General features: G+C 36.8%; 2 protein-coding genes, 1 long non-coding RNA gene, 2 other non-coding genes and 1 pseudogene across 6 annotated transcripts; 3 read left to right on the forward strand and 3 right to left on the reverse strand.

The window, feature by feature from the left end:
* The first annotated feature begins 3,000 nt into the window (after window positions 1–3,000).
* LOC108202235 (hypothetical protein) lies at window positions 3,001–11,675 on the forward strand. The gene is made up of 7 exons (XM_064092447.1): window positions 3,001–3,103; window positions 8,174–8,383; window positions 9,876–9,955; window positions 10,073–10,162; window positions 10,350–10,498; window positions 10,572–10,703; window positions 11,379–11,675. Exons 2-7 carry the CDS (start codon window positions 8,176–8,178, stop codon window positions 11,566–11,568), a joined length of 849 nt encoding a protein of 282 aa, XP_063948517.1. The 5' UTR covers window positions 3,001–3,103; window positions 8,174–8,175; the 3' UTR covers window positions 11,569–11,675.
* A 325-nt stretch (window positions 11,676–12,000) lies between these two features.
* Window positions 12,001–41,176, reverse strand: LOC135152353 (uncharacterized). Its single transcript, XR_010291425.1, has 2 exons — window positions 41,128–41,176; window positions 12,001–12,369 (listed from the first exon to the last, which is right to left on the reverse strand). It is a non-coding gene; the product is annotated as an uncharacterized LOC135152353 (long non-coding RNA).
* LOC135149957 (small nucleolar RNA R71) lies at window positions 21,933–22,039 on the forward strand. Its single transcript, XR_010288316.1, has one exon. It is a non-coding gene; the product is annotated as a small nucleolar RNA R71 (small nucleolar RNA).
* LOC135152350 (tRNA-specific adenosine deaminase TAD3-like) lies at window positions 23,423–30,821 on the reverse strand (annotated as a pseudogene).
* Window positions 41,177–55,677: 14,501 nt separating the features above from the next.
* LOC135149958 (small nucleolar RNA R71) lies at window positions 55,678–55,784 on the forward strand. Its single transcript, XR_010288317.1, has one exon. It is a non-coding gene; the product is annotated as a small nucleolar RNA R71 (small nucleolar RNA).
* A 1,383-nt stretch (window positions 55,785–57,167) lies between these two features.
* Window positions 57,168–70,112, reverse strand: LOC108202160 (tRNA-specific adenosine deaminase TAD3). Of its 2 annotated transcripts, XM_064092440.1 has the most exons (12): window positions 69,961–70,111; window positions 68,450–68,857; window positions 64,470–64,569; window positions 64,138–64,189; window positions 63,632–63,702; window positions 63,170–63,291; window positions 62,423–62,505; window positions 61,084–61,183; window positions 60,129–60,578; window positions 58,934–59,046; window positions 58,164–58,388; window positions 57,168–57,842 (listed from the first exon to the last, which is right to left on the reverse strand). In XM_064092440.1, exons 3-12 carry the CDS (start codon window positions 64,564–64,566, stop codon window positions 57,818–57,820), a joined length of 1,338 nt encoding a protein of 445 aa, XP_063948510.1. In that variant the 5' UTR covers window positions 64,567–64,569; window positions 68,450–68,857; window positions 69,961–70,111; the 3' UTR covers window positions 57,168–57,817. The 2 variants fall into 2 exon arrangements, with proteins under 2 accessions (XP_063948510.1, XP_063948512.1); XM_064092442.1 differs by lacking the exon at window positions 68,450–68,857 and having other exon boundaries at window positions 69,961–70,112.
* Between the last annotated feature and the right edge of the window lie 1,977 nt (window positions 70,113–72,089).

A 72,089-nucleotide genomic window follows, 5' to 3' on the forward strand; every position in this document is an offset into this window, starting at 1 on the left:
TATAAACCGCACCTTATTCTTACTTTTTGCTAAATATTGACCGACATGATACATTCCCACGTTGAGCACCGTAATTTGCTTCTAAAGCAGCCTCGATTATTGACCACGATCTAATGCTTACCTTTCTTGCTGGGTCTTCTTCCCTAATCCCTCCCGATACCTTTTTAATCATTCATTGCATCACAAATCCATAACTTCAAACGAACTTCAATGCCTGTTTACATAGGGCAACATAAATTTATAGCGTTCAATAAATTCTAGTATTTCACAAGTATTATATATACTTAACTACTCCCTCCGTTTTAATTTATAAGTCCATTTTGAAATAAACACGCATATTAAGAAAATAATTGGTTAAAAAGAATCTTATCTCATGTATCATTAATTTGTACATTGATAAGGGATAAAAGAGTTGAGTTTCAAAAAAATCACAATAAATATATGAATTTAGTGCATTGAGAAATTAGAATAATGTTGAGTTTCAAAAAAATCATAATTAATATAGAGATAAATTTGTGTTGAAAGAAGAGAGGGACAAATATTTTGAGACAAATTTTTTTTCCAAATGGACCTATAAATTGAGACGGAGGGAGTAGTATTTAATGTATAGTTCCTCCGTCCCATTTTATTATCACATTTCTATTTTTCTCAGACAAATTGACCAAAAATTATAAGTCACCTTTATATTATTTTTAAAACTGAAAATAACATATTAGAGTTGATTAAAAACTATTTTTGGTAACATATTTTTTTATTTTATCAATTGATAAAATATTAATAAATTTAAGTTAAACTTTGGTCAATTTGACTAGTCAAAAATCAAATGCAACAACTAAAAAGATACGGATGGAGTATTATTATAAAAATTAATACTTTCTTCGTCCCTTTTTAGTTGTCACTTTGACCTTTTGCACGTAATTTTGGTTGATTAAAAAACATATTTCCACTTATTATTTTTCAATTTTTTTATGAATTAAAGTTTATAGTTTATATTTTTATTCATATATAGAAAATGTTAAAATGAGCAGAAGTATGTTTTTTAATCGGCTTAAATTAAATGCAAAAGTCAAATTGACAACTAAAAAGAGACTGACGGAGTAGTAAACAAAAAATAAAAATAAAGTTTTACAAGTTAAAACCAATATTATAAATAAATAAATAACTTAAGTAATTTAACAAAGAGGAAAAAAGAAGACAAGAGGGAAGCCAATCACAGCTTGCGCTGAAGAACAGTGTCACAGTCTACCCTAAGTCATCCTCACTGACTGCCCACAATCACAACTCCCTCTATTCAATACGGTGCTTTACAATCTCACTTAACTTTCCAAATTTCGAGGTATGAATTGTTATTCTGTAATCTTTTTGTATCTTTTGTGATTTTGTGTAAAGAGATTGTTAATTGGGGGTTCCGGGTTCCTTTGAAATTTGAATTGTGGTAGTCTAATTTGGAACATCATCCTGATTAGAAGTAAAATTGTCAAAACGAAATCAAATAAAGAAGAAGTAATCCTCAAAAATTAGAAGTTTAAGTATACATGTCAGAATGGAGCAACAAAAGGAGCCGTAAAAGATTTACAAGTTTCGTACCGAAACAATCTCAGACCGTTTTAAAGTGAAGGTTTAGAATTACACAACAGAGTAGCATTGAGTTGATTACTAATGTAGCCATTAATAATTATTGATGTCTTCCTATACGCAGTCTGTCACCAGGGAATAGTATGCCTAATTGCCTACCAAAAAAATATGTAGTTCTGGCCCTTCCGGCAAAGTATAATGCCAGAAGGAAACACAGAGCTACTACTTTGTATAGCTCTTTGGATCCTAGGAATTCATTTTTAAGTTTCAATAACTCAATATTGTTTTTTTTTTCATATTAGGAGTATTCTATAATTAAATATTTGAGCCCCCCAAAGATTTTAGTCGTGATTCCGCCTTTGTACACAGGGACTAGATTTGTGATGATGCCATTACATAACACGTAAAATTCGTCACATTTACATTATATAATTGAAAAAAATAATAAAAATTATATCATTAGAAAGTATATTTAGTCTATTTTAATATGCAATTTTCAGATTTTAAAAATAATGAATAGATACTTTGTACTAATCTTTAGTCAAAAATTGGTCAATTTGACTTCTTGAAAATTAAAATGGACATGTAAAAGGGGATGGAGGGAGTACACTTGATTGTTAATGTCAAGACATATAGACAGCTAGTCCAATCCATTCAGTCAAATTTTTAGGGTTTTGCTGCAGCTTATGAAATTCAAGCTGCACAAAATATAAAAATATTAGGGTCAGTGTTAATGGCAAGTTACATAATAGATTAATAGGTAGAAACTATGATGCGATGCAACATCACTGCTGTACTGAAATTTGAAATTGAAGGAGGAAAAGAGATCATTTATACCCAAAAGGTACCTTACTCAAAATCGTGAATCCACGATACTAACCTGCAAAGAAAAGGAATCAAATTAGATCCACTATGATAGCATAAACAGAGTAAAACAATTGAATAGTATGTAATAAAACCCATTGAAGAACACCAACCCGATGGTAGCACCTCCTGAGACCCTCTTTAAAATTTGAATTGAAGAAGAAGAAGCGCTGTATATGGAAAACAGTTAATGCACGGTAGAATCGTGGGTGGTTTGCTGTCAAATTCAAACTAACTCCGGGTATAACCCATTTAAGCCTGGGTTATACACGAAACAACGTATAATCATATGAAACTGGGTGCGGGTAAGATCCGGATTCAATGGATCTACCTGGTTTATAAGGAAAAAGACAGCTTTGTCCTTAAATTGTGGGCTGCTGTTAAAAAGAAAAAGGGTATATCTTGTCTTTTGTCAAATCCTTTGTATTCAGGAATTAGGATTATATAGATATAGATATAGATTAACTAAATACAGGAAACGTTTTTAAAGCTCCACTTTAACCGTACGGGTTAACGTGTAACCTAGTTCTATATGAATTCTTATTACTGTGTAACTATTATAATTCTTTTCAACAAAACGAGGCCCAAGAAAACATCAACAGCAGGAGTGGGAGCTTAAATAACCCACCCCCAATTGCTTGTATATATCTGTACGCTAAGAAAGGTATGTTTCGAGGATTAGGTCTTTTCACTTTTCTCATTTTATCAGCTCAGATTTGCCTTGTTTTCTTCATTTTTGGCCTTTTAATTCATTGATTTTACTTCAGTTGCTGCTTAAGTTCCCCTATTTTTCCTAGATTTGGAGCCCAAAGACCCCTAATTTTGTTTTTTTTATATGAATATGTATTGTATGTTGTATCTACCGGTTCTTTGTCATGTATTTACTTGTGGGGAGGAGTCTGTATCGATTTCGATTTATATGAATTGGGTTTGCTTTGAATCGACTGTTTTATTGGAATTCTAGTAAAATTTGTATTTTATTGTTATTATTGTAAATTTGATAATTCAATGTGTGGTCTGTGCTTTTCACCCTCTTGATAATTGAATTACTGAATGGATGGGAAAGATGGTCTAATTACGATCTGTAGTATATTTAGTAGTTGTACTCGTTCTACAGATTTGTGTAATTGTGTTGGATATGGCTTCCCTACAGTCCAGCTCGTTCTCTTCAACTTCTGTCCTAACTTCAGAAGTTGCTGAAGTCGTCTATCATATGCACTTTCGCACCATCGTTGAGTGCACATTTCTTTTGATGATTCCAATATAAATACCCCTTGTGTATATGCTCTTGGCATCATAAGTTTTGTTTATATTTCAATATTTTGTATACTTGTATAGACTACTTTCAAAATCTTGTGCTTCTATGTAGGAAACTACATAAGCAAATTCATTTGCACTTTGTTGGTTGTTTCTCTCATAGTCTCATTCATAAATCATACTCCCTTCGTCCGAACCATTTCTTTACACTTTCCTTTTTGGGGTGTCCCATTCAATTCTTTACATTTCAAAACTTACCAAAAATAGTCAATGGGTCCCACCACTTATCCATTTTTTTTCCCTTTTCACACTACTTTTACTCCACTATCTTCTTTTTATACATTAAAAATCAATGGGTCCCACCACTTCACCCACTTTTCTTTCTCTTTTCCACTACTTTATACATATTTCTTCCTAATACAAGTCCTTCCTAATAACAATAACAATACATAAGAAAAACAACAATACAGATCTTCCTTGATCAGCGGTTAACTAGTCTTCATTCTGTGAAGCTACCCTCTCGATAACAGCGGTTAGCCGTTCCACGGCATTATCGATCGCATCCTTGGTTTTTTCGTTGATCTCATCCTTCATCGCAACCAGCTCCTTTTGAAAGCAGTATTCCACTTGCAATTTCAGCTCCTTGGTTTCTTCCTGCAATTTTTTAACATATTTTTTCAGCCTACCCAGATCTTGGTATAGCACTAGATTGTGTACTATTAAGAACATGCATAAAACTGATACAAGTCCCGGCGATTTTTTAGCTACTTCTTCTAGGCGTGAACAGTTTGCATCTGATAACTGAGAAGAAGAAGAAGAAGAAGACATTATCAAGGAAGACGAAATTGATTCTGTGTTACCTTTCGAAAAACTAGCTCAGTTATAAATAGATATACAGCTTTTCCGGCCATCATCGACAACAAGACTGTGTCCATCTCGCACCGTCCCGTCCCCTCAATCAATTGATTCTCTGCTAGTTATACAATTGATTCTCTGCACATATTCTCTGCTAGTTCGACCCCTTCTCCTCTCCTCTCCTCTCCTCCTTGACTACCGAATACTCTGTCTTTTTAGAATTAAAAGATTTACTTTTGTAAATCTTTGTTCCCGTGTTCATGTGACGTTTGACTTAATTTAAAAGAAATTACTTCTGGCTTAAAGTGTAAAAGTAGATTAAAAGTCAGAAGTAATGTGTATTTATAAGTCAGTAAAAGTAACACAAGTTTTTTTTTTGTTGCTAAATAGTAACACAAGTTATTATAATCACCTAGACTCAGACGCTCACAGAACGCGATCATAAGCTTTCTTAATGGTTGATCACGGTTCATAGTGAAGGAGAAATCAGCCATTCCTTCTTTTTGCACCTTGATTGTTACCTTCTCATCGTCTTCTGTCTTGATCACATGACCTCCACCTAGATCACCACCACCATTACTTGCATCATTGGCTCTTTCCATTACTTCTTCACTCTTCTTCTACAGCTCTTATGTCACTCTATATAATAACAGAGGTCTGCTATTTTTCACAAGACTCTTTTTACCCATGAAAAAGCTATGAATTCCAGCAGATAATTATCTTTTTTACTATGGACAGGGTCAGAATTGTAACTGGCATACTCCATGAACAAAATAAAAAGATAATGGTACTGTTGATGACAAGAATCCAGACAAATGTGTCCATCTGATAAGTAATGTGTACTTATAAGTCAGTAAAAGTGCGTATAAATTACGAAAAACAAGACGGAAGTTATGGGAAAAGCTGAATCTTATTAAATCTTTGTCTGCGTAACTTTGCCCTCCCCCATCAGATAAATTTATTTTATAATTCTACTAGTTGAAAAGCCGCGCTTTGCGGCGGCCTATAAAAATCATATTAACGATTCAAAATTAGTATTTGTAAGATAAAATAAATGTGTGGCAGTTTATAAAAATTATATTAATTATTCAAAATTAATGTTTGCAGAATAAAATAAATTTTATATTATAAACATCTCGATACAATACCAATTTTATATAGATACAATACCAATATTAATATATAAAATTACAAAATTGGACTATAATTCATGAGTGAAAAAATGAAAATAAATTTCTACACATAATTAACGATTTAAAGTATGACGAATCTTAATTTTAATTGTGTGTTTTTTTAAAGTAATCATGTTTTTCATAATTTGATGGATCACAAACATCATATAATTAAATAAATAAATTTTAAATGAAATAAATTTTAAATGAAAAAAGATTCAATAAATGATATTTATTTATTATTTCTTTTTAGTAATAATATTAAATAAAATATTACATTTAATTAATGATCCAATCTATAATTTTTAAATATCATAAATGTTTTGATTAAAATAATATTTAAATAAATTGATCTAATATAAAATTATGAATTAAAAAATAAAATTTTAAAATTTTATAACTATTTATAACTGAGCTAAATACAAGTCCTCCTTGTTTGTGTTTAAAAAATTATACAGCATATCTAATATAAAAATTTTTTAAATATAAAATTATGAATTAAAAAATAAATTTTTAAAATTTTATTTTTAAATTTTTTAAATTTTATAAACGGAAAAGCTGTATATCTATTTATAACTGAGCTAGTTTTTCGAAAGGTAACACAGAATCAATTTCGTCTTCCTTGATAATGTCTTCTTCTTCTTCTTCTTCTCAGTTATCAGATGCAAACTGTTCACGCCTAGAAGAAGTAGCTAAAAAATCGCCGGGACTTGTATCAGTTTTATGCATGTTCTTAATAGTACACAATCTAGTGCTATACCAAGATCTGGGTAGGCTGAAAAAATATGTTAAAAAATTGCAGGAAGAAACCAAGGAGCTGAAATTGCAAGTGGAATACTGCCTTCAAAAGGAGCTGGTTGCGATGAAGGATGAGATCAACGAAAAAACCAAGGATGCGATCGATAATGCCGTGGAACGGCTAACCGCTGTTATCGAGAGGGTAGCTTCACAGAATGAAGACTAGTTAACCGCTGATCAAGGAAGATCTGTATTGTTGTTTTTCTTATGTATTGTTATTGTTATTAGGAAGGACTTGTATTAGGAAGAAATATGTATAAAGTAGTGGAAAAGAGAAAGAAAAGTGGGTGAAGTGGTGGGACCCATTGATTTTTAATGTATAAAAAGAAGATAGTGGAGTAAAAGTAGTGTGAAAAGGGAAAAAAAATGGATAAGTGGTGGGACCCATTGACTATTTTTGGTAAGTTTTGAAATGTAAAGAATTGAATGGGACACCCCAAAAAGGAAAGTGTAAAGAAATGGTTCGGACGAAGGGAGTATGATTTATGAATGAGACTATGAGGGAAACAACCAACAAAGTGCAAATGAATTTGCTTATGTAGTTTCCTACATAGAAGCACAAGATTTTGAAAGTAGTCTATACAAGTATACAAAATATTGAAATATAAACAAAACTTATGATGCCAAGAGCATATACACAAGGGGTATTTATATTGGAATCATCAAAAGAAATGTGCACTCAACGATGGTGCGAAAGTGCATATGATAGACGACTTCAGCAACTTCTGAAGTTAGGACAGAAGTTGAAGAGAACGAGCTGGACTGTAGGGAAGCCATATCCAACACAATTACACAAATCTGTAGAACGAGTACAACTACTAAATATACTACAGATCGTAATTAGACCATCTTTCCCATCCATTCAGTAATTCAATTATCAAGAGGGTGAAAAGCACAGACCACACATTGAATTATCAAATTTACAATAATAACAATAAAATACAAATTTTACTAGAATTCCAATAAAACAGTCGATTCAAAGCAAACCCAATTCATATAAATCGAAATCGAAACAGACTCCTCCCCACAAGTAAATACATGACAAAGAACCGGTAGATACAACATACAATACATATTCATATAAAAAAAACAAAATTAGGGGTCTTTGGGCTCCAAATCTAGGAAAAATAGGGGAACTTAAGCAGCAACTGAAGTAAAATCAATGAATTAAAAGGCCAAAAATGAAGAAAACAAGGCAAATCTGAGCTGATAAAATGAGAAAAGTGAAAAGACCTAATCCTCGAAACATACCTTTCTTAGCGTACAGATATATACAAGCAATTGGGGGTGGGTTATTTAAGCTCCCACTCCTGCTGTTGATGTTTTCTTGGGCCTCGTTTTGTTGAAAAGAATTATAATAGTTACACAGTAATAAGAATTCATATAGAACTAGGTTACACGTTAACCCGTACGGTTAAAGTGGAGCTTTAAAAACGTTTCCTGTATTTAGTTAATCTGTATTTAGTTGCTCTCCTGATTAAAACTGAATATCTATGTGGAGATGCGCGCACCCACCCACACACATACACAAGGATTTGAAATTCTGAATTTGGGTATACCTACTTTACGAATTATGGTTTTTGTTCAAGTTATTTATGAGCTGGATTTTGGATCTTAAGCTCTGTTATGTTGTGGTTTTTTTTGTGTTGCAGGAATGGATATGAATGAGAAAATAGAGATATTGAAATCAGAATTTCAAAAGCTGTCAAAGGATGGACAAGCTTGGGTGCAACATTTATCAGTGGAGATGAATAAACAAGAGTGGTTTCAGAAGTTGCCCCCTTTTATTCAAAACATACCTCCACTTCAACTCTATGTTGCACTTGTGGTCTTGTTCCTCACCATGTTTTTCTTCTTTATAGGTAACCTTATATTTTTTCTACTCATCTTTGTGTTTACACTTCTTTAAATATCATGTATATACAGTTGCAAACTACTTAGTGGTGATTTTTTGTAATCACCTATGATTTGTGCTACTGTGCCTGGTGACTTATAGCTGTTGTACAATGTAGTATTTCTGTGCAACATGACCCTATAATCCTATATATAAATATATGATGGATAATGAAATTAAATCATGATGCAGGACAAGGGGAAATTGGGGTTGAACAAAGGGGATTAATACCTATCTCTGCAGAGTCAGTGGAGTACTAGAGTCGCATAGAATCATAAGATTTATCCAATAATATAATTCATAAGATTTATGCAGTAATATCAGTTTTCATATTCGTCTCTGTTCAATAATGAACGACTACATGAGTTTAAAATCTAAGTAGCAAAATTGTTACTTGGAAGCCAACTAGCCAAGTAATTTCGTAATGTAAAGAAGAGTGAATAATGTTATATATCTTCTGTTGAAGGAAACAAACCCTTAAATTATTCTACAACTATAATCAAGAATCTTCCTAATAAATATACTTATACTTAATATAAATAAACTACCTAATGAATTATAATTTTACTTATAAAACTGAATAATAATGTATAAAAAATATAATTAACTTTATTATTCCTTGTGCCGCATCAACTCTGCTTCTGGAACAGGTATACCTTGCTTGTGCTGAAATAGAATTATTGGAGCATTATTATATGCAACCCGGTACTTGCCCACATTATCACCTTATATTCCACTCTTCTGCCTCTCTCATAAAGCCCAATACTTTGATTGGACTTCTAATCATAAATTAGGCATAATTTTAATATTTTTGATCATTATATAAACCTTGCACAGTATATAATGTTTTCAAAACAGGTCAAGACTATGTTCATTATGTTAGTGAGCAGTGAGCTGTGAGCACAATGATACATTAGATAGGTGGGGGTAAGGCTGATGTTAAGCTCCACGGTTTCTTCTTAATTTGCGCTTGCTGATATGGTTAGAAAGGATTGTGCTTCTAATATGGAGCATAAGAAACTTGGTGGTATGTACTAGAAATAATGTAAAACAGCAAATGCCAAAACTAAAAATTATTCACTTCATTATGCACAGTCCATCTAAAATATCCTTGGCTATTAATATATAGTAACCTTAACTTTGGTCCTGATATTTGTTATACAGTAAATGTATAGCTTCTACTGGAAGGCATCCCGGTATGTTCAACTTGTTTAGGCCATTTTTTTTCTGTTTTTTAATATCTGGAGCAGATAGTGGTGGTTTGGTTTCGATGGGTGCAGAAGCTGAAGGTAGGGATAGGGGTCTGGGAAATGGGTGCTAGAGGGGCTAGTGGACCTGGCGAATCTACTTTCAGTATCTTGTCTTACAAAAAGATTACCATAACTCTTAACAATAAATTTGGATGATATTGCATCACGAATTTTTCTTGGCTTGTCATATAATGTTCTTTTACTTTGCAGTTCGGTTATTCAACCGCAAGACATCTAATACCATATTACTCACTGGGCTAAGTGGAAGTGGAAAAACTGTCCTATTCTATCAGGGAAGAACCTAGAGCTGAAGTTTTCACTGCTCTTGTTTCTGACCAGAATTTTAGTACAGGTTTTTTTTTTTATTTTCGGTAATGCTCTTATATGACCCAACTTTAATCATATGCCAGCTTCGAGATGGTTCTGCTCATCAGGGTACTGTAACGTCAATGGAACCAAATGAGGGCAGCTTTGTGCTACACTCTGAGACCACTAAGGTAAACTGGTTTCCCTTTGGTATAGCGTTGAAACATATTTCAAGCATGTTCTGTCAGTAAATAATTCGAGGTCTGATTGTCAGTGAGTATAGTAGCTCGGTCTGTTGGTATGTACATCTCCAGCAGTGTCTGCATTAGCTTACGGGTGACATGTATTTTACGGTGCTCCCCTTTTTGTCATTTGCAGAAGGGCAAGGTAAAACCTGTACACTTAGTTGATGTTCCTGGACACTCTCGCCTTCAAACTAAACTTGATGACTTCTTGCCTCAAGCAGCTGGAGTAGTGTTTGTGGTGGATGCTGTAGAATTTGTACCTAAATCCCGTGCTGTGTCAGAGTATGTTTGTATAAAGTGTGGAAGTTTAAAAGTTTGGGTGAAAATTACACCTCTCTAAGTTTGTCTTTTGCAGGTACTTATATGACATTTTGACAAAAGCAAGTGTGGTCAAGAAAAATATACCAGTACTTATCTTATGTAACAAAGTGGACAAGGTCACCGCACATACCAAAGAGTTCATCAGAAAACAACTGGAAAAGGAAATGTATGCCCTTGCTTCTAAAGCATTATCATGTTTTCATACTTTTCTTTCTGCTAGTTGACATGCCAACATTTCTCATAATTTGTGTTTAGTATGATACATGGGATGGGATGAAATCAAGTTGTTCTATTAACAGATACATAATATCTTCTTTCTTGTGTATATTGTGAACTTCATTTCTTTCAATTATAAGATTCTCGCACTGAAATCCTTCACAAATTTCGTCAGAAAATTTCTCACACTATGGCATATCTTGTTCTGACATGTACATGTTTTTTTTAATGAAATATGTTAGTTTGTATGAAATGATTAAATGAAAATGGGCAGGGAGATGCCAGTTATGTTTTTTTTTTTCCAGTAAACAAAGACACTCACAAATTTCAATCATATTATTTGATTTGAAATGTCTACACTAATCCCTTTTAGTTTTTCTTCTACTGTTTGATTAGTTGTTAGCACTATGCAAGTTTAGAAATGAATTGAAAAGTTATATTTAATTGTTTTGCAATGATCTGTCGTATTGTATATTTAATTCATATCCGGTCTGAATAATTGACTTTGCATGCAGTTTGATATATGATGTGCCTACAAATTGATATCAGATGTATCTTGCATTTTGTGGGACACATTCAATTGAATTCTGTTATTTCTTAGTGCTCTACTCTTCATTTCTAACAGTGACAAACTTCGAGCATCTCGAAATGTGGTGTCCGAAGCTGACGTCTCTAATGAGTTCACACTTGGTATACCTGGTGAGACATTTGCATTTTCTCACTGTCGTAACAAGGTGACTGTTGCTGAAGCTTCTGGCGGGACAGGAGAAATAACTCAATTGGAGCTTTTCATCCGAGAGCATGTAAAGCCTTGAGAATTTCTTTTTAAATTCATTTAGTTAATTAGGTTCCAACATTAAGGATTGCATCAGAACTGTTTAAACTGTGAAATCAATGGATGGAAGGTATCTTTTAGATTGAACCGCTTCTGCTTAGTTTTACACCCTTCAACTGAATTCGAACTTGCTGAGTAACATGAATATTACCGACATTAATTATCTTTGCATTCTGTTAATGCAAAAGTTTAAGGTTAAGGTACTGTTTGACATTGTTTACAGTATTTTGATTTTCGGAGTATTTTGTTAATATTTTGATTTTGAATTGAAAATCCTTGCAAAACACTAATGATCTTGCAATTTAGGAGTAAAACGTTACATAAATTAACGTTTAAGACTTCTAACGCTTTATCATGCAACTCTTAGGATTTCTAAAAGTTAGATCGTGTAACGTTAAAACAAAAAAGAAGATAGAAGCAACACGATTTAGCGTTTTACATATAAAAATTATAAGTCGTGGCCATCTTCTTCGGCACCGGCATCGGTGTTTCGGGTCATTTTCTTACAAATTGTGATACTCGAGGCCAACACCCAAAAATTGCTCAAGGATTTAAAGTTGAGTCTAGACTAATGCCAGTACATTAACCAATCACATATCAACTAGTCTTATGTAGTACAGTTCATTTTACTAAATATCTAGGCTCTATTGCCCTCTTTTACAGAGGAAAATTTTCCTAACAGCTATAGGGGTAAATTGCCCCCTTCTACCCAAGTAAACATCTTCCTTGCAGTATAGAGGCTCAATCACAATTCACAAGTGAGATAATTTGTACAGTATACCTGCAAACAGCACAAATATAGATGTGAGACCATGATATATACATATATTAGCATCTCCAACAGTCTCTTAGTTGGCTCCTAAACATAATATAAAAAATATGGATCTTCGCAATTTAGTACAAAATTAAGAGTGTGAACTCCAACAATGCTCTCTATATTTATTCTCCATTTCATATTTTATTCATAGTGGGCTCCACTATGACAAAGATTTAAATAGAAAGAGAAGGAAAGTGAAATAAAAGAGAGGGAAAAGTGGGGATAATTGGAGGAAAGAATTTTTTATTGTTAAATATAAGTTAAGAGCCAAGTTGCGGTGTTCGCAAAAATCTACACTACACGCAAGCGCACGTGATCACAAGTAATATATTAAGTTCGATCCCACAGAGACTGGTGAATTAAGAATACGCACCTATGCAACAATGTATGATCAATTATCACTGCTAAGACAATTAACAAGGATTGGTTTCTTTTATACTAATAACTAAAATTTACTAATCAATTTCAGAATAGGAAAACACATGGGATTCTAACTTCATTATCGAATTCATCTAGAATTGAATTTACTGATTAACATGCGACTGTTGATCCTAATCAGACAACACGAAAGTAATACATGCCAACTCTCGTTGCACACATATCATACCAATCAAAATCCACAATTAAGATAGAAATCTCATGGACACCAACAAAGCTCAGACCCTATATCTCTATAGCGGTAGTGTAAGCAGAGAGGTTTAATAACAAGTCATCTATCGCGATTACATAGGGTGATAAAAATAGTTCAAGTCTACCACAAATTATGTTTCATTCACATAATCCTATGTTTACATGGCATAGTTCTAAATTCAATCATCCACTCTCGCTTCAGAAAGAATTAACAAACAACTTAGAAGTTAGCTACGCTCCTAAGAAGAATAAGCACGGCTCATGCAAAGAAATCAACGTACGTCACAAAATCAAGTAATTAATATTCGATACTAGATTACATCGATAAATCCATTAGAATCCCATGAAGGCGGTTAGTTCATAATCGAACTAATCGACATCATGGGTTCTAGTGAAAACATTATAAAGAAAAGACAAGAATTGAATGGAATAAAAATGCTTGAATTAATAATAATAAGGATCACACGTCACAGATTTGATGTTCACGATCTTGCTCGAAACTGTCACTTCCTCGCAAAGAACGATCCAATACAACTGATAATGTGCTTCGATAAAAATTAAAACTATGATTACGATATTGTTCTCTACTAAAACTACTTCTACGAGGCTAGGGTTTTACACACGAGAAATAAAAATTGCATTGACTAAGTCAACCGGGCCTCGACCGCTGCGAAAATCCACTAAAAAGCTGTAAAAATCGGCCCGGGGAGTTCTGCTGGGCGCGGCCGCGCTAACTTAGCGCAGGCGCGCTAGTTGGTGCAGTTAGTAGCGCGGGCGCGCTACCACTTAGCGCGGGCGCGCTAGTGTCTGCACTGGCAGCTCCGTTTCTTCGTTTCTCGCTCGTTCTCGCGTGCATGTCCTTCCTCGCTTCTAGTACCACTTCCGTAGGTGATCACGGTTGCATTTAGCACATGCAACAAGCCCTTTAAACCCCTAGATAGCTCTAGTGGACGAGTGTGCTCTCGTGAGGGTTTGTAGAAGATGTACCCACAAAATCCCAAGTCTTGATGAATCCACAATTCTCTATTCTTGCAAATAATGCACCAAAACCAACCTAAAATGATAGAAAATCACTTCATCACCTCAACTCGTGACCTGCACAGAAAAACAATAAAAACAAATCAAAAGACACTAAACACTTAAGTACAACCAACCAATTTAAGTGGAAATGAAGGCCTATAAGTGTGTATAAATACCACTTATCACACCCCCAAACTTAAACTGATGCTTGTCCTCAAGCGTCAACGACACTATACAATAATACAATGCAATGCATGAATGCAACTACGTGATGAATGAGTGAACTATGAAGTAATTGCCTTGCCAATTTTTAATACCTCAGATTGTGCTAATGTTCTCGACTTTCATCTCTCTCGCTACCAAGTCAATTACTCTTCTATTTACAAGTGTGGAGTGCCCGTGTGTGCAAGCATGCTCTTCTATTGAGACAAGACAAAAACTACTACTCCCACAGAATCCCAATCAAGAATCGTAAAAGTTTAAAACTAACACCCCGTCACTCAAGTCCAACTAAAGCCAAGGTCCCAAAGAATGTCCACACCCTTCTATTTTATTCACTATATATATATATTTTTTTTTTCTTTTTATTGGTGATTAATTGCTCGGTCTAGGGTCAGAGCGCTTCGCAGTGTAAATGCGTTACGAACACCATAAGACTTCACACACCAATTATTCACTCTATTCTAGTGGTTTATTTAACCGTGCAATGGTTTAGATCCCTAAAGATTTATGCACTAGTACCCATGTAGCGAGCGTTGGGTCAACAATCCCAAACCACGAAGGGCTTTAGGTTGTTAGGCACAAAGTCCCCTCAGACTTAATTACTCGAGTACTAATGAGCTCAACCTAGTTAATTCTACCACTTATTTTTTTTTAGTGAATTTATTTACTACTTTATTTTTTTTTTCTTTTTTTTAGAAAGGTATATCTACTCCTCAGTTCCCCCAAACTTAAGATTTACAGACCTAAGCTGAAGGGTGTTCAATTCAATCCTAGAGTTCATGGAATTTCGTCTAAATCCTATCTCAAGAACATATGTGAATTACAATTTCCAACACAAGCAATTTCCAAGTACTAACCTAGCATTGCAATTGAAACTACTAATCAAGAACTACGCACATAACTCATCATAGGCAATTAACTTGGCTTAACTTCATAATTCATGCAAATGCTCGTGATACTAACTACGACAATTACCACTAAACATGTAAAAATAAAGAAAATATGAGAAAAATAGAAAGAAAACGTGAGAAATAATCAAAGCAAAATAAAAAAAAACGTGAACTACATGAACTAACTAACACATGCAAATAAAAAAAAACTATCTAATAATATGCTCTTCCTTAGATTACCACCCCCAAACTTAAAATTTTCAATGTCCCCATTGAAAGTGATAAAAAGGCTAGAGCACCCACTTACCTACTCGGAGTCCGAGTCCTCCCCCTCCTCTGCTGGAGGTGAATCAGGTGGAGGATACTGCATCCCTGCTCCGAATACCGGCCACTGAACTGTGACCCCCTGTGCCTGAAAAGCACTACCTAGAGCCTGTGTCAAATCAAAAGCAAACCTCTGGTGGATGTCATGCATGGTATCCATCCGTCTCGCTAGGCGGCGATAATGAGCATCTCCCATCGGTTCGGAGCTCCTCTCCGTCTGTGAAGTACCAGCTCCAGAAGCTCTAGGCTGCTCCCTCCTCACAAACTCTGGACGTCCCCCTGGCATCTCATCATATAAGTACCCGAGGCCTCGAGGGTGGGGAACTCCTCCATCCCACTCTGTCATCCGACTGATCGCCGAATGATCAATAGGTGTCCCTGGCAACTGTAATTGCTCGTTGGATGGCCAACGAACACCGCTCGATCGACAGAGCTTCGTAACAATTGTGCCATATGGAATGGCACCAGTGGTTCCTCCCTTCAAGAACCTCAGAATCCCCTGATGAATAACATGTCCCAGATCAATATACTTGCCCGAGACAATCCCAAAGAGCAGAATAGCTCTCTCCACTGTCACCTCATGCCCATGTGAAGGTGGCATGATGTTAGCACAGATGAAGGCGTTCCACGCCTTCGCATACCGGTTCAACGCAGCTGCAGGAAACGAAACATGTGCCGGCAAAGGAGGTGCAGTCATCTTCCAATGCGTGTCCGGTACACACATGTCATACACCAACCGCTCTAGATCAACCGGATCGTCATCAAAACGGCGTTTGGCACGCCCAATCCTCTCAACCACCCAATCTTCTTCATTACGGCGCCTGGCACGCCCCCCAATAACTCGGCGGATCGCATCCGCACTATAATCCACACGGATTCCCCGCACCACCGTGAATCCATCGCGATTCTCCTTGGCATTAGCATAAAACTCTCGAATAATAGCCAAGGGAACCGCCTCCGGAGCCTCGCAAAAAGACTCCCAACCCCGCTCTTGAACCATGTTCAAAAGCTCACCATCTTCCGCCGTGGGTAAGAATCCCCTCTCCTTGACTAACGACTTATTCATAAGCCGTTGAAACTCGGTTCGCGCACCATCCGAGGTGAACTCAACCTCACCCATCGAGGAAGAATCGCTAGATGCGGGGGCTTGGGTGCTTGTTCCTTGTGATCTTCGGGCTCTTTTGGGTGCCATTGGTAGAGATTTAGAGTTGAAAGAGATTTGTGTGTAGTGGGTTTGAGAGATTGGATGAAGGTTGTGTGTATGGATGTGTATATGTAATTAGGGTTTAGAGAATTATAATGGGATTTGGATATGGGTTTTGTGTTTATATAAGGATTGTAGAGTTGAGTTAGGGTTTTATGGGATGTATTTCGGGCTAGGCATGCAAAATTAGGATTGTGGGCTTTTTAAAACGAAAAAAAAATAATTTTTGGGTGAAAACTCGGCTGACTCGGCAGTCAGTAGCGCGGCCGCGCTAAGTATAGCGCGGGCGCGCTGTGCAACTTAGCGCGGGCGCGCTGACACTAGCGCGGGCGCGCTAGTGTCTGACACCGGAGGCCGAATTTTTTCGATTTTTGTGTTTTTGAGGTTTACAATGGTACAATGTGGTTCCAATGCGTGGGTTGCCTCCCACGAAGCGCTTGTTTAACGTCGTTAGCTCGACGTGAAGTCCAGAATTAATCCGATTCCGATTGAAGAATCGTGGTTTGTACCTCACGATTCACATTTCCGCCAAAGTAAGGCTTCAACCTTTGACCATTAACCTTAAATGATTCCTCCGGTGATCTTGCATAGATTTCTACTGCACCGTGGGAAAATACCGTCTTGACTGTAAATGGCCCTGACCAGCGTGACTTGAGTTTCCCTGGAAACAGCTTCAACCGAGAGTTATACAATAGCACCAATTGACCAACCACAAACGATTTTTGTATCAGCCGCTGATCATGCAATCTTTTCACCTTTTCTTTGTAGAGTTTGTTATTTTCATAAGCACGGAGGCGAAACTCCTCTAGCTCATTGAGTTGCATCATTCGTTTCTCTCCAGCTAATTGTAAGTCGAAGTTCAACTTCTTTAGGGCCCAATAAGCTTTATGTTCCAACTCAACTGGTAGGTGACAAGCCTTGCCAAACACTAACTGAAATGGAGAAGTACCCAACGGTGTTTTATAAGCTGTTCGATAAGCCCAAGCAGCCTCATCTAATCGTAAGGACCAGTCCTTCCTAGAAGGGTTAACCACCTTCTCTAATATGCGTTTGATCTCTCTGTTAGACACTTCAGCTTGACCATTTGTTTGAGGATGATAAGCAGTAGCAACCCGGTGATTGATATTATACCTCGTCATCAAGGTTGTGAATTTCCGATTGCAGAAATGAGAGCCTTCATCACTGATAATGACTCTAGGGACTCCGAAACGGGTAAAGATTTGTTTTTGTAGAAATTGCAAGACCACCTTAGCATCATTTGTAGGTAAGGCTTTCACCTCCACCCATTTAGACACGTAATCAACTGCCAATAGAATATACTGGTTGTTGCAAGACGAAACGAACGGTCCCATAAAGTCAATACCCCAAACATCAAATATTTCAACTTCCAAAAGCATTTTAAGAGGCATTTCATTCCTCCTAGAAATATTACCTGTACGTTGACATCGATCGCAACCCAACACAAATTGATGAGCATCTTTAAACAGAGTTGGCCAGTAAAAACCTGCTTGAAGTACCCTCTTTGCTGTCTTCTCTCCGCTATAATGGCCCCCATAACCAGTGGAATGGCACTCACGCAAAACTCCCTCAACTTCATTATTAGGAATACACCGTCTGAGAATCTGATCGACTCCTTGTTTAAACAGAAAGGGTTCATCCCAAATATACCATTTCACATCGTGAAGGAATTTCTTGCGTTGAGCATAAGAGAATTCTGGAGGAATGACCTTACTCACTAGATAATTCACAATGTCAGCAAACCATGGCTCTTCTGCTTCAACTCCAAACAACTGTTCGTCTGGGAAGAATTCATTGATTAGAGTGTTGTCGGTAGTTTGTTTGCTGTGATCTTCTAGTCTGGATAAATGATCCGCTACCTGATTTTCTGTGCCCTTTCGATCTTTAATTTCCACATCAAATTCTTGGAGCAATAAAACCCAGCGAATTAGTCTTGGTTTAGAATCTTTCTTTGTGATGAGATATCGAATGGCTGCATGATCAGTATATACCACTACCTTTGTTCCAAGAAGGTAAGACCTGAACTTCTCAAAGCTAAAGACAATAGCTAGAAGTTCTTTTTCAGTAGTAGTGTAGTTCAATTGTGCATCATTTAATGTTTTGCTGGCATAGTAGATAACATGAAACACATTGCTTGTTCGCTGGCCCAGTACAGCTCCTACAGCATAATCACTGGCATCACACATTAATTCGAATGGTTTACTCCAATCAGGTGCAGTGATGATAGGTGCTGATGTCAACTTCTTTTTCAAGATTTCAAATGCTTCCAAGCACTCCTCATCAAATTTGAATGGAATGTCTTTCTCTAACAGATTGCAAAGAGGTTTAGAAATTTTCGAGAAATCCTTGATGAACCTCCGATAGAAACCTGCATGACCAAGGAAGCTTCGGACGCCCTTGACTGAAAGTGGTGGAGGAAGATTTTTAATTGTCTCCACCTTAGCTTTATCGACTTCTAGTCCCTTGGCCGATACCTTATGCCCCAATATGATTCCTTCTTGCACCATGAAATGACATTTTTCCCAATTGAGAATCAGATTAGTTTCCACACAGCGCTTAAGAACCATTCTAAGATTCGTGAGGCATTCGTCATAAGATGTTCCAAATACAGAAAAGTCATCCATGAATACCTCCACATTGATGCCGATCATCTCTGAGAATATTGCCATCATGCACCTTTGAAAAGTGGCTGGTGCACCACATAAACCAAAAGGTACTCTTCGGAATGCGAAAGTACCATAAGGGCATGTAAAGGTTGTCTTTTCTTGATCTTCCGGAGAAATAGCAATCTGATTATAGCCAGAATACCCATCTAACAGACAATAGAACTCATGGCCAGCCAACCTGTCAAGCATCTGATCAATAAAAGGCAGAGGGAAGTGATCTTTTCTTGTAGCTTTATTCAGCTTTCTGTAGTCCATGCAAATCCTCCAACCCGTGACAGTTCTAGTTGAGATGAGTTCCCCTTTTCGTTGGCTACTACTGTCATTCCTCCTTTCTTAGGCACGCATTGTACTGGGCTCACCCATGAGCTATCTGAAATTGGATATATGATACCTGCATCGAGCCATTTAAGAATCTCTTTCTTTACAACCTCCTTCATGATAGGATTTAACCTTCTTTGTTGTTCCACTGAAGGTTTGCTTCCTTCTTCAATGAGAATTTTGTGCTGACAAAATGATGGACTGATTCCCTTGATATCAGCTATAGTCCACCCAATTGCTGTTTTGAATTCCCTTAGCACCCTCAAAAGTTTTTCCTCTTCCTCACCTGACAAGTTAGCTGCAATAATAACAGGAAGAGTAGAACGTTCACCAAGAAAAGCATACCTCAAGTGATCCGGTAACGGTTTAAGTTCAAGTTTAGGTGCTTCGATCACTGATGGTTGTAGTGGTTTGTGATCTTCCTTTAATTCTTCTAAGCCAAGAGATTCTACAGGTGGTTCAAAATTCCTTCTCCAAGGTGATGAGTTAAGATGATGGATTTCTTCCAATTCTTCTTCACTGTCCCATTTCTCATCATTGGTAAGGATTGCTTCCAATACATCATCCTGTAAAACCCTCTGGCTATTAGCTTCTGCCGTAGTATCAAGTACATCCATACTGAAACAAGATTCCTCATCGGTTGGTAATTTCATTGCATTGAATACATTGAACGTGACCGTCTGATCTTGTATTCTCATTGTAAGTTCCCCTTTTTGGACATCGATCAATGTTTGCCCGGTGGCTAAGAAGGGTCTACCCAAGATGATAGGAATCCTTTTGTCTTCTTCAAAGTCAAGAATCACGAAGTCGGCTGGAAATATTAATTGATCAACCTTGACTAGCACATCTTCAATTATACCCCTCGGATATGTGATCGAACGATCAGCCAGCTGTAAAGACATATTTGTTGGCTTGAGCTCTGGCAGGCCAAGTTGTGTGAAGATAGATAGAGGCATCAGATTGATGCTAGCCCCCAAGTCGCACAGACACTTATCAAAAGAGAACTTCCCGATAGTGCAAGGAATAGTAAAGCTTCCCGGATCCTTAAGCTTAGGTGGTAATTTCTGTTGAAGTACAGCACTACATTCCTCCGTTAAAGCCACGGTCTCTAACTCTTCGAGCTTTAGCTTTTTTGAAAGAATACCCTTCATGAACTTGGCATAACTAGGCATTTGCTCGAGTGCTTCAGCAAATGGAATGTTGATGTGAAGCTTTTTGAATACTTCTAGGAATTTACCAAATTGTTTATCCAGCTGCTGTTTTTTTAACCTCCTAGGAAATGGAGGTGGTGGATATACTGGTTTTGACATCGGAGCAGCTGCAGGAATAGCCTTATCCTTTTCAACAGTAGGGTTGGTGCCAATTGTATTTGAAGGAACTTCTGCTGGAATTTCTTGCGGATTATCACCCTGATCTTGTACTAATGTTGAGGTAGGCCCTGTTGTAGTTTTTCCAGATCTCAGCGTAATGGATTGGACTTGCTCTTTAGGGTCCCTCTTACCTGGTACCTCTGTATCACTAGGGAGATTCCCCTGTGGTCTGCTTAGTAAAGCGTTAGCTAACTGACCGACTTGTGTCTCCAAGGCTTTTAAAGTTACTGCTTGACTCTTGTACATGAGCCTTAGCTCTTCCATGTCAGACCTTTCGTTAGCTGATTGCCCATGATTCTGAAATCCCGGGGGGGTGTGATATGGCTGTTTAGGTGCATACTGTTGTGAATTTCCAGCCTGACTGTACTGTTTAGGTCCCTGTTGAAATCCTTGTTGAGGTTGGTTATACCCCTGGTTATTACTCCAGCTGAAATTAGGATGATTTCGGTTGTTAGGGTGATAAGTAGCTGGAGCAGGCTGTTGACCTCTCTGAAAGTTGCTCACAAATTGTGCTGATTCACTAGAAATGGCACACTGATCAGTAGCATGAGTACCAGCACATAATTCGCAAATAATGATTGGCTGTTGAATTCCTTGGTGAGCCAGAGAGTCGACTTTCATCGTGAGAGCTTTAAGTTGAGCTGCTATAGCTGTAGACGTGTCAAGATCAAGAATTCCGGCTACTTTCCCTTGAGTAAGTCTTTGAGTAGGGTTCTGATATTCATTAGCCGCCATCATTTCAATAAGATCATAAGCTTCTTCATAACTCTTAGCCCATAGCGCACCTCCAGAAGCAGCATCAAGCATAGGTCTGGATTGAGGTCCAAGACCATTGTAGAAACTGTTTATTTGCATCCAATCCGGCATACCATGGTGGGGACACTTTCTTAGCATCTCTTTATACCTCTCCCAGGCTTCACAGAATGTTTCTCCTGATTGTTGAGAGAATTGAGATAGAGCATTTCGTAGTGCAGCAGTCTTTGCCATGGGGAAGAATTTAGTGAGAAATTTCTGAGCCAGATCTTCCCATGTAGTAATCGAACCAGATGGTAAAGAATGTAACCATCCCTTGGCCTTATCTTTCAGTGAAAATGGGAAAAGTCTTAACTTCACAGCTTCATCAGAGACGTCATTGAATTTGAAAGTGTCACAGATCTCTATAAAATTCCGTATATGCATATTTGGGTCTTCAGTAGGAGAACCCCCATACTGTACCGAGTTCTGAACCATTTGAATAGTTCCTGGTTTGATTTCAAAGGCTTTGGCTGCGATTGCAGGCCTGACAATGCTTGATTGGATATCATCGATCTTTGGCATAGAGAAATCCTTCAATGCCTTGCTGTCTGGTTGTGCTTCAGGTTCTGTCATTGTTTCAGAATCAGAAGAAGAAGTAGAAGATGAATCAATTGCTTTCTTACGGGTCTGAGAACGTGTTTGCATAAACGCGACCCAAGTACCTGGAATAAAGAAAAGAAGAAAAGTGAGATGAGAATAGAATCCTAGTCAGTGAATTTTAATGCACACTGATGACAAGTACATAAACTATTAATTAACACCGAGTCCCCGGCAGCGGCGCCAAAAACTTGTTCGCAAAAATCTACACTACACGCAAGCGCACGTGATCACAAGTAATATATTAAGTTCGATCCCACAGAGACTGGTGAATTAAGAATACGCACCTATGCAACAATGTATGATCAATTATCACTGCTAAGACAATTAACAAGGATTGGTTTCTTTATACTAATAACTAAAATTTACTAATCAATTTCAGAATAGGAAAACACATGGGATTCTAACTTCATTATCGAATTCATCTAGAATTGAATTTACTGATTAACATGCGACTGTTGATCCTAATCAGACAACACGAAAGTAATACATGCCAACTCTCGTTGCACACATATCATACCAATCAAAATCCACAATTAAGATAGAAATCTCATGGACACCAACAAAGCTCAGACCCTATATCTCTATAGCGGTAGTGTAAGCAGAGAGGTTTAATAACAAGTCATCTATCGCGATTACATAGGGTGATAAAAATAGTTCAAGTCTACCACAAATTATGTTTCATTCACATAATCCTATGTTTACATGGCATAGTTCTAAATTCAATCATCCACTCTCGCTTCAGAAAGAATTAACAAACAACTTAGAAGTTAGCTACGCTCCTAAGAAGAATAAGCACGGCTCATGCAAAGAAATCAACGTACGTCACAAAATCAAGTAATTAATATTCGATACTAGATTACATCGATAAATCCATTAGAATCCCATGAAGGCGGTTAGTTCATAATCGAACTAATCGACATCATGGGTTCTAGTGAAAACATTATAAAGAAAAGACAAGAATTGAATGGAATAAAAATGCTTGAATTAATAATAATAAGGATCACACGTCACAGATTTGATGTTCACGATCTTGCTCGAAACTGTCACTTCCTCGCAAAGAACGATCCAATACAACTGATAATGTGCTTCGATAAAAATTAAAACTATGATTACGATATTGTTCTCTACTAAAACTACTTCTACGAGGCTAGGGTTTTACACACGAGAAATAAAAATTGCATTGACTAAGTCAACCGGGCCTCGACCGCTGCGAAAATCCACTAAAAAGCTGTAAAAATCGGCCCGGGGAGTTCTGCTGGGCGCGGCCGCGCTAACTTAGCGCAGGCGCGCTAGTTGGTGCAGTTAGTAGCGCGGGCGCGCTACCACTTAGCGCGGGCGCGCTAGTGTCTGCACTGGCAGCTCCGTTTCTTCGTTTCTCGCTCGTTCTCGCGTGCATGTCCTTCCTCGCTTCTAGTACCACTTCCGTAGGTGATCACGGTTGCATTTAGCACATGCAACAAGCCCTTTAAACCCCTAGATAGCTCTAGTGGACGAGTGTGCTCTCGTGAGGGTTTGTAGAAGATGTACCCACAAAATCCCAAGTCTTGATGAATCCACAATTCTCTATTCTTGCAAATAATGCACCAAAACCAACCTAAAATGATAGAAAATCACTTCATCACCTCAACTCGTGACCTGCACAGAAAAACAATAAAAACAAATCAAAAGACACTAAACACTTAAGTACAACCAACCAATTTAAGTGGAAATGAAGGCCTATAAGTGTGTATAAATACCACTTATCATGCGGCTCCTAAAAGAGAGGAGAGAGAGTGAGCTCTTTACTTTTAAAGAGCCTCTAAGAGTCTCTTGGAGCTCTATTTTGGACATGGCTCTTTATTTTCTACTTAAGAGCTCAATTAGAGAGTCTCTTGGAGATGATCTGCTACCATGGTAGTATGGAAGTGTTCCCTCCTATAAAAAACAAGGGGCATAATTAATTGCAAGTACATACCTCCTATAGAACATGTGTTTTTTTTTTTATCACTTCCAGAAACAGCAGTGACAACATCATCTCTATCCAATATAGATTCTGGTAAAAGACTCTGAAAACAGCATAGTGGTGATTTAAGCTTTTTTCTCCTTGCAATCTGTGCAAACTTCCAAGCGCCCAGCATTGTGATTAGGAAAAGCGTAAAATATACGCTTAATCCGCTGATGAACAAGTGCCATGGCACACCTGTCAGATAAACCCACAAAGCATCAGAAATCCAAAAATAATTAAAAGAGAGACGGGGAGGGAAACGCAACAGCAACATCAAACACAACTTGAAGATGTGAGTTCCTTAGAAGTGCAAAATAATTGGTCCTGAAGACATCTTCCTGGCAAATTTGTACATGATAAAGATGTTTGACGTTATGCATGTATCGCAACTAAGTTGTCGTCGTTAATGATATTGTGATACTACTACGGATCATAATGGCTACAAAGCAGTAGTATGTCAGATTGCCAAGAAAGGCATTTTATACTTGGGCTTCCCTGAGGACATGTTCATTGGGAACACAACCTTACATTTGGCACATGAATAATTAATAAACACTCAGAGAAAAGGTGGGTAGGAGAATCGAGAAGGTTAGTATAACATGCAGCCTACAGCATAGGTAAACCTTTCTTCCAAACTTCCAGTAAATACTTGATTTAAGTATTGAAGTCGCAGCCACAAGCATCTCTTTCTGTAACAAAGAAGTACATAAGAGATAACATGAATATCAGAGAACTTACATAATGCATGGTTCCCAAACAAGGTATATGTCATAACCAGTACATAAGTAGGGTCTGACTGGCATGGAACCACAGGCATTATGTTCGCCATTTTGTATTCCAGAATCCTCCACCTGAAAGATCACCTTAAGCTGAATGAGAAATTTAAGCACTCCAGTAACTCCGTTTAAATCTTTCATTTAATGGCGCATGAAGTCAAATTTATAGTTCTAGGGGTGGCAAAATCCGACACAACCCGAAACCCAACAGAAACCCCACTCAAAAAGTACGAATTAGGGTCAGTGTTTTCATATTTCGGGTTGGGTAATTTTTTACCTGAAAAACTCGGGTCAGGTTCGGGTTGACCCGGTGTACCCGAACCAACCCGAAATATTTTAATATATAATATATTATGTATAATATAAATATACAATACATAATTACATACATTTGTCATATTTATATAATATTTAAATAAATTATCCACTTCATTAAATTAATACTATTATTTAATATAGTACAATAAAAACATCAATTCATATAATAAAAATAATTAACTATAATTAAATTTCGGGTCAAATCGGGTCATTTTTGAGTTAATCAGGTACTGAATAGGTTGGTTCGGGTTAAATTTTTTAACCCATTTCAGGTTCGGGTTGCCCCAAAAACTGGATCCAGTAAGAAACCCTGACTCATTACCCGAAATTGCCACCTCTATGCGAGACTATTAATTAATTCCTTCATTTCCGCACAATATTTTCTTTTGGATAGAATCCACCAAATTCAGCAAATTTTGTTCTCATAATTTATATTATTTTCTGAATATTAGATATTAAATTATATAGATATAAACTATATTCCACAAAATTAAAGACGACGCCTAAAAGTTCATAAATCTAACCAGAATATACCCCATTTTTCCTACAAACTTGTGTGGAAAAGAATTGCATTCCATCATAACTACCAGATCCAAAATTCTTAGGGATTAATACTGCAGATATGAGTTTACTTCTATAAAAAGGCCCTTTCAAGTGACATGGATATTCACTTCATCCATTACATTTTACTAACAGAGTAGAATATAGTTGTGCAAGACATATGAAGTGGCAGACTGATGCATAAAAGTTGGCTCATTATGTTGTAAGAGGGTCCAAATTTGATGCTGTCTAAGTCACTCTACGTTACGATAAAACAAACATAATAGAGCTTACCTTTGTTTCAGTCTTTTGCTTTTTAGACGGAGATACTGTAGAAGGTGAATCCATAACTTCAGCCTGACAGCATTTATCAACTATATGTTCACTAGCAGGGAAGAGATATCTATCTCTGGCAGCAGAATTGTCGATAGCAACCATAGCAGCATGGTGAAAAGGGTGGCGAAAACAACTTGCTTGGGACTGTTGTTCAGCCCACTGCCAAGGATGTAAACAAGAAACGCCACCATATGTTCTCTTCTGTTCATTGAAGGAAGAGTTTGAACTTGAATTTGTATAGGTTTGCAGTCCATTACTGATGGAAGAAGATGTCAATTTACATGGTTCTAGGTACCCTTCTCCAGCACTGTTCCTTGTTGAAGGATTATTCTGCGAAAAAACTGATCACACGATCTTGCTACCACTTGATTAGATGCTGGATTAACAATAACAGCAGCATTTACAATCTGCAAGGCAGAAGCAGATACCATGTGGCAAAAGAATAAGCCGTCCACTAATAAAGGTAATAATTTAAACATGGTAGCTATGCATGTTTGACGTTATCAAGGGTCCAGCTTTCAGTTTTAACTTACATTTGGCTTTTATATGGCTCTGCAAGGGACTTTGGTCAATTTTTTCACGCATGGGGTTATATATGGACATTGAAAGTTTAATATAGTTTCCAGGAACAGGGTACTTTTATGATATTCATAAAGTTGACTTGTATGTAAATTAAATCTCTGTAATAAGAGAAATTGCAAGTGTATGCCTGATTATCTCAGAATTTAATGCACACAAATACAAAGGGACTTGTTCACTACATACCTAATCCTATATATTCATCTGTTCATTATTAAGAGTACGGAAAAGATAAGGCCTCTTTCTGATATATAAAACTAAATTAAGGATTTCAGGTCCAGCCCCTAAGCATCTGTAATATGGTATAATTAGTGATAAAGGTAGATATTTACCTGACCATCAACAGATTTTGCCAAATCAATAGCTAATTCATGAACTCACAAACTGATTGTGAGTTTTCTTCACTAAATCCAGTGATGCCGTCTATGTTGCTGTGCAAAAAAAAAATGAAAACAAATACATATCAATAATCAGGATACAATTTAGACAGTAAATGAACCTTTTGACAGTTAAAAATCAATTCATCTCATGTTCAAGTTCAATTTAATTACTAATCTTTGACCTTTTCAGCACTTGCCAGTAACTAAGCAAAACTAACTATTGGCAAACATATGTACCGTATCATGCACAACTGCAAACCAAAAATTTGGGTATAGTAAAACAAAGGTGAAACTAATACACACGAGATACCAAATGATATGTTCATTACTGATTTATTACGCAACCAATTAATCAACTGAAAATATTACAAAGGGCAAGTAACTAGTAATTCAGCTTATGACAAACAAGGTCTTGCTATATCCGTAGGTGTTTTAAATCCTAAAAAGTTTCTGACAATATTTCGTAGAGAACAAAAAAAACTTTCACAGTTAGAGATTTGAGAATTAAAGTTGCAGAAGCTAACTGGCAATACTACACCTGTTGAAAAGGTACAGATGCTATACAATGCTGATGTTAATCATGGGATTAAGAAATTTTAATTACTAGTTATTTATGTTTTTATTTGAGAAATGATTAATTGTAATTTGGTGATATATAATTATATTAATATGTATATATTCGAAATATATTAGATTATATAATGGGACAAAGAAATTCTTTTCTTTAATACTCACAGCAGTAAATTAACGATGGAAAGTATATATACATATAGTTTTCTTTCATATAGTTTTCCTTTTATTAGAAATTTACTTGGTTTCCAACTTCCAAGTAATAATATTTAGAGAAACAGTTGTAAACTGTAATCTCACTATTAGAGAATATGATCACTATAAAAATTTACTGGATAAATCTGAAAATTGTTTGCATTTCTACTGGTTCTGTTGAAATGTTCCATCAAATTTTCTGCCAACCACCATTACTTTTAATATTTTGAACTAGAAAGTAGGTTACCGATGTGATGAAATACTGTCAGAATCGTCTAGACATAAAAAAAAGCACTTATCTCTTCAAAGAGAGTTGTGGTATAGTTCATTAGCAATATAAAGATAAATGGTGATTCCTAAAAAAATTAGCTTAAATCAACAGAGGCAAGAAACTTAACGCCTAAGAGGAAAAAGTTTAAAATTTAGACGATTCAGCCAAACAAACTGATACTTAAGTGATTTAATAATAGCAAAATAATTATATTTTGTAAGAAACTACTTAGCTAAGATCACAAACCACATACTAGGTTGGTGGATGATATAAAGTTGGCCATAGCTTGCACTGTTCTTCCCATTCTTCTTTTGATGTAGCTGCATATTTGGATACCTAACAAGTTGTGACAAAAACAAAGAAACTTACCACTAATGACCAGAATAAACTACTAATACGACATACATAAACTACTGATACGGCATAAATCGGGAATAGAGACTAGAAAAGTGGCTAGATAAAAAAAAAACTTAATTACAAGGTCAAGGAGATGCAATAAGAAGTCAGCAGCGATCATAAATTATGTTCATCAAGTATATCAATGACTCTTGAAAATGTCAGTATAAGGCAGTCAATCCTATCAGTTACAATTATCCCTATTTTCAAGCCCTTCCCAAATCAATGTGCTTATGCGTGGTGTAGGTGTAGGATAATTACATGAATCACATATACCAATGACTACAAGAAATCAAAAAGACCAGGGTGATACGACCACAGAAGGATCCCAACACTTATAATTATGCAAGTGTGAGCACAATATGGCGATGAAATCAGTCACTAACTAAATGTACTAAATACAAATAATACATTTTATCGATAACCAAAAGCATAACTAGGGATAAAACTAACATCTCAAGGAACAGCCCGTACTCTGTTAGTAATCTAATGGATTAAAACACTTCAAAGTTCTTTGGACAGCTAATTACACGAACAGATACAACCCTGAAACTAATAAAAAGAAAAGATGGAATATAAAGTAAAAAATTAAAGGGTGACCTACTTTTGTGATAAATGTACTCAACTGGTATGACTTGATTAGCTCGACCATTTCACTGGGTATGTTTTCCGACTGGTCACTCCCATCAGAAGCCAGACATAATATCACCAATAACTGAACGTTTCCTGTAGATTTTTAAATGCTTATAGTCACCACCGTATTCCTATGGGTCACAACATATGCATGATCAGACATACTAAATTGAATATTGAAAGAATGCAGCTCCTGTATCCTCTTTATTTTTTAGTTTTTTTTTTATGTTGCAATTTTTTGCATTTGACATTCATAAGAACGCAAGTCCCATTGGTACTCAATAACAAGTTAAAAGTACCAAAATCAATCGACACATTTATCTCCTAGAGCATAAACAGATTATAGATCCTTACTTTGATGTTTATCTATTATAAACCCACAGGAAGCAAGGCATATGATATCGCATACGTTGGTATCAGAGTTTAAGCACACCTTCAACACACTTCTTGCATATGCGCTTCACATGGCGAAGATCTTCGAGTGGAGAAATCTTATTCAACCTCCTAATAACATTCAATTTGTTTCACATGTCAAGCTATAACAATCCAAATTTAAGTAATATGCACTTTTTTCAAGTAAATATAACTATGACAAATGTGCAATATGGCAGCAAATTTCAGATTTTGGCTTTAGACAAAAAAAATTCTCTTTTATTAATAAATAAATGATCTCATTTGTCGCTTTCTTGGCGCAAAAAAGTATATCTTGTTTTAAATTATCCATATTAATAACATACTTTAGTAAGAACTAATGGCACGAGATTAAAATCATTTAACAGATTTAGTAAGAACTGATGGCACGAGATTAAAATCATTTTTTAATAGTCTTACAAGTTGTTACATTGAAGAAAAAACTTTTAAAATACAATTTTTTTTTTTTGTGAAATGAAGAGATTAGGTAAAAATAAATCAACAAGGACCTAAAATTACAGTCACATACCTTATAAGTGTGTTAGCACGTTTTGGATTAATTACTGAAGCATAGGCATTCACTGTACCAGTACAACAACAAAGCATTTTAAGAATTCAATGCATAGATAAATATACACAAACATACACACACAACAGAAAACTATAACAGACCACTACACATATTAAAAGACACAATCCCTTGTCTAAAGTTTCAATTTGTACTACTCCAAGTCTCCAACAATCTCACTGAGATGGAAAAGCTAAAACAGCCCTTTAGATGTAATTATGATTTACCGAAGACACACAAATATATTTTATCATATGTTGCCAAAATTATCAAGTACATCATAAATTTTACCTGTGGGTTGCAAATGTGGGGAATAGGTGCCTTGTCTGGAATGTGAATAATTTTCCAATACTCCTCCTTATCGATGTTTCTATCTGTACTTGGCATTTACTGAAATTCAATATATATTGAAGTCTTAATTTTCTGAGGAAAAGGACACTCTACCAAAACAAAACGTTCAGGAAAATGAAAAACAACATACAACTAGAAGTATTAGTTGATAGTTTAAGTATAACAGTGCTGGTCAAAATTTAAAGTTCTAATCAAAACTCCAGGTTCATCTGGAATCAAGATTCTAAACAAGTCCAAAGTCCACAGAGCCCGGTAAAATCAACTAGGACTTGGATAATTTAGGTAATTACAACTTCATCTTTGTCAAAAAAAAACAGCAATGATGGGTGGTTGCGATAAAGACTAGAGATTTGAGTTTAAAGAATCTACTTTAGTGATTCCACACCCAATCATTTGTACAATAGCTATGTTTCAAGATCAGGATCAGCTCTAGGGAGTTTTAGGCATGGTTTAAAAATAGTTTAGTGGCATGTCTTCAAATAATTGTTAAAAATATAAGTAGATAACTGAATTTCTTTAAGGGTTAAAATTCAAATCAACCATCAAGAACAAGCAAACTATTTCCCCTACTTGAGAAATCCAAACCATATCATTTACACTGGTGTGTGAAACAATACAATCAACAACTAAGCTATTAAAAATATTGAACCAGAATATTTAGTAGCTCGTACAAACTTTAGTAATGGAGTAGGGACTCCAAAACTTTCAACAGATTAAAGAAGTAAAATCTAAAATGAGACTCTCAAAAGATAGCCCCGTTTTGCATTTCTTCCATATTCTTTATAAAATTTCTCTTTACATATAGAGATGACATGAATCAGACCCCAAAATTTCAGAGTTTCTCTTAGAATAAATCCTCAAGCTCAGTAAAAATCCCCAATAATTCCATAAAAACAGCCATGAATGGCCTATACTTATTTAACGAAGCTCTATACAAAAACCATTAATTATGATGTCTTGTTCATGACGAAAATCGGCATCAAACTAGTAATTTATAAACTCAATTCTAGCAAAAATATGGTCATAAACCAGTTTGAGTGAGTTGGATTGGGTCAAAGAAAGAGAAGTCGGAGACAGCTGCAATGCATAAAGGTAAGTTTGAGTGAGTTGGATTGGGCTCAAAGAAAGAGAAGTCGGAGACAGCTGCAATGCATAAAGGTAAGCTGCCAGATTTACACCCTTTCTGGTGTGCTCTCTTTTTCCTTAAATCAATAAATTCCTTCTTATTAAGTTCATTTCTCCCTATGCCTAAACCAGTTATATGCTCGCACACAGTATATATGCAAACTTATAGGAGAGCTGGAGAGCAACACTAGTTCACATGTGTTTGACAAACTTGATATGAGGACAGGATGTGTATTTTATATTTTATATTTTGTGCAGCTTGAATTTCATTAAGCCTGCAGCAAAACCCTAAAAATTTGACTGAATGGATCGGACTAGCTGTCTAATGTCTTGACATTAACAATCAAGTGTTACTCCATCCATCCCCTTTACATGTCCATTTTAATTTTCAAGAAGTCAAATGACCAATTTTTGACTAAACATTAGTACAAAGTATCTATTCATTATTTTTAAAATCTGAAAATTGCATATTAAAATAGACTAAATATACTTTCTAATGATATAATTTTTATTATTTTTTTCAATATCACTAGTACAAAAATGACTTTCAGTGTCGGTGTCAAACAACCCTAAGGCGTCGGTCAACAGGCGTAGCAACTACAGGGGACGCTGTAGGTATATGCCTATAGCGTCGGTTAACTCAGCGTTGCTCTGGTTAACAACAGCGTCGGTCTTCCACAAAACCGACGCTAAAAGTCCAAACCAACAGCGTCGGTCTTTTAAATGCCGACACTATAGACAGGAAAACAGCGTCGGTTTTCTGGAACGCCGTCGCTATAGGTCACGCAAACAGCGTCGGTGTTTTAGAATGCGTTTCTATATGTTAAGACCAACAGCGTCGGTCTTAGGATGCCGACGCCTTTGGTATCTAGTTTAATTTTTTTTCCCAGATTATTTTTTATTCTTGAATTTTCAATTTATACCTGTTTCGTTATAAATACTGTACTCAACAAATTATTAATACTAGTACATCCAAAATTTTAATATATAACAGAAAATTTATTATATAAAATCCAAAGATCATGTCTACATTAAGAAGAGTACAAATTAATTACAATCTCTACTTAGTTACATCAAACGTCTTTAGAGCATAAAAATCTCAAGATTATGCAATATTATGGATAGTATCGCAAGATTAGTTCCTGGTGTCATTTTAAAAAAAAATAGAAAAAAAGTGCAAGACAATGAAAGTGATTACAGATTATCACTTCTTGGTACTTTGTCCAGCTCTCACGTAATTTAACATTATTATTTATCACTTAGTGAATTCTCCTATTTAATAACCTAAAACTATTTAATTACTAGTCAAAAAAAATTGATTAAGAAGAACTAAAGTTATCATACTGTAATCACAATATATTTCTCCACTAGAGGGAAATCAAGAAGAGCAATCATAACATTTCAAATTATTTTGTGGAGCCCAGCTCGGTTAGCTACCTAAGATTCATTAGTGATGTATACAAGATTAAGAGTAAAAAGTTGATCAACCTAAAAGTAGGGAGTATACAAGAAAAGGTCATGGGAGACAAACTCAACCCCACAGATCAATAGGGTACCATCTTCTCTTAAAGTCAAAATGCCAAAATTTATATCACCCTTCATTAAAGCAGCCCTCTCCTTGACTAACGACTTTATTCATAAGCCGTTGAAACTCGGTTCGCGCCCATCCGAGGTGAACTCAACATCACCCATCGAGGAGAAATCGCTAGATGCGGGGTTGGGTGCTTGTCCTTGTGCTCTTCGGGCTCTTTGGGTTGCCATGGTAGAGATTAGAGTTGAAAGAGATTTGTGTGTAGGGGTTGAGAGATTGGATGAAGTGTGTGTGTATGGATTGTATATTGTATTAGGGTTTAGGAGAATTTAATGGGATTTGGTGGGTTTTGTGTTTATATAAGGATTGTAGAGTTGGTTAGGGTTTTTTGGATGATTTCGGCTAGGCTGCAAAAATTAGGATTGTGGGCTTTTTAAAACGAAAAAAAAATAATTTTTGTGTGAAAACTCGGCTGACTCGGCAGTCAGTAGCGCGGGCCGCGCTACGTATAGCGCGGGCGCATGTGCAACTAGCTGCGGGCGCGCTGACACTGCGCGGGCGCGCTAGTGTCTGACACCGGAGGCCGAATTTTTCGATTTTTGTGTTTTGAGGTTTACACTGGTACCAATGTGGTTCCAATGCGTGGGTTGCCTCCCACGAAGCGCTTGTTTAAGTAGTCTAGCTCGACGTGAAGTCCAGAATTAATCCGATTCCGATGAAGAATCGTGGTTTGTACCTCACGATTCACATTTCCGCCAAGTAAGGCTTCAAAACCTTTGACCATTAACCTTAAATGATTCCTCCGGTGTCTTGCATAGATTTCTACTGCACCGTGGGAAAATACCGTCTTGACTGTAAATGGCCCTGACCAGCGTGACTTGAGTTTCCCTGGAAACAGCTTCAACCGAGAGTTACAATAGCACCAATTGACCAACACAAACGATTTTGTATCAGCCGCTGATCATGCAATCTTTTCACCTTTTCTTTGTAGAGTTTGTTATTTCATAAGCACGGAGGCGAAACTCCTCTTAGCTCATTGAGTTGCTCATTCGTTTCTCTCCAGCTAATTGTAAGTCGAAGTTCCACTCTTTAGGGCCCATAAGCTTAGTTCCAAACTCAACTTGTTAGGGACAAGCCTTGCCAAACACTAACTGAAATGGAGAAGTACCCACGGTTGTTTTATAAGCTGTTCGATAGCCCAAGCAGCCTCTATCTAATCGTAAGGGCCAGTCCTTTCTAGAGGTTAACCCCTTCTCTAATATGCGTTTGTATCTCTCTGTTGGACACTTCAGCTTGACCTTTGTTTGAGGATGATAAAGGCAGTAGCAACCCGCGGTGATTGATACTTATACCTCGTCATCAGGTTGTGAATTCCGATTGCATAGAAATGAGAGCCTTCATCCTGATAATGACTCTAGGGACTCCGAAACGGGTAAAGATTTGTTTTTGTAGAAAATTGCAAGACCACCTTAGCATCATTTGTAGGTAAGGCTTCACCTCCACCATTTTAGACACGTATCAACTGCCAATAGAATATACTGGTTGTGCAAGACGAAACGAACGGTCCCATAAAGTCAATACCCCAAACATCCAATATTTCAACTTCCAAAAGCATTTTAAGAGGCCTTTCATTCTCCTAGAAAATCTTACCTGTACGTTGACATCGATCGCAACCCACACAAATTGATGAGCATCTTTTAACAAGTTGGCCAGTAAAAAACCTGCTTGAAAGTACCCTCTTTGCTGTCTTCTCTCCGCTTCTAATGGCCCCCATAACCAGTGGAATGGCACTCACGCAAAACTCCCTCAACTTCATTATTAGGAATACACCGTCTAGAATCTTGATCGACCTCCTTGTTTAAACAGAAAGGGTTCATCCCAAATATACCATTTCACATCTGTGAAGGAATTTCTTCGCGTTGAGCATAAGAGAATTCTGGAGGAATGACCTTACTCACTAGATAATTCACATGTCAGCAAAACCTTGCTTTCTGCTTCAACTCCAAACACACTGTTCGTCTCGGGGAGAAATTCATGATTGAGTGTTGCGGTAGTTTGTGTTGCTGTGATCTTCTAGTCTGGTAAATGATCGCTACCTGATTTTCTTGTGCCCTTCGATCTTTAATTTCCACATCAAATTCTTGAGCAATACAAAACCCAGCGAATTAGTCTTGGTTTAGAACTCTTTCTTTGTGAATGAGATATCGAATGGCTGCATTGATCAGTATATACCACTTACCTTTGTTCCAAGAAGGAAGACCTGAACTTCTCAAAGCTAAAGACAAATAAGCAGAGTTCTTTTCCAGTAGTGTGTAGTTTCATTGTGCATCATTTAATGTTTGCTGGCATAGTAGATAACATGAAAACACATTGCTTGTTCGCTGGCCCAGTACAGCTCCTACAGCATATCACTGGCATCACACATTAATTCGAATGGTTTACTCCAATCAGTTGCAGTGATGATAGGTGTGATGTTTCAACTCTTTCCAGGATTTCAAGGCTTCCAAGCACTCCTCATCAAATTTGATGGAATGTCTTCTCTAACAGATTGCAAAGAGGTTAGAAATTTTCGAGAAATCCTTGATGAACCTCGACTAGAAACCTGCATGACCAAGGAAGCTTCGGACGCCCTTGACTGAAAGTGGTGGAGGAAGATTTTATTGTTCTCCACCTTAGCTTTTCGACTTCTAGTCCCTTGGCCGATACATTATGCCCCATATGATTCCTTCTTGCACCATGGAAATGACATTTTCCCAATTGAGAATCAGATTAGTTTCCACACAGCGCTTAAGAACCATTCTAAGATTCGTGAGGCATTCGTCATAAGATTTTCCAATACAGAAAGTCATCCATGAATACCTCCACATTGATGCCGATATCTCTGAGAATATTGCCATCATGCACCTTGAAAAGTGGCTGGTGCACCCCACTAAACCAAAAGGTACTCTTCGGAATGCCAAAGTACCATAAGGGCATGTAAAGGTTGTCTTTTCTTGATCTTCCGGAGAGAAATAGCACATCTGATTATTAGCCAGACTACCCATCTAACAGACAATAGAACTCATGGCCAGCCACCTGTCAAGCATCTTACAATAAAAGGCAGAGGGGAAGTGATCTTTTCTTGTAGCTTTATTCAGCTTTCTGTAGTCCATGCAAATCCTCCAACCGCGTGACAGTTCTAGTTGGATGAGTTCCCCTTTTCGTTGCTACTACTGTCATTCCTCCTTTCTTAGGCACGCATTGTACTGGGCTCACCCATGAGCTATCTGAAATTGGATATATGATACCTGCATCGAGCCATTTAAGAATCTCTTTCTTTACACCTCCTTCATGATAGGATTTAACCTTCTTTGTTGTTCCACTAGGTTGCTTCCTTCTTCAATGAGAATTTGTGCTGACAAAATGATGGACGATCCTTGATATCAGCTATAGTCCACCCATTGCTGTTTGTTTGAATTCCCTTGCACCCTCAAAGTTTTTCCTCTTCCTCACCTGACAAGTTAGCTGCAATAATACCGGAAGAGTAGAAACGTTCACCAAGAGAAAGCATACCTCAATGTGATCCGGTAACCGGTTTTAAGTTCAAGTTTAGGTGCTTCGATCACTGATGGTGTAGTGGTTTGTGATCTTCCTTTAATTCTTCTAAGCCAAGAGATTCTACAGGTGGTTCAAAATTCCTTCTGCAAAGGTGATGAGTTAAGTGATGATTTCTTCCAATTCTTCTTCACTGTCCCATTCTCATCATTGGTAAGGATTGCTTCCAATACATCATCCTGTAAAACCCTCTGGCTATTGCTTCTTGCCGTAGATCAAGTACTCCATACTGAAACAAGATTCCTCATCGGTTGGTAATTCATTGCATTGAATACTGAACGTGACCGTCTGATCTTGTATTCTCATTGTAGTTCCCCTTTTTGGACATCGATCAATGTTTGCCCGGTGGCTAAGAAGGGTCTACCCAAGATGAATAGGGATCCTTTTGTCTTCTTCAAGTCCAAGAATCACGAAGTCGGCTGGAAATATTATGATTCAACCTGACTAGCACATCTTCCAATTATACCCCCGGATATGTGATCGAACGATCAGCCAGCTGTAAAGACATATTTGTTGGCTTGAGCTCTGGCAGGCCAAGTTGTGTGAAGATAGATAGAGCATCAGATTGATGCTAGCCCCAAGTCGCCCAGACACTTATCAAGAGAACTTCCCGATAGTGCAAGGTATAGTAAAGCTTCCCGGATCCTTAGCTTAGGTGGTAATTTCTGTTGAAGTACAGCACTACATTCCTCCGTTAAAGCCACGGTCTCTAACTCTTCGAGCTTTAGCTTTTTTGAAAGAATACCCTTCATGAACATTGGCATAACTAGGCATTGCTCGAGTGCTTCAGAATGGACTGTTTGATGTGAAGCTTTGAATACTTCAGGAATTTACCAAATTGTTTATCCAGCTGCTGTTTTTTTAACTCCTAGGAAATGGATGGTGGTGGATATATGGTTTTGACCTCGGAGCAGCTGCGAGGAATGCCTTATCCTTTTCAACAGTAGGGTTGGTGCCAATTGTATTTGAAGGAACTTCTGCTGGAATTTCTTGCGGATTATCACCCTGACTCTTGTACAATGTTGAGGTAGGGCCCTGTTGTAGTTTTTCCACGATCTCAGCGTAATGGATTGGACTTGCTCTTTAGGGTCCCTCTTACATGGACCTCTGTATCACTAGGGAGATTCCCCTTGGTCTGCTTAGTAAAGCGTTAGCTAACTGACCGACTGTGTCTCCAAGGCTTTTAAAGTTACTGCTTGGACTCTTGTACATGAGCCTTAGCTTTCATGTCAGACCTTTCGTTAGCTTGGCCCATGATTCTGAAATCCGGGGGGGTGTGATATGGCTTGTTAGGTGCCATACTGTTGTGAATTTCCAGCCTGACTGTATCTGTTTAGGTCCCTGTTGAAATCCTTGTTGAGGTGGTTTTATACCCCTGTATTACTCCAGCTGAAATTAGGATGATTTCGGTTGTTAGGGTGATAAGTGCTGGACAGGCTGTTGACCTCTCTGAAGTTGCTCACAAATTGGCTGATTCACTAGAATGGCACACTGATCAGTAGCATGAGTACCAGCACATAATTCGCAAATAATGATTGTGTGAATTCCTTGGTGAGCCAGAGGTACGACCTTCAATCGTGAGAGCTTTTTAAGTTGACTGCTATAGCTGTAGACGTGTCAGATCAAGAATTCCGGCTACTTTCCCTTGGTAAGTCTTTGAGTAGGGTTCCTGATATTCATTAGCCGCATCATTTCAATAGATCATAAGCTTCTTCATAACTCTTAGCCCATAGCGCACCTCCAGAAGCAGCACTCAAGCATAGGTCTGGATTGAGGTCCAAGACCATTGTCAAAACTGTTTTTTGCATCCATCCGGCATACCATGGTGGGGAACTTTTTAGCATTCTTTTCACCTCTCCAGGCTTCACAGAATGTTTCTCCTGATTGTTGAGAGATGAGATGGATCGAGCATTTCGTTAGTGCAGCGTCTTTGCCATGGGAGAATTTAGTGAGAAATTCTGAGCCAGATCTTCCCATGTAGGTAATCGAACCAGATGGTAAAGAATTTAACCATCCCTTGGCCTTATCTTTCAGTGAAAATGGGAAGAGGAAAAGTCTTAACTTCACAGCTTCATCAGAGACGTCATGAATTTGAACGTGTCACAGTCTCTATAAATTCCGTTATATGCATATTTGGGTCTTCAGTGGAGAACCCCCATACTGTTACCGAGTTCTGAACCATTTGAATAGTTCCCTGGTTGATTTCAAGGCTTTGGCTGCGATTGCAGGCCTGACAATGCTGATTGGATATCATCGATCTTTGGCATAGAGAATCCTTCAATGCCTTGCTGTCTGGTTGTGCTTCAGGTTCTGTCATTGTTTCAGAATCGAGAAGAAGAAGTAGAAGATGAAATCAATTGCTTTCTTACGGGTCTGAGAACGTGTTTGCATAAACGCGACCCAAAGTACCTGGAACTAAAGAAAAGAAGGAAAAAAGTGAGATGAGAAATAGATCCTATCAGTGAATTTTAATGCACATGATGACAAGTACATAAACTATTAATTAACACCGAGTCCCCGCAGCGGCGCCAAAAATGTTCGCAACAAATCTACACTACACGCAAGCGCACGTGATCACAAGTATATATTAAGTTCGATCCCACAGAGACTGGTGAATTAAGATACGCACCATGCAACAATGTATGATCAATTATCACTGCTAAGACAATTAACAAGGATTGGTTTCTTTTATACTAAAACTAAAATTTACTAATCAATTTCAGATAGGAAAAACATGGATTCTAAACTTCATTATCGAATTCATCTAGAATTGAATTTACTGATTAACATGCGTACTGTTGATCCTAATCAGACAACACAAAGTAATACATGCCAACTCTCGTTGCACAATATCATACCAATCAAAATCCACAATTAAGATAGAAATCATGGACACCAACAAAGCTCAGACCGATATCTCTTATAGCGGTTAGTGTAAGCAGAGAGGTTTAATAACAAGTCATCTATCGCGATTACATAGGGTGATAAAAATAGTTCAAGTCTACCAAAAATATGTTTCATTCACATAATCCTATGTTTACATGGCATGTTCTAAATTCAATCATCCACTCTCGCTTCAGAAAGAATTAACAAACAACTTAGAAGTTAGCACGCTCCTATAGAAATAAAGCACGGCTCAGCAAAGAAATCAACGTACGTCACAAAACAAGTAATTAATATTCGTACTAGTTACATCGATAAATCCATTAGAATCCCACTGAAGGCGTTTAGTTCATATCGAACTAATCGACATCATGGGTTCTAGTGAAAACATTATAGAAAGAAAGACAAGAATTAATGTGAATAAAATGCTTGAATTAATATATAAGGATCACACGCACAGATTTGATGTTCACGATCTTGCTCGAAACTGTCCCCTCCTCGCAAAGAACGATCAATACAACTGATATGTGCTTCGTAAAAATTAAACTATGATTCGATATTGTTCTCTACTAAAACTACTTATACGAGGCTAGGGTTTTTACACACGAGAAATATAACATTGCATTGACTAGTCAACCGGGCCTCGACCGCTGCGAAAATCCACTAAAAAGCTGTAAAAATCGGCCCGGGGAGTTCTGCTGGGGCGGCCGCGCTTAACTTAGCGCAGGCGCGCTAGTTGGTGCAGTTAGTAGCGCGGGCGCGCTACCACTTAGCGCGGGCGCGCTATTCTGCACTGGCAGCTCCGTTTCTTCGTTTCTCGCTCGTTCTCGCGTGCATGTCCTTCCTCGCTTCTAGTACCACTTCCGTAGGTGATCACGTGTTGCATTTAGCACATGCAACAACCCTTTAAACCCCTAGATAGCTCTAGTTGACGAGTGTGCTCTCGTGAGGGTTTGTAGAAGATTGTACCCACAAAATCCCAAGTCTTGTGAATCCACAATTCTCTATTCTGCAAATAATGCACCCACAACAACCTAAAATGATAGAAATCACTTCATCACCTCAACTGTGACTACAGAACAAAAACAATCAAAACAATCAAAAGACACTAAACCACTTAAGTACAACCAACCAATTTAAGGTGGAAATGAAGGCTCTAAGTGTTGTATAAATACCACTTATCATGCGGCTCCTAAAAGAGAGGAGAGAGAGTGAGCTCTTTACTTTTTAAAGAGCCTCTAAGAGTCTCTTGGAGCTCTATTTTGGACATGGCGTCTTATTTTTTTTACTTAAAGCTCAATTGAGAGTCTCTTGGAGGATGATCTGCTACCATGGTAGTAGGAAGTGTTCCCTCTCTATAAAAAAACAAACAGGGCATAATTAATTGCAAGTACCTACCTCCTATAGAACATGTGTTTGTTTTTATCACTCCAAAGAAACAGCAGTGACACATCTCTCTATCCAATATAGTTCTGGTTAAAAGACTCTGAAAACAGCCTAGTGGTGATTAAGCTTTTTTCTCCTTGCATCTGTGCACACTTCCAAGCGCCCCAGCATTGTGATTAGGAAAAGCGTAAAATATACGCTTAATCCGCTGATGAAAACATGCCATGGCACACCTGTCAGATAAACCCACCAAGCATCAGAAATCCAAAAAATAATTAAAAAGAGAGACGGGGAGGGAACGCAACAGCAACACATCAAACACAACTTGAAGATGTGAGTTCCTTAGAAGTGCAAAACTAATTGGTCTGAAGCCATCTTCCTGGCAAATTTGTACATGATAACAGATGTTTGACGTATGCATGTATCGCAACTAAGTTGTCGTCGTTAATGATATTGTATACTACTACGGATCATATGGCTACAAAGCTAGTAGTATGTCAGATTGCCAAGAAAGGCCTTTTATACTTTGGGCTTCCCTGAGGACATGTTCATTGGGACCACAACCTACATTTGGCACATGAAAATAATTAATAAACACTCAGAGAAAAGGTGGGTAGGAGAATCGAGAAGGTTAGTATAACATGCAGCTACAGCATAGGTAAACCTTTCTTCCAAACTTCCGTAAATACTGATTAAGTATTGAAGTCGCATCCACAAGCCTCTCTTTCTGTAACAAAGGAGTACATAAGGATAAATGAATATCAGAGAATTACAATAGCATGGTTCCCAAACAAGGTTATATGTCATAACCAGACATAAGTAGGTCTGACTGGCATGGAACCACAGGCACTTAGTTCGCCATTTTGTATTCCAGAATCCTCCACCTGAAAGTCACCTTAAGCTGAATGAGAAATTTAAGGCACTCCAGTAACTCCGTTTAATCTTTCATTTTAATGGCGCATGAAGTCAAATTATAGTTCTAGGGGTGGCAAAATCCGACACAACCCGAACCCAACAGAAACCCCACTCAAAAAAGTACGAATTGGGTCAGTTGTTTCATATTTCGGGTGGTGGTAATTTTTACCTGAAAAAACTCGGGTCAGGTTCGGGTTGCCCGGTGTACCCGAACCAACCCGAAATATTTTATATAATATATTGATGTATCAATATCAATATACAATACTAGAATTATCTAATACCTTGTCATATTTTATTAATATTAAATAAATATCACTTTATTTAATTAATACTATTAGTTTAATTAGTACAATAAAAAACATCAATTCATATAATAAAATAATTAACTATAATTAAATTCGGGTCAAATCGGGTCATTTTGAGTTAATCAGGTACTGAATGGTTTGGTTTGGGTTAAATTTTTTACCCATTTAGGTTCGGGTTGCCCCAAAAACTGGATCCAGTAGTAAGAAACCCTGACTCATTACCCGAAAATTGCCACCTCTATGCGAGACATTAATTAATTCCTTCATTTCCGCACAATTTTTCTTTTGGTAGAATCCACCAAATTCAGCAAATTTTGTTCTCTATATTATATTATTTCTGAATATTAGCTATTAAATATCTAGATATAACTATATTCCACAAAATTAAAGACGACGCCTAAAAGTCATAAATCTAACCAGAATATACCCCATTTTTTCTACACAACTTGTGTGAAAAGAATTGCATTCCATCATACTACCAGATCCAAATTCTTAGGGATTATATGCAGGATATGGTTTATCTTCTATAAAAAAGGCCCTTTCAAGTGACATGGATATTCACTTCATCCATTACATTTTACTACAGAGTAGAATATAGTTGTGCAAGACATATGAATGGCGCAGACTGATGCATTAAAGTTGCTCATTAGTTGTAAGAGGGTCCAAATTTGATGCTGTCTAAGTCACTCTACGTTACGATAAAACAACCTAATCTCGATACCTTGTTTCAGTCTTTGCTTTTTAGACGGAGATACTGTAGAAGTGGAATCCATAAACTTCAGCCTGACGCATTTATCAACTATATGTTCACTAGCAGGGAAGAGATATCTATCTCTGCGCAGCATTGTCGATAGCAACCATAGCAGCATGTGAAAAGGGTGGCGAAAAACAATGCTTGGGACTGTTGTTCAGCCCACTGCCAAGGATGTAAACAAGAAACGCCACCTATGTTCTCTTCTGTTCATTGAAGGAAGAGTTTGAACTTGACTTTTGTCTAGGTTTGCAGTCCATTACTGATGGAAGAAGATGTCAATTTACCTGGTTTCTAGGTACCCTTCTCCGCAACTGTCCTGTTGAAGTAGTTATTCTGCGACAAAAACTGATCACACGATCTTGCTACCCACTTGATTAGATGCTGGATTAACCTAACAGCAGCATTTACAATCTGCAAGGCGAAAAGCAGATACCTGTGGCAAAAAGAATAAGCCGTCCACTAATAAAGGTACTAATTTAAACATGGTAGCTATGGCATGTTTGACGTTATCAAGGGTCCAGCTTTCAGTTTTAACTTACATTTGGCTTTTATATGGCTCTGTCAAGGGACTTGGTCATTTTTTCACGCATGGGTTATATATGGAATTTGAAGTTTAATATAGTTTCCAGGTAAACAGGGTACTTTTATGATATTCATAAGTTGACTTGTATGTAAATTAAATTCGTAATGTAATAGAGAAATTGAAGTGTATGCCTGATCTTATCTCAGAATTTAATGCACACAAATACAAAGGACTTGTTCACTACATACCTAATCCTATATATTCTCTCGTTCATTATTAAGAGTACGGAAAAGATAAGGCCTCTTTCTGATATATAAAAACTAAATTAAGGATTTCAGGTCCAGCCCCTAGCATTTGTAATATGGTATTAATTAGGATAAAGGTAGTATTTACCTGACCATCAACCAGATTTTTGCCACATCAATAGCTAATTTTCATGAACTCACAAACTGATTGTGAGTTTCTTCACTAAATCCATGATGCCGTCTATGTTGCTGTGCAAAAAAATGAAACAAATACATATCAATTCATCAGGATACAATTTAGACAGTAAATGAACCTTTGACAGTTAAAAATCAATTCATCTCCTGTTCAAGTTCAATTTAATATAATCTTTGACCTTTTCAGCACTGCCAGTAACTAAGCCAAAACTAACTATATTGGCAAAACATATGTACCTATCATGCACAACTCCAACCAAAAATTGGGTATAGTAAAACAAGGTGAACCACTACTACACACGAGTACCAAATGATAGTTTCATTACTGATTTATACGCAACCATTAATCAACTGAAATTACAAAGGGCAGTACTAGTAATTCAGCTTATGACAAACAAGTCTTGCTCTATCCGTAGGTGTTTTAAATCCTAAAGTTTCTGACAATATTTCGTTAGAGAACAAAAAAAACTTTCACAGTTAGAGATTTTGAGACTAAGTTGCAGAGCTAACTGGCAATCCTACACTGTTGAAAAAGGCAGATGCTATACAATGCTGATGTAATCATGGGATTAAGAAATTTTAATTACGTAGTTATTTAGTTTTATTTGAGGAAATGATTAATTGTAATTTGGTGTATATTATATTTAATAGTATACTCGAAAATATATTAGATTATATAATGGGCAAACGAAATTCTTTTCTTTAATACTCACAGCAGTAAATTACGATGGAAGTATATATACATATAGTTTTCTTTCCTATAGTTTCCTTATTAGAAATTACTTGGTTTCCAACTTCCAAGTAATCATATTAGAGACACAGTTGTAAACTGTAATTCTCACTATTAGAGAATGATCACTATAAAAATTTACTGGATAAATCTGAAAATTGTTTTGCATTTCTACTGGTTCTGTTGAAATGTTCCTCAAATTTTCTGCCAACCACCATTACTTTTATATTTTGAACTAGAAAGTAGGTTAACGATGTGATGATAATACTGTCAGACTCGTCTAGACATAAAAAAACGCAATTATCTCTTCAAAGGAGTTGTGGTATAGTTCATTATCAATATAAAGATAAATGGTGTTCCTAAAAAAATTGCTTAAATCAACAGAGGCAAGAAAACTTAAACGCCTAAGAGGAAAAAAAAGTTTAAAATTTAGACGATCAGCCAAACAAACTGATACTTTAAGTGATTTATCATAGCAAAATAATTATCTTTTGTAAGAAATACTTAGCTAAGTCACCAAACCACATACTAGGTTGGTGGATATATAAGTTGGCCATAGCTTGCACTGTTCTTCCCATTCTCTTTTGAGTAGCTTGCATATTTGGATACCTAACAAGTTGTGAACAAAAAACAAAAAGAAACTTACCACTAAGACCCAGAACTACTATACGACCTACATAACTACTGATACGGCATAAATCGGGAATGAGGACTAGAACAGTGGCTAGATAAAAAAAACTTAATTACAAGGTCAAGGAGATGCACTAAAAGATCAGCAGCGATCATAAATTATGTTCATCAAGTATTCAATGACTCTGAAAATGTCAGTATAAGGCAGTCAATCCTCAGTTACAATTATCCCTATTTTCAAGCCCTTCCCATCAATCAATGTGCTTTTATGCGTGGTGTAGGTGTAGATATTACATGAATTCACATATACCAATGACTACAGAAATTCAAAAAGACCAGGTGATACGACCACAGAAGGATCCCAACACTTATAATTTGCAAGTTGTGAGCACAATGGCGATGAATCAGTCATAACTAAAATGTACTAAATAAAATAATACATTTTATCGATAACCAAAAGACTAACTAGGGTAAAACTAACATCTCAAGGAACAGCCCGTACTCGTGTTAGTAATCTAATGGATTAAAAACACCTAAAGTTCTTTGGACAGCTAATTACACGAACAGATACAACCCTGAAACTAATAAAAGAAAAGTGGATATAAAGTAAAAAAATAAAGGGTGACCTACTTTTGTGATAAATGTACTCAACTGGTAGACTTGATTAGCTCGACCATTTCACTGGGTATGTTTCCGACTGGTCACTCCCATCCGAAGCCAGACATAATATCACCAATAACTGAACGTTTCCTGTAGATTTTTAAATGCTTATAGTCACACCGTCTTCCTATGGGTCACAAATATGCATTATCCGACATACTAATGAATATTGAAAGAATGCAGCTCCTGTATCCTCTTTATTTTTAGTTTTTTTTTATGTTGCCATTTTTTTGCATTGACATTCATAAGAACGCAAGTCCCATGGTACTCAATAACAAGTTTAAAAGTACAAAATCAATCGACACATTTATCTCCTAGAGCCTAAACAGATTATAGATCCTTACTTTGATGTTTATCTATATAAACCCACCGAGCAAGGGCATATGATATCGCATACGTTGGTATCAGAGTTTAAGCAACCTTCAACACACTTCTTGCTATGCGCTTCAACATGGCGAGATCTTCGAGTGGAGAAAGGAAATCTTATTCAACCTCCTAATAACATTCAATTTTTTCACATGTTCAAGCTACACAATCCAAATTTAAGTATATGCACTTTTTCAAGTAATATAACTATGGACAAATGCAATATGGCAGCAAATTTCAGATTTTGGCTTTAGACAAAAAAAATCTCTTTTATTAATAAATAAATGATCTCATTGTCGCTTTCTTGGCGCAAAAAAGTATATCTGTTTTAAATTATCCATATTAAACTACTTGTACGAAAACTAATGGCACGAGATTAACATCATTTAACGATTTAGTAAGAACTGATGGCACGAGATTAAAATCATTTTTAATAGTCTTACAAGTTGTACATTGAAGAAAAATTTTTAAAATTACAATTTTTTTTTTTTGTGAATGAATAGAAGAGTAAGGTAAAACATAAATCAACAAGGACCTAAAATTACAGTCACATACCTTATAAGTGTTCTGTTAGCACGTTTTGGATAATTACTTTGAAGCTCGCATTCACTGTACCAGTTACAACAACAAAGCATTTTAAGAATTCAATGCATAGATAAAATATACACAAACCATAACACACAACGAAAATATAAACAGACCATAACATATTTAAAGACACAATCCCTTGTCTAAAGTTTCAATTTGTACTACTCCAAGTCTCCAACCATCTCACATGAGATGGAAAAGCTAAACACGGCCCTTTAGATGTAATTATGCATTTACCGAAAAGACACACAAATCTATTTATCCTATGTTGCACAAAATTATCAAGTACATCATAAATGTTACCTGTGGGTTGCAAATGTGGTGGAAGAGGGTGACTTGTATGGAATGTGAATAATTTCCAATACGCCGCCGTATCGATGTTTCTATCTGTACTTGGCCTTTCCTGGAAATTCAATCAATTAAGTCTTAATTTTCTGCGGAAAGGACACTCTACCCAACAAACGTTTCAGGAAACATGAAAAACAAACTATTACAACTAGAAGTATTAGTGAGTTCGTTTAAGTATAACAGTGCTGGCTCAAAAATTTAAAGTTCTACTCAAAAACTCCGGTTATCTGGAATCAAAGATTCTAACAATTCTCTATTCTTGCAAATAATGCACCAAAAACCAACCTAAAATGATAGAAAATCACTTCATCACCTCAACTCGTGACCTGCACAGAAAAACAATAAAAAACACATCAAAAGACACTAAACACTTAAGTACAACCAACCAATTTAAGTGGAAATGAAGGCCTATAAGTGTGTATAAATACCACTTATCACACCCCCAAACTTAAACTGATGCTTGTCCTCAAGCGTCAACGACACTATACAATAATACAATGCAATGCATGAATGCAACTACGTGATGAATGAGTGAACTATGAAGTAATTGCCTTGCCAATTATAATACCTCAGATTGTGCTAATGTTCTCGAATTTCATCTCTCTCGCTACCAAGTCAATTACTCTTCTATTTACAAGTGTGGAGTGCCAGTGTGTGCAAGCATGCTCTTTTATTGAGACAAGACAAAAACTACTACTCCCACAGAATCCCAATCAAGAATCGTAAAAGTTTAAACTAACACCCCGTCACTCAAGTCCAACTAAAGCCAAGGTCCCAAAGAATGTCCACACCCTTCTATTTTATTCACTATATATATTTTTTTTTTTTCTTTTTATTGGTGATTAATTGCTCGGTCTAAGGTCAGAGCGCTTCGCAGTGTAAATGCGTTACGAAACCCACAAGACTTCACACACCAATTATTCACTCTATTCTAGTGGTTTATTTAACTGTGCAATGGTTGAGATCCCTAAAGATTTATGCACTAGTACCCATGTAGCGAGCGTTGGGTCAACAATCCCAAACCACGAAGGGCTTTAGGTTGTTAGGCACAAAGTCCCCTCAGACTTAATTACTCGAGTACTAATGAGCTCAACCTAGTTAATTCTACCACTTATTTTTTTGTAGTGAATTTATTTACTACTTTTTTTTTTTTTTCTTTTTTTTAGAAAGGTATATCTACTCCTCAGTTCCCCCAAACTTAAGATTTACAGACCTAAGCTGAAGGGTGTTCAATTCAATCCTAGAATTCATGGAATTTCGTCTAAATCCTATCTCAAGAACATATGTGAATTACAATTTCCACACAAGCAATTTCCAAGTACTAACCTAGCATTGCAATTGAAACTACTAATCAAGAACTTACGCACATAACTCATCATAGGCAATTAACTTGGCTTAACTTCATAATTCATGCAAATGCTCGTGATACTAACTACGACAATTACCACTAAACATGTAAAAATAAAGAAAATATGAGAAAAATAGAAAGAAAACGTGAGAAATAATCAAAGCAAAATAAAAAAAAACGTGAACTACATGAACTAACTAACACATGCAAATAAAAAAAAACTATCTAATAATATGCTCCTTCCTTAGATTACCACCCCCAAACTTAAAATTTTCAATGTCCCCATTGAAAGTGATAAAAAGGCTAGAGCACCCACTTACCTACTCGGAGTCCGAGTCCTCCCCCTCCTCTGCTGGAGGTGAATCAGGTGGAGGATACTGCATCCCTGCTCCGAATACCGGCCACTGAACTGTGACCCCCTGTGCCTGAAAAGCACTACCTAGAGCCTGTGTCAAATCAAAAGCAAACCTCTGGTGGATGTCATGCATGGTATCCATCCGTCTCGCTAGGCGGCGATAATGAGCATCTCCCATCGGTTCGGAGCTCCTCTCCGTCTGTGAAGTACCAGCTCCAGAAGCTCTAGGCTGCTCCCTCCTCACAAACTCTGGACGTCCCCCTGGCATCTCATCATATAAGTACCCGAGGCCTCGAGGGTGGGGAACTCCTCCATCCCACTCTGTCATCCGACTGATCGCCGAATGATCAATAGGTGTCCCTGGCAACTGTAATTGCTCGTTGGATGGCCAACGAACACCGCTCGATCGACAGAGCTTCGTAACAATTGTGCCATATGGAATGGCACCAGTGGTTCCTCCCTTCAAGAACCTCAGAATCCCCTGATGAATAACATGTCCCAGATCAATATACTTGCCCGAGACAATCCCAAAGAGCAGAATAGCTCTCTCCACTGTCACCTCATGCCCATGTGAAGGTGGCATGATGTTAGCACAGATGAAGGCGTTCCACGCCTTCGCATACCGGTTCAACGCAGCTGCAGGAAACGAAACATGTGCCGGCAAAGGAGGTGCAGTCATCTTCCAATGCGTGTCCGGTACACACATGTCATACACCAACCGCTCTAGATCAACCGGATCGTCATCAAAACGGCGTTTGGCACGCCCAATCCTCTCAACCACCCAATCTTCTTCATTACGGCGCCTGGCACGCCCCCCAATAACTCGGCGGATCGCATCCGCACTATAATCCACACGGATTCCCCGCACCACCGTGAATCCATCGCGATTCTCCTTGGCATTAGCATAAAACTCTCGAATAATAGCCAAGGGAACCGCCTCCGGAGCCTCGCAAAAAGACTCCCAACCCCGCTCTTGAACCATGTTCAAAAGCTCACCATCTTCCGCCGTGGGTAAGAATCCCCTCTCCTTGACTAACGACTTATTCATAAGCCGTTGAAACTCGGTTCGCGCACCATCCGAGGTGAACTCAACCTCACCCATCGAGGAAGAATCGCTAGATGCGGGGGCTTGGGTGCTTGTTCCTTGTGATCTTCGGCTCTTTGGGTGCCATTGGTAGAGATTTAGAGTTGAAAGAGATTTGTGTGTAGTGGGTTTGAGAGATTGGATGAAGGTTGTGTGTATGGATGTGTATATGTAATTAGGGTTTAGAGAATTATAATGGGATTTGGATATGGGTTTTGTGTTTATATAAGGATTGTAGAGTTGAGTTAGGGTTTTATGGGATGTATTTCGGGCTAGGCATGCAAAAATTAGGATTGTGGGCTTTTTAAAACGAAAAAAAAAAATAATTTTTGGGTGAAAACTCGGCTGACTCGGCAGTCAGTAGCGCGGCCGCGCTAAGTATAGCGCGGGCGCGCTGTGCAACTTAGCGCGGGCGCGCTGACACTAGCGCGGGCGCGCTAGTGTCTGACACCGGAGGCCGAATTTTTCGATTTTTGTGTTTTTGAGGTTTACAATGGTACAATGTGGTTCCAATGCGTGGTTGCCTCCCACGAAGCGCTTGTTTAACGTCGTTAGCTCGACGTGAAGTCCAGAATTAATCCGATTCCGATTGAAGAATCGTGGTTTGTACCTCACGATTCACATTTCCGCCAAAGTAAGGCTTCAACCTTTGACCATTAACCTTAAATGATTCCTCCGGTGATCTTGCATAGATTTCTACTGCACCGTGGGAAAATACCGTCTTGACTGTAAATGGCCCTGACCAGCGTGACTTGAGTTTCCCTGGAAACAGCTTCAACCGAGAGTTATACAATAGCACCAATTGACCAACCACAAACGATTTTTGTATCAGCCGCTGATCATGCAATCTTTTCACCTTTTCTTTGTAGAGTTTGTTATTTTCATAAGCACGGAGGCGAAACTCCTCTAGCTCATTGAGTTGCATCATTCGTTTCTCTCCAGCTAATTGTAAGTCGAAGTTCAACTTCTTTAGGGCCCAATAAGCTTATGTTCCAACTCAACTGGTAGGTGACAAGCCTTGCCAAACACTAACTGAAATGGAGAAGTACCCAACGGTGTTTTATAAGCTGTTCGATAAGCCCAAGCAGCCTCATCTAATCGTAAGGACCAGTCCTTCCTAGAAGGGTTAACCACCTTCTCTAATATGCGTTTGATCTCTCTGTTAGACACTTCAGCTTGACCATTTGTTTGAGGATGATAAGCAGTAGTAGCAACCCGGTGATTGATATTATACCTCGTCATCAAGGTTGTGAATTTCCGATTGCAGAAATGAGAGCCTTCATCACTGATAATGACTCTAGGGACTCCGAAACGGGTAAAGATTTGTTTTTGTAGAAATTGCAAGACCACCTTAGCATCATTTGTAGGTAAGGCTTTCACCTCCACCCATTTAGACACGTAATCAACTGCCAATAGAATATACTGGTTGTTGCAAGACGAAACGAACGGTCCATAAAGTCAATACCCCAAACATCAAATATTTCAACTTCCAAAAGCATTTTAAGAGGCATTTCATTCCTCCTAGAAATATTACCTGTACGTTGACATCGATCGCAACCCAACACAAATTGATGAGCATCTTTAAACAGAGTTGGCCAGTAAAAACCTGCTTGAAGTACCCTCTTTGCTGTCTTCTCTCCGCTATAATGGCCCCCATAACCAGTGGAATGGCACTCACGCAAAACTCCCTCAAACTTCATTATTAGGAATACACCGTCTGAGAATCTGATCGACTCCTTGTTTAAACAGAAAGGGTTCATCCCAAATATACCATTTCACATCGTGAAGGAATTTCTTGCGTTGAGCATAAGAGAATTCTGGAGGAATGACCTTACTCACTAGATAATTCACAATGTCAGCAAACCATGGCTCTCTGCTTCAACTCCAAACAACTGTTCGTCTGGGAAGAATTCATTGATTAGAGTGTTGTCGGTAGTTTGTTTGCTGTGATCTTCTAGTCTGGATAAATGATCCGCTACCTGATTTTCTGTGCCCTTTCGATCTTTAATTTCCACATCAAATTCTTGGAGCAATAAAACCCAGCGAATTAGTCTTGGTTTAGAATCTTTCTTTGTGATGAGATATCGAATGGCTGCATGATCAGTATATACCACTACCTTTGTTCCAAGAAGGTAAGACCTGAACTTCTCAAAGCTAAAGACAATAGCTAGAAGTTCTTTTTCAGTAGTAGTGTAGTTCAATTGTGCATCATTTAATGTTTTGCTGGCATAGTAGATAACATGAAAACACATTGCTTGTTCGCTGGCCCAGTACAGCTCCTACAGCATAATCACTGGCATCACACATTAATTCGAATGGTTTACTCCAATCAGGTGCAGTGATGATAGGTGCTGATGTCAACTTCTTTTTCAAGATTTCAAATGCTTCCAAGCACTCCTCATCAAATTTGAATGGAATGTCTTTCTCTAACAGATTGCAAAGAGGTTTAGAAATTTTCGAGAAATCCTTGATGAACCTCCGATAGAAACCTGCATGACCAAGGAAGCTTCGGACGCCCTTGACTGAAAGTGGTGGAGGAAGATTTTTAATTGTCTCCACCTTAGCTTTATCGACTTCTAGTCCCTTGGCCGATACCTTATGCCCCAATATGATTCCTTCTTGCACCATGAAATGACATTTTTCCCAATTGAGAATCAGATTAGTTTCCACACAGCGCTTAAGAACCATTCTAAGATTCGTGAGGCATTCGTCATAAGATGTTCCAAATACAGAAAAGTCATCCATGAATACCTCCACATTGATGCCGATCATCTCTGAGAATATTGCCATCATGCACCTTTGAAAAGTGGCTGGTGCACCACATAAACCAAAAGGTACTCTTCGGAATGCGAAAGTACCATAAGGGCATGTAAAGGTTGTCTTTTCTTGATCTTCCGGAGAAAATAGCAATCTGATTATAGCCAGAATACCCATCTAACAGACAATAGAACTCATGGCCAGCCAACCTGTCAAGCATCTGATCAATAAAAGGCAGAGGGAAGTGATCTTTTCTTGTAGCTTTATTCAGCTTTCTGTAGTCCATGCAAATCCTCCAACCCGTGACAGTTCTAGTTGAGATGAGTTCCCCTTTTTCGTTGGCTACTACTGTCATTCCTCCTTTCTTAGGCACGCATTGTACTGGGCTCACCCATGAGCTATCTGAAATTGGATATATGATACCTGCATCGAGCCATTTAAGAATCTCTTTCTTTACAACCTCCTTCATGATAGGATTTAACCTTCTTTGTTGTTCCACTGAAGGTTTGCTTCCTTCTTCAATGAGAATTTGTGCTGACAAAATGATGGACTGATTCCCTTGATATCAGCTATAGTCCACCCAATTGCTGTTTTGAATTCCCTTAGCACCCTCAAAAGTTTTTCCTCTTCCTCACCTGACAAGTTTAGCTGCAATAATAACAGGAAGAGTAGAACGTTCACCAAGAAAAGCATACCTCAAGTGATCCGGTAACGGTTTAAGTTCAGTTTAGGTGCTTCGATCACTGATGGTTGTAGTGGTTTGTGATCTTCCTTTAATTCTTCTAAGCCAAGAGATTCTACAGGTGGTTCAAAATTCCTTCTCCAAGGTGATGAGTTAAGATGATGGATTTCTTCCAATTCTTCTTCACTGTCCCATTTCTCATCATTGGTAAGGATTGCTTCCAATACATCATCCTGTAAAACCCTCTGGCTATTAGCTTCTGCCGTAGTATCAAGTACATCCATACTGAAACAAGATTCCTCATCGGTTGGTAATTTCATTGCATTGAATACATTGAACGTGACCGTCTGATCTTGTATTCTCATTGTAAGTTCCCCTTTTTGGACATCGATCAATGTTTGCCCGGTGGCTAAGAAGGGTCTACCCAAGATGATAGGAATCCTTTTGTCTTCTTCAAAGTCAAGAATCACGAAGTCGGCTGGAAATATTAATTGATCAACCTTGACTAGCACATCTTCAATTATACCCCTCGGATATGTGATCGAACGATCAGCCAGCTGTAAAGACATATTTGTTGGCTTGAGCTCTGGCAGGCCAAGTTGTGTGAAGATAGATAGAGGCATCAGATTGATGCTAGCCCCAAGTCGCACAGACACTTATCAAAAGAGAACTTCCCGATAGTGCAAGGAATAGTAAAGCTTCCCGGATCCTTAAGCTTAGGTGGTAATTTCTGTTGAAGTACAGCACTACATTCCTCCGTTAAAGCCACGGTCTCTAACTCTTCGAGCTTTAGCTTTTTTGAAAAGAATACCCTTCATGAACTTGGCATAACTAGGCATTTGCTCGAGTGCTTCAGCAAATGGAATGTTGATGTGAAGCTTTTTGAATACTTCTAGGAATTTACCAAATTGTTTATCCAGCTGCTGTTTTTTTAACCTCCTAGGAAATGGAGGTGGTGGATATACTGGTTTTGACATCGGAGCAGCTGCAGGAATAGCCTTATCCTTTTCAACAGTAGGGTTGGTGCCAATTGTATTTGAAGGAACTTCTGCTGGAATTTCTTGCGGATTATCACCCTGATCTTGTACTAATGTTGAGGTAGGCCCTGTTGTAGTTTTTCCAGATCTCAGCGTAATGGATTGGACTTGCTCTTTAGGGTCCCTCTTACCTGGTACCTCTGTATCACTAGGAGATTCCCCTGTGGTCTGCTTAGTAAAGCGTAGCTAACTGACCGACTTGTGTCTCCAAGGCTTTTAAAGTTACTGCTTGACTCTTGTACATGAGCCTTAGCTCTTCCATGTCAGACCTTTCGTTAGCTGATTGCCCATGATTCTGAAATCCCGGGGGGGTGTGATATGGCTGTTTAGGTGCATACTGTTGTGAATTTCCAGCCTGACTGTACTGTTTAGGTCCCTGTTGAAATCCTTGTTGAGGTTGGTTATACCCCTGGTTATTACTCCAGCTGAAATTAGGATGATTTCGGTTGTTAGGGTGATAAGTAGCTGGAGCAGGCTGTTGACCTCTCTGAAAGTTGCTCACAAATTGTGCTGATTCACTAGAAATGGCACACTGATCAGTAGCATGAGTACCAGCACATAATTCGCAAATAATGATTGGCTGTTGAATTCCTTGGTGAGCCAGAGAGTCGACTTTCATCGTGAGAGCTTTAAGTTGAGCTGCTATAGCTGTAGACGTGTCAAGATCAAGAATTCCGGCTACTTTCCCTTGAGTAAGTCTTTGAGTAGGGTTCTGATATTCATTAGCCGCCATCATTTCAATAAGATCATAAGCTTCTTCATAACTCTTAGCCCATAGCGCACCTCCAGAAGCAGCATCAAGCATAGGTCTGGATTGAGGTCCAAGACCATTGTAGAAACTGTTTATTTGCATCCAATCCGGCATACCATGGTGGGGACACTTTCTTAGCATCTCTTTATACCTCTCCCAGGCTTCACAGAATGTTTCTCCTGATTGTTGAGAGAATTGAGATAGAGCATTTCGTAGTGCAGCAGTCTTTGCCATGGGGAAGAATTTAGTGAGAAATTTCTGAGCCAGATCTTCCCATGTAGTAATCGAACCAGATGGTAAAGAATGTAACCATCCCTTGGCCTTATCTTTCAGTGAAAATGGGAAAAGTCTTAACTTCACAGCTTCATCAGAGACGTCATTGAATTTGAAAGTGTCACAGATCTCTATAAAATTCCGTATATGCATATTTGGGTCTTCAGTAGGAGAACCCCCATACTGTACCGAGTTCTGAACCATTTGAATAGTTCCTGGTTTGATTTCAAAGGCTTTGGCTGCGATTGCAGGCCTGACAATGCTTGATTGGATATCATCGATCTTTGGCATAGAGAAATCCTTCAATGCCTTGCTGTCTGGTTGTGCTTCAGGTTCTGTCATTGTTTCAGAATCAGAAGAAGAAGTAGAAGATGAATCAATTGCTTTCTTACGGGTCTGAGAACGTGTTTGCATAAACGCGACCCAAGTACCTGGAATAAAGAAAAGAAGAAAAGTGAGATGAGAATAGAATCCTAGTCAGTGAATTTTAATGCACACTGATGACAAGTACATAAACTATTAATTAACACCGAGTCCCCGGCAGCGGCGCCAAAAACTTGTTCGCAAAAATCTACACTACACGCAAGCGCACGTGATCACAAGTAATATATTAAGTTCGATCCCACAGAGACTGGTGAATTAAGAATACGCACCTATGCAACAATGTATGATCAATTATCACTGCTAAGACAATTAACAAGGATTGGTTTCTTTTATACTAATAACTAAAATTTACTAATCAATTTCAGAATAGGAAAACACATGGGATTCTAACTTCATTATCGAATTCATCTAGAATTGAATTTACTGATTAACATGCGACTGTTGATCCTAATCAGACAACACGAAGTAATACATGCCAACTCTCGTTGCACACATATCATACCAATCAAAATCCACAATTAAGATAGAAATCTCATGGACACCAACAAAGCTCAGACCCTATATCTCTATAGCGGTAGTGTAAGCAGAGAGGTTTAATAACAAGTCATCTATCGCGATTACATAGGGTGATAAAAATAGTTCAAGTCTACCACAAATTATGTTTCATTCACATAATCCTATGTTTACATGGCATAGTTCTAAATTCAATCATCCACTCTCGCTTCAGAAAGAATTAACAAACAACTTAGAAGTTAGCTACGCTCCTAAGAAGAATAAGCACGGCTCATGCAAAGAAATCAACGTACGTCACAAAATCAAGTAATTAATATTCGATACTAGATTACATCGATAAATCCATTAGAATCCCATGAAGGCGGTTAGTTCATAATCGAACTAATCGACATCATGGGTTCTAGTGAAAACATTATAAAGAAAAGACAAGAATTGAATGGAATAAAAATGCTTGAATTAATAATAATAAGGATCACACGTCACAGATTTGATGTTCACGATCTTGCTCGAAACTGTCACTTCCTCGCAAAGAACGATCCAATACAACTGATAATGTGCTTCGATAAAAATTAAAACTATGATTACGATATTGTTCTCTACTAAAACTACTTCTACGAGGCTAGGGTTTTACACACGAGAAATAAAAATTGCATTGACTAAGTCAACCGGGCCTCGACCGCTGCGAAAATCCACTAAAAAGCTGTAAAAATCGGCCCGGGGAGTTCTGCTGGGCGCGGCCGCGCTAACTTAGCGCAGGCGCGCTAGTTGGTGCAGTTAGTAGCGCGGGCGCGCTACCACTTAGCGCGGGCGCGCTAGTGTCTGCACTGGCAGCTCCGTTTCTTCGTTTCTCGCTCGTTCTCGCGTGCATGTCCTTCCTCGCTTCTAGTACCACTTCCGTAGGTGATCACGGTTGCATTTAGCACATGCAACAAGCCCTTTAAACCCCTAGATAGCTCTAGTGGACGAGTGTGCTCTCGTGAGGGTTTGTAGAAGATGTACCCACAAAATCCCAAGTCTTGATGAATCCACAATTCTCTATTCTTGCAAATAATGCACCAAAACCAACCTAAAATGATAGAAAATCACTTCATCACCTCAACTCGTGACCTGCACAGAAAAACAATAAAAACAAATCAAAAGACACTAAACACTTAAGTACAACCAACCAATTTAAGTGGAAATGAAGGCCTATAAGTGTGTATAAATACCACTTATCATGCGGCTCCTAAAAGAGAGGAGAGAGAGTGAGCTCTTTACTTTTTAAAGAGCCTCTAAGAGTCTCTTGGAGCTCTATTTTGGACATGGCTCTTTATTTTTCTACTTAAGAGCTCAATTAGAGAGTCTCTTGGAGATGATCTGCTACCATGGTAGTATGGAAGTGTTCCCTCCTATAAAAAACAAGGGGCATAATTAATTGCAAGTACATACCTCCTATAGAACATGTGTTTGTTTTTATCACTTCCAGAAACAGCAGTGACAACATCATCTCTATCCAATATAGATTCTGGTAAAAAGACTCTGAAAACAGCATAGTGGTGATTTAAGCTTTTTTCTCCTTGCAATCTGTGCAAACTTCCAAGCGCCCCAGCATTGTGATTAGGAAAAGCGTAAAATATACGCTTAATCCGCTGATGAACAAGTGCCATGGCACACCTGTCAGATAAACCCACAAAGCATCAGAAATCCAAAAAATAATTAAAAGAGAGACGGGGAGGGAAACGCAACAGCAACATCAAACACAACTTGAAGATGTGAGTTCCTTAGAAGTGCAAAATAATTGGTCCTGAAGACATCTTCCTGGCAAATTTGTACATGATAAAGATGTTTGACGTTATGCATGTATCGCAACTAAGTTGTCGTCGTTAATGATATTGTGATACTACTACGGATCATAATGGCTACAAAGCAGTAGTATGTCAGATTGCCAAGAAAGGCATTTTATACTTGGGCTTCCCTGAGGACATGTTCATTGGGAACACAACCTTACATTTGGCACATGAAATAATTAATAAACACTCAGAGAAAAGGTGGGTAGGAGAATCGAGAAGGTTAGTATAACATGCAGCCTACAGCATAGGTAAACCTTTCTTCCAAACTTCCAGTAAATACTTGATTTAAGTATTGAAGTCGCAGCCACAAGCATCTCTTTCTGTAACAAAGAAGTACATAAGAGATAACATGAATATCAGAGAACTTACATAATGCATGGTTCCCAAACAAGGTATATGTCATAACCAGTACATAAGTAGGGTCTGACTGGCATGGAACCACAGGCATTATGTTCGCCATTTTGTATTCCAGAATCCTCCACCTGAAAGATCACCTTAAGCTGAATGAGAAATTTAAGCACTCCAGTAACTCCGTTTAAATCTTTCATTTTAATGGCGCATGAAGTCAAATTTATAGTTCTAGGGGTGGCAAAATCCGACACAACCCGAAACCCAACAGAAACCCCACTCAAAAAAGTACGAATTAGGGTCAGTGTTTTCATATTTCGGGTTGGGTAATTTTTTACCTGAAAAACTCGGGTCAGGTTCGGGTTGACCCGGTGTACCCGAACCAACCCGAAATATTTTAATATATAATATATTATGTATAATATAAATATACAATACATAATTACATACATTTGTCATATTTATATAATATTTAAATAAATTATCCACTTCATTAAATTAATACTATTATTTTAATATAGTACAATAAAAACATCAATTCATATAATAAAAATAATTAACTATAATTAAATTTCGGGTCAAATCGGGTCATTTTTGAGTTAATCAGGTACTGAATAGGTTGGTTCGGGTTAAATTTTTTAACCCATTTCAGGTTCGGGTTGCCCCAAAAACTGGATCCAGTAAGAAACCCTGACTCATTACCCGAAATTGCCACCTCTATGCGAGACTATTAATTAATTCCTTCATTTCCGCACAATATTTTCTTTTGGATAGAATCCACCAAATTCAGCAAATTTTGTTCTCATAATTTATATTATTTTCTGAATATTAGATATTAAATTATATAGATATAAACTATATTCCACAAATTAAAGACGACGCCTAAAAGTTCATAAATCTAACCAGAATATACCCCATTTTTCCTACAAACTTGTGTGGAAAAGAATTGCATTCCATCATAACTACCAGATCCAAAATTCTTAGGGATTAATACTGCAGATATGAGTTTTACTTCTATAAAAAAGGCCCTTTCAAGTGACATGGATATTCACTTCATCCATTACATTTTACTAACAGAGTAGAATATAGTTGTGCAAGACATATGAAGTGGCAGACTGATGCATAAAAGTTGGCTCATTATGTTGTAAGAGGGTCCAAATTTGATGCTGTCTAAGTCACTCTACGTTACGATAAAACAAAACATAATAGAGCTTACCTTTGTTTCAGTCTTTTGCTTTTTAGACGGAGATACTGTAGAAGGTGAATCCATAACTTCAGCCTGACAGCATTTATCAACTATATGTTCACTAGCAGGGAAGAGATATCTATCTCTGGCAGCAGAATTGTCGATAGCAACCATAGCAGCATGGTGAAAAGGGTGGCGAAAACAACTTGCTTGGGACTGTTGTTCAGCCCACTGCCAAGGATGTAAACAAGAAACGCCACCATATGTTCTCTTCTGTTCATTGAAGGAAGAGTTTGAACTTGAATTTGTATAGGTTTGCAGTCCATTACTGATGGAAGAAGATGTCAATTTACATGGTTCTAGGTACCCTTCTCCAGCACTGTTCCTTGTTGAAGGATTATTCTGCGAAAAAACCTGATCACACGATCTTGCTACCACTTGATTAGATGCTGGATTAACAATAACAGCAGCATTTACAATCTGCAAGGCAGAAGCAGATACCATGTGGCAAAAGAATAAGCCGTCCACTAATAAAGGTAATAATTTAAACATGGTAGCTATGCATGTTTGACGTTATCAAGGGTCCAGCTTTCAGTTTTAACTTACATTTGGCTTTTATATGGCTCTGCAAGGGACTTTGGTCAATTTTTTCACGCATGGGGTTATATATGGACATTGAAAGTTTAATATAGTTTCCAGGAACAGGGTACTTTTATGATATTCATAAAGTTGACTTGTATGTAAATTAAATCTCTGTAATAAGAGAAATTGCAAGTGTATGCCTGATTATCTCAGAATTTAATGCACACAAAATACAAAGGGACTTGTTCACTACATACCTAATCCTATATATTCATCTGTTCATTATTAAGAGTACGGAAAAGATAAGGCCTCTTTCTGATATATAAAACTAAATTAAGGATTTCAGGTCCAGCCCCTAAGCATCTGTAATATGGTATAATTAGTGATAAAGGTAGATATTTACCTGACCATCAACAGATTTTGCCAAATCAATAGCTAATTTCATGAACTCACAAACTGATTGTGAGTTTTCTTCACTAAATCCAGTGATGCCGTCTATGTTGCTGTGCAAAAAAATGAAACAAATACATATCAATTAATCAGGATACAATTTAGACAGTAAATGAACCTTTTGACAGTTAAAAATCAATTCATCTCATGTTCAAGTTCAATTTAATTACTAATCTTTGACCTTTTCAGCACTTGCCAGTAACTAAGCAAAACTAACTATATTGGCAAACATATGTACCGTATCATGCACAACTGCAAACCAAAAATTTGGGTATAGTAAAACAAAGGTGAAACTAATACACACGAGATACCAAATGATATGTTCATTACTGATTTATTACGCAACCAATTAATCAACTGAAAATATTACAAAGGGCAAGTAACTAGTAATTCAGCTTATGACAAACAAGGTCTTGCTATATCCGTAGGTGTTTTAAATCCTAAAAAGTTTCTGACAATATTTCGTAGAGAACAAAAAAAACTTTCACAGTTAGAGATTTGAGAATTAAAGTTGCAGAAGCTAACTGGCAATACTACACCTGTTGAAAAGGTACAGATGCTATACAATGCTGATGTTAATCATGGGATTAAGAAATTTTAATTACTAGTTATTTATGTTTTTATTTGAGAAATGATTAATTGTAATTTGGTGATATATAATTATATTAATATGTATATATTCGAAATATATTAGATTATATAATGGGACAAAGAAATTCTTTTCTTTAATACTCACAGCAGTAAATTAACGATGGAAAGTATATATACATATAGTTTTCTTTCATATAGTTTTCCTTTTATTAGAAATTTACTTGGTTTCCAACTTCCAAGTAATAATATTTAGAGAAACAGTTGTAAACTGTAATCTCACTATTAGAGAATATGATCACTATAAAAAATTTACTGGATAAATCTGAAAATTGTTTGCATTTCTACTGGTTCTGTTGAAATGTTCCATCAAATTTTCTGCCAACCACCATTACTTTTAATATTTTGAACTAGAAAGTAGGTTACCGATGTGATGAAATACTGTCAGAATCGTCTAGACATAAAAAAAAGCACTTATCTCTTCAAAGAGAGTTGTGGTATAGTTCATTAGCAATATAAAGATAAATGGTGATTCCTAAAAAAATTAGCTTAAATCAACAGAGGCAAGAAACTTAACGCCTAAGAGGAAAAAGTTTAAAATTTAGACGATTCAGCCAAACAAACTGATACTTTAAGTGATTTAATAATAGCAAAATAATTATATTTTGTAAGAAACTACTTAGCTAAGATCACAAACCACATACTAGGTTGGTGGATGATATAAAGTTGGCCATAGCTTGCACTGTTCTTCCCATTCTTCTTTTGATGTAGCTGCATATTTGGATACCTAACAAGTTGTGACAAAAACAAAGAAACTTACCACTAATGACCAGAATAAACTACTAATACGACATACATAAACTACTGATACGGCATAAATCGGGAATAGAGACTAGAAAAGTGGCTAGATAAAAAAAAAACTTAATTACAAGGTCAAGGAGATGCAATAAGAAGTCAGCAGCGATCATAAATTATGTTCATCAAGTATATCAATGACTCTTGAAAATGTCAGTATAAGGCAGTCAATCCTATCAGTTACAATTATCCCTATTTTCAAGCCCTTCCCAAATCAATGTGCTTATGCGTGGTGTAGGTGTAGGATAATTACATGAATCACATATACCAATGACTACAAGAAATCAAAAAGACCAGGGTGATACGACCACAGAAGGATCCCAACACTTATAATTATGCAAGTGTGAGCACAATATGGCGATGAAATCAGTCACTAACTAAAATGTACTAAATACAAATAATACATTTTATCGATAACCAAAAGCATAACTAGGGATAAAACTAACATCTCAAGGAACAGCCCGTACTCTGTTAGTAATCTAATGGATTAAAACACTTCAAAGTTCTTTGGACAGCTAATTACACGAACAGATACAACCCTGAAACTAATAAAAGAAAAGATGGAATATAAAGTAAAAAATTAAAGGGTGACCTACTTTTGTGATAAATGTACTCAACTGGTATGACTTGATTAGCTCGACCATTTCACTGGGTATGTTTTCCGACTGGTCACTCCCATCAGAAGCCAGACATAATATCACCAATAACTGAACGTTTCCTGTAGATTTTTAAATGCTTATAGTCACCACCGTATTCCTATGGGTCACAACATATGCATGATCAGACATACTAAATTGAATATTGAAAGAATGCAGCTCCTGTATCCTCTTTATTTTTTAGTTTTTTTTTATGTTGCAATTTTTTTGCATTTGACATTCATAAGAACGCAAGTCCCATTGGTACTCAATAACAAGTTAAAAGTACCAAAATCAATCGACACATTTATCTCCTAGAGCATAAACAGATTATAGATCCTTACTTTGATGTTTATCTATTATAAACCCACAGGAAGCAAGGCATATGATATCGCATACGTTGGTATCAGAGTTTAAGCACACCTTCAACACACTTCTTGCATATGCGCTTCACATGGCGAAGATCTTCGAGTGGAGAAATCTTATTCAACCTCCTAATAACATTCAATTTGTTTCACATGTCAAGCTATAACAATCCAAATTTAAGTAATATGCACTTTTTTCAAGTAAATATAACTATGACAAATGTGCAATATGGCAGCAAATTTCAGATTTTGGCTTTAGACAAAAAAAATTCTCTTTTATTAATAAATAAATGATCTCATTTGTCGCTTTCTTGGCGCAAAAAAGTATATCTTGTTTTAAATTATCCATATTAATAACATACTTTAGTAAGAACTAATGGCACGAGATTAAAATCATTTAACAGATTTAGTAAGAACTGATGGCACGAGATTAAAATCATTTTTTAATAGTCTTACAAGTTGTTACATTGAAGAAAAAACTTTTAAAATACAATTTTTTTTTTTGTGAAATGAAGAGATTAGGTAAAAATAAATCAACAAGGACCTAAAATTACAGTCACATACCTTATAAGTGTGTTAGCACGTTTTGGATTAATTACTGAAGCATAGGCATTCACTGTACCAGTACAACAACAAAGCATTTTAAGAATTCAATGCATAGATAAATATACACAAACATACACACACAACAGAAAACTATAACAGACCACTACACATATTAAAAGACACAATCCCTTGTCTAAAGTTTCAATTTGTACTACTCCAAGTCTCCAACAATCTCAACTGAGATGGAAAAGCTAAAACAGCCCTTTAGATGTAATTATGATTTACCGAAGACACACAAATATATTTTATCATATGTTGCCAAAATTATCAAGTACATCATAAATGTTTACCTGTGGGTTGCAAATGTGGTGGAATAGGTGCCTTGTCTGGAATGTGAATAATTTTCCAATACTCCTCCTTATCGATGTTTCTATCTGTACTTGGCATTTACTGAAATTCAATATATATTGAAGTCTTAATTTTCTGAGGAAAAGGACACTCTACCAAAACAAAACGTTCAGGAAAATGAAAAACAACATACAACTAGAAGTATTAGTTGATAGTTTAAGTATAACAGTGCTGGTCAAAATTTAAAGTTCTAATCAAAACTCCAGGTTCATCTGGAATCAAGATTCTAAACAAGTCCAAAGTCCACAGAGCCCGGTAAAATCAACTAGGACTTGGATAATTTAGGTAATTACAACTTCATCTTTGTCAAAAAAAAACAGCAATGATGGGTGGTTGCGATAAAGACTAGAGATTTGAGTTTAAAGAATCTACTTTAGTGATTCCACACCCAATTCATTTGTACAATAGCTATGTTTCAAGATCAGGATCAGCTCTAGGGAGTTTTAGGCATGGTTTAAAAATAGTTTAGTGGCATGTCTTCAAATAATTGTTAAAAATATAAGTAGATAAACTGAATTTCTTTAAGGGTTAAAATTCAAATCAACCATCAAGAACAAGCAAACTATTTCCCCTACTTGAGAAATCCAAACCATATCATTTACACTGGTGAAACAATACAATCAACAACTAAGCTATTAAAAATATTGAACCAGAATATTTAGTAGCTCGTACAAACTTTAGTAATGGAAGTAGGGACTCCAAAACTAGTTCAACAGATTAAAGAAGTAAAATCTAAAATGAGACTCTCAAAAGATAGCCCCGTTTTGCATTTCTTCCATATTCTTTATAAAATTTCTCTTTACATATAGAGATGACATGAATCAGACCCCCAAAATTTCAGAGTTTCTCTTAGAATAAATCCTCAAGCTCAGTAAAAATCCCCAATAATTCCATAAAACAGCCATGAATGGCTATACCTTATTTAACGAAGCTCTATACAAAAACCATTAATTATGATGTCTTGTTCATGACGAAAATCGGCATCAAACTAGTAATTTATAAACTCAATTCTAGCAAAACTATGGTCATAAACCAGTTTGAGTGAGTTGGATTGGGGTCAAAGAAAGAGAAGTCGGAGACAGCTGCAATGCATAAAGGTAAGTTTGAGTGAGTTGGATTGGGCTCAAAGAAAGAGAAGTCGGAGACAGCTGCAATGCATAAAGGTAAGCTGCCAGATTTACACCCTTTCTGGTGTGCTCTCTTTTTCCTTAAATCAATAAATTCCTTCTTATTAAGTTCATTTCTTCCCTATGCCTAAACCAGTTATATGCTCGCACACAGTATATATGCAAACTTATAGGAGAGCTGGAGAGCAACACTAGTTCCACATGTGTTTGACAAACTTGATATGAGGACAGGATGTGTATTTTAATATTTTTATATTTTGTGCAGCTTGAATTTCATAAGCTGCAGCAAAACCCTAAAAATTTGACTGAATGGATCGGACTAGCTGTCTATATGTCTTGACATTAACAATCAAGTGTTACTCCATCCATCCCCTTTTACATGTCCATTTTAATTTTCAAGAAGTCAAATTGACCAATTTTTGACTAAACATTAGTACAAAGTATCTATTCATTATTTTTAAAATCTGAAAATTGCATATTAAAATAGACTAAATATACTTTCTAATGATATAATTTTTATTATTTTTTTCAATTATCACTAGTACAAAAATGACTTTCAGTGTCGGTCAAAACAACCCTAAGGCGTCGGTCAACAGGCGTAGCAAATACAGGGGACGCTGTAGGTATATGCCTATAGCGTCGGTTAACTCAGCGTTGCTCTTGGTTAACAAACAGCGTCGGTCTTCCACAAAACCGACGCTAAAAGTCCAAACCAACAGCGTCGGTCTTTTAAAATGCCGACACTATATGACAGGATAAACAGCGTCGGTTTTCTGGAACGCCGTCGCTATAGGTCACGACAACAGCGTCGGTGTTTTAGAATGCCGTTTCTATATGTTAAGACCAACAGCGTCGGTCTTTAGGAATGCCGACGCCTTTGGTATCTATTTTAATTTTTTTTCCCAGATTATTTTTTATTCTTGAATTTTCAATTTATACCTGTTTCGTTATAAAATACTGTACTCAACAAATTATTAATACAGTACATCCAAAATTTTAATATATAACAGAAATTATATATTATAAAATCCAAAAGATCATGTCTACATTAAGAAGAGTACAAATTAATTACAATCTCTACTTAGTTACATCAAACGTCTTTAGAGCATAAAAATCTCAAGATTATGCAATATTATGGATAGTATCGCAAGATTTAGTTCCTGGTGTCATTTTAAAAAAAATAGAAAAAAGTGCAATGACAATGAAAGTGATTACAGATTATCACTTCTTGGTTACTTTGTCCAGCTCACAGTAATTTAACATTATTATTTATCACTTAGTGAATTCTCCTATTTAATTAACCTAAACTATTTAATTACTAGTCAAAAAAAATTGATTAAGAAGAACTAAGTTATCATACTGTAAATCACAATATATTTCTCCACTAGAGGGAAATTCAAGAAGAGCAATCATAACATTTCAAATTATTTTGTGGAGCCCAGCTCGGTTAGCTACCTAAGATTTCATTAGTGATGTATACAATGATTAAGAGTAACAAAGTTGATCAACCTAAAAGTAGGGAGTACAAAGAAAAGGTCATGGGAGACAAACTCAACCCCACAAGATCAATAGGGTACCACTCTTCTCTTAAAGTCAAAATGCCCAAAATTTATATCACCCTTCACTTTATCTTTACTGGTGAGTCCAAAACTGTATTTGCATTAAAACAGTCAAATATGCTTTATATCTGTGCTAGAGTTCTTGTGCAAATGACTTTTCCTCTAGTGATCAATTCAGGTGCATATTTTCTAATATGATCTGCTAATGAACAATGTGGCTAGCTAAACGCTAGAAAAATAATCCAAATTGATTGTGTAGGCCAGGGTTGACTGATGGACTGATTCACAGAAATGAAACATCATGTGCAGTTGCAGGTGATTATGGAGAATAAGCTCCAGAGTGAAAATGAATATTGTGAAGGCCAATGATAGGCACCAAAAGTATCTGTATCGTGTGTGCAAAGACAAATAATTTTATAATCAACTCAAATGCTCTCTGGAGAGTGCCATAACATTGGCAATGGCAAGTTTGATGCTGGTCGAATGGCAATGGCACCAAAAAATCACTTAGTGATATGGATGATGTGAACAGCACTGAATCCTTGCAATACGAGTTTAATACTGTTGAAGTTGCTACAAATCACTTCTCAGATAGCAATAAAATCGGAGAAGGTGGATTTGGGGCAGTTTACAAGGTAAGAACAGAGTTCAAGTGGGTCTTTACTTATCAGAAGGGTCAATATAATACAAGCTATAATACTTTTTGTAAAACAATTGCTTCTCTAAAGTTATCTTATCTTTGGCGTTGTATGTCCATTATTATAGGGCACACTACAAAATGGTCAAGAAATAGCTGTGAAGAGGCTGTCTCTGGGTTCAAATCAAGGACAACAAGAATTCAAAAATGAGGTTATTTTAGTGGCCAAACTGCAGCATAGGAATCTAGTCAGACTTCTTGGTTTCTGCTTCAAAGGAAATGAAAGACTTCTTATTTATGAGTTTGTGCCTAATGCAAGTCTTGACCACTTTATATTTGGTATGTTTTCTATTTATATAAACCTTAATCCAATTTCACAATCATCTTACAGAGTCAAATGCCTGTATAGACCCACTCCAGTTCTATAACAATAACGAGCTGACGAATTCATAGAGTAATGAGCTAACAGTGAACAAAATATAACACAAAAGTAGACAAACAAAATATAACACAAAAGTTATAGTATTTGCAACTAAAGTAGACAAACAAAATAAAGCAGAATACTATCGACTCAAGTTCAAAAAGTTTAATAAACAAACCAGCACCAACAGCAGTTATCTCAGAGAACCTAGCAGCAGTACAAATTCGAGAGAACCCCAATCCGAGCGGTGGCCTCTCAATCCGAGAGAGCCCACAGAACCCTATCGACTAAAGTCCAACAACAGCCTCTCGATTGAACCCAAAAGCCTCTCAATTGAACCCAGCAGCCTCTCGATTGAACTCAGCAGCCTATCGATTGAGTCCCTAATTCGAGAGAACCCGAATCCGAGCAGTGGCCAATTGATTGAATCCCTAATTCGAGAGAACCCAAATCCAAGCAGTGGCCAATCGATTGAATCCGAGTAGTGGGAAGGAGAGCGAAGAAGGGGTTGAAATCGAGCGAAACAGAGAGGAGAGAATTTTAGACAGCGGGGTTGAGTTAGGGAGTGAAGCAGCGGAATGCGGCACTACAGTAGAGAAGAGTATACTTTAATCAGTTAGATTAATTTTACTTGTTTTTTATAAAACAACTACGTCGGTTAATTATAACCCGACACCGTATATCTACTCTACAGCGTCGCGTAATAAAACACCGACACAATATATGACCTCTACAGCGTCGGTTACTAACTGACCGACACTATACAGTGATAAACAGTGTCGGTTGTCAAGGAACCGCCACCTTTGAGCAATCTGTAGCGTCGGCAATCAAAAGACCGACGCCTTTGTAATTCAAAAGCGTCGGTCAAGTGGTGCAACCGACGCAAAAAATAAACAAATTTGCACAACAGCGTCGGTTAAACACACAACCGACGCATATAAGTATCAAAGGTGTCGCTTCTGTAAATAACCGACACTAAAAGTGCGACTCCTAAAGTCATTTTTGTACTAGTGTATATAATGTAAATGTGACGAATTTTACGTGTTATGTAATGGCATCATCACAAATCTAGTCCCTGTGTACAAAGGCGGAATCACGACTAAAATCTTTGGGGGGCTCAAATATTTAATTATAGAATACTCCTAATATGGAAAAAAAAAAAAAAACAATATTGAGTTATTGAAACTTAAAAATGAATTCCTAGGATCCAAAGAGCTATACAAAGTAGTAGCTCTGTGTTTCCTTCTGGCATTATACTTTGCCGGAAGGGCCAGAACTACATATTTTTTTGGTAGGCAATTAGGCATACTATTCCCTGGTGACAGACTGCGTATAGGAAGACATCAATAATTATTAATGGCTACATTAGTAATCAACTCAATGCTACTCTGTTGTGTAATTCTAAACCTTCACTTTAAAACGGTCTGAGATTGTTTCGGTACGAAACTTGTAAATCTTTTACGGCTCCTTTTGTTGCTCCATTCTGACATGTATACTTAAACTTCTAATTTTTGAGGATTACTTCTTCTTTATTTGATTTCGTTTTGACAATTTTACTTCTAATCAGGATGATGTTCCAAATTAGACTACCACAATTCAAATTTCAAAGGAACCCGGAACCCCCAATTAACAATCTCTTTACACAAAATCACAAAAGATACAAAAAGATTACAGAATAACAATTCATACCTCGAAATTTGGAAAGTTAAGTGAGATTGTAAAGCACCGTATTGAATAGAGGGAGTTGTGATTGTGGGCAGTCAGTGAGGATGACTTAGGGTAGACTGTGACACTGTTCTTCAGCGCAAGCTGTGATTGGCTTCCCTCTTGTCTTCTTTTTTCCTCTTTGTTAAATTACTTAAGTTATTTATTTATTTATAATATTTGTTTTAACTTGTAAAACTTTATTTTTATTTTTTGTTTACTACTCCGTCAGTCTCTTTTTAGTTGTCAATTTGACTTTTGCATTTAATTTAAGCCGATTAAAAAACATACTTCTGCTCATTTTAACATTTTCTTTATATGAATAAAAATATAAACTATAAACTTTAATTCATAAAAAAATTGAAAAATAATAAGTGGAAATATGTTTTTTAATCAACCAAAATTACGTGCAAAAAGTCAAAGTGACAACTAAAAAGGGACGAAGAAAGTATTAATTTTTATAATAATACTCCATCCGTATCTTTTTAGTTGTTGCATTTGATTTTTGACTAGTCAAATTGACCAAAGTTTAACTTAAATTTATTAATATTTTATCAATTGATAAAATAAAAAAATATGTTACCAAAAATAGTTTTTAATCAACTCTAATATGTTATTTTCAGTTTTAAAAATAATATAAAGGTGACTTATAATTTTTGGTCAATTTGTCTGAGAAAAATAGAAATGTGATAATAAAATGGGACGGAGGAACTATACATTAAATACTACTCCCTCCGTCTCAATTTATAGGTCCATTTGGAAAAAAAATTTGTCTCAAAATATTTGTCCCTCTCTTCTTTCAACACAAATTTATCTCTATATTAATTATGATTTTTTTGAAACTCAACATTATTCTAATTTCTCAATGCACTAAATTCATATATTTATTGTGATTTTTTTGAAACTCAACTCTTTTATCCCTTATCAATGTACAAATTAATGATACATGAGATAAGATTCTTTTTAACCAATTATTTTCTTAATATGCGTGTTTATTTCAAAATGGACTTATAAATTAAAACGGAGGGAGTAGTTAAGTATATATAATACTTGTGAAATACTAGAATTTATTGAACGCTATAAATTTATGTTGCCCTATGTAAACAGGCATTGAAGTTCGTTTGAAGTTATGGATTTGTGATGCAATGAATCTATATAATTCTTAAAGCACGAGTCATTTTTTAAGGCTGGTTTGGTAATTTTACATTCTCTTGGATCAACCCGTTAAGCTTCGGATTGACCCAGCAGCTTTCTCATTCAAGTTAACACTATGAAAGCATATTCCGGGTTTTTTTGCGACCCACCCGATTTCCACTGGATATGCAGTATGTTCCTGCCATATCAGGAGCGTTGCATTTAATGCTGTTCCATTGATCAAGCCACTCATTGCGCTTTTTGTATGACAAGAGAATCTTTCAGTATCACTCATTCGTCTTAAGATGGATTTTCAGCCTTTGTTCTTGTAGGTTATTGGGTAAATATCCTTATTCAAAGGAAATCCTTATTTCAAGAGAAATTTTAAATTTTGATATTTAGTCTAATCATATTCGATTTATAAATAATTTAATGGAAAAATTAAGAACTGTTATTACTGTAATACTGATTAAAAAAATACGTGTATATTAATTATGTTATGTAAAGTCCCAAATTAAATCTCAAAAGAAAAAAAACAAATTGTATGAATTTACCGGTAAATGCTTACAGGTTCCTAATTTTAAGATTAAAAAAAAATCTTATATCATATAGTCAATTCGAAATTTTAAGATAATTTGAAATTATTAATAAAAGCATATAGAAAATTTTTACTAAAAAAAACATAGACAAAATTTAAATTTATCACCTGATATGGCTTTAATCAAATCAAATTATTCATTCTCAATTTCCTTTACTTTCAGCATGTTCCTACCATATCAGTAGCGCAACATTGATTGCAGTCCCTTCGATCAAGCCACTCATTACGAGCTTATTCAAATCATATCGAGATCATCATATTAAGATCAAAATTTCAAAATACCATTAATCACGCATCCTTGAATCGTGCCACTAATCACGACGTCAGTTCAGATTTAAGCTTTGCTGCTTATTTGCATATGATATTCTTAATAGATCAAAGC

Source organism: Daucus carota, chromosome 1 (assembly GCF_001625215.2).
Source record: "Daucus carota subsp. sativus chromosome 1, DH1 v3.0, whole genome shotgun sequence".
Taxonomy (NCBI): Eukaryota; Viridiplantae; Streptophyta; class Magnoliopsida; order Apiales; family Apiaceae; genus Daucus; species Daucus carota.

Excerpts from the sequence above, each read along its gene's own strand:
- LOC108202235 (XM_064092447.1), top strand. The coding sequence starts at position 8,176 with ATGGATATGAATGAGAAAATAGAGATATTGAAATCAGAATTTCAAAAG. Across the intron at positions 8,384-9,875 it reads CATGTTTTTCTTCTTTATAG|TTCGGTTATTCAACCGCAAG; the intron begins GTAACCTTATAT and ends TTTACTTTGCAG. Across the intron at positions 9,956-10,072 it reads GAAAAACTGTCCTATTCTAT|CAGCTTCGAGATGGTTCTGC; the intron begins CAGGGAAGAACC and ends TTAATCATATGC.
- LOC108202160 (XM_064092442.1), bottom strand. The coding sequence starts at position 64,566 with ATGCCAAGTACAGATAGAAACATCGATAAGGAGGAGTATTGGAAAATT. Across the intron at positions 59,047-60,128 it reads AGCAAAAGACTGAAACAAAG|GTGGAGGATTCTGGAATACA; the intron begins GTAAGCTCTATT and ends GTGATCTTTCAG. Across the intron at positions 58,389-58,933 it reads GTTTGGGAACCATGCATTAT|GTGTGCCATGGCACTTGTTC; the intron begins GTAAGTTCTCTG and ends TTTATCTGACAG.